Raw genomic sequence first — 72,089 nt, 5'->3', positions numbered from 1 at the left:
AAGGTGAAGGAAACCAGGGAAAGGTATTTTGGAGAGAAAAAAAAAACAACCCAGAAGTATTTGGAAGTGGATTTGCTCACAAAGCTCTTGGGGTGGGACTACTGGAACAGTCCCTGCCATCCACCCAGAAGTGGACAGTGTGCGAAGTTGCTGCAGACTGAGGTAGTTGTGGAGATGTGGAGAGGAGCTTATGTGGGTTCAGCTTGATACCACCATTGCCATCCAGGACCGCATTTCTCTCAGTGAGCCCCAGATGAACTGCAGTCTCTTTGTTCAGTTGTCTTTGGTTTCTTGACACATTGTTGCCAGACTTCTTATGCTAGGATCCGGTGGTTTGGAAACAATAAAAAACTATGAACCGGCCAGCAGTGGGGGAAAGCATGAGCCGTGGGGGCTCACACAACAGATTTGTTCGTTTATGAGATGCAAGCAAGTTCTGCCTCAGTTTTTCTCATCTGGTAAGTAGAAATGACAACAATACTGATCTCCTAAGGCTGCTCTGGGGAAGAAATGTGCTCAAGCATGCAAACTGCTCATCTGTCAGTGCCTGAATGTGAGATCAAGTTACAGGTGAATTTCCATCCATCCCTCTTGAAACCAAAGCATAGTGCCATGCTTTGCTCAGAGAAGGCACAGCAGGCATTGGTGGATGGGATGAGAGCCTTTGTGGATGGTGAATCCATGATTCTGGTGAGGAATGCTCTGACCAGGGCACAGCCCTCCCCGTAATCTGCCACCCAGGCTAGGGTGTTCTGTCCAAATGCAATAAAGCATTGATGCAGGCAGAACTCTATTGCTTTAGAAACTGAGTGGAGGTTGTTGAAGCAGCATTAGGGAACAAAGACCTGAGTGCAGAACCAGGCTACACAGGCAAATCTGGAGCAAGATGGTCTGTCTGTCTCCCCCTCCAGCAGTCTGTACAATCTACTCCCTGAAAGAAGCAGTATTTTATTTTGTGATCCTAATGTGAAATGCAAAGCGAAACAAAAAACAAGCACAGAAAAACTGAATGGCAGTAATAATGGTCCATTTCTAGAACCTTGTGAAACTAATTACCCTGACTCACCAGGGCAAATTAGAAGCAGGCTATACAAATAGTGCCGCTCTTCCTGCTGGGTGCTGGATGGGAAGGTCAGTGGGAGGGAATAAACTTCAGAGATTTACTCCTCAGAGGATGTTAATGGAAGGCGAAAGCTCAAGCTGGTGGCCAGCTGCCATTTTGCTGTTTATGTGGCCATGAAGCATCTCAAGCACTTCCAGTGTGACTAATCCATAGTCACATTTACCATCACTAAAAAGTCCAAAGAAACCTCTTTTCTAATGTCCATTTGTGAAGAAGAGCTTTAAATGAAAACTTGGTAAATTAGTTTGAAAATACATTCTATCCTCTTGAGCTATATTCATCTTAAAAGTAGTTCAAACTTTTCTTTGTCCAGAGAAATCCAAAAGCAGCAGCCATCATTTTTGGGGTGATATATTGTGTACCCTAGTAAAATTTGCCTGACAATCAGAGGACAGAACAAGTTACTACATTAAACATACATGCCAAGTAGTGGGGCACATGCCTTTAATACTAGCACTCGGGAGGCAGAGATCCATCTGGATCTCTGTGAGTTCAAAGCCACCCTGGACTACTTGAGATTGACTCAGTATAGGAGAGAAACAGAGCTAGGCAATGGTGGCACACACCGTTAATCCCAGTACTAGGAAGGAAGTACTATGACTGGGTGGAGAAAGGTATACAAGGCACGAGGAGACAGGAGCTAAGGCTTTTCAGCTGGGGAACCCCTTTCAGCTAGAAAGCCTTTTCAGGCTGAGAGTTGGTGAAGTAAGAGGTGGTGGCTGTGGCTTGTTCCTTAGTCTCTCTGATCTTCAAGAAAATTTTATTAGGGTATACAATATAGCATCACATTTTTTTTTTTTAAAATCAGTTTTATGCTTAGTGTGTAAGTGTGGGGCATACAGGAAAATGATCTGATGTGGGTTGTTGTGGGTGAGCAACTGACAAGAGAAAATGTAGAGGCGCAATAAGAGCTCAGAGGAATACACACACACACACACACACACACACACACACACACACACCATTCACACAGAAAACTCAATTTCTTTGGAGTGTGTGTGTGTGTATGTGTGTGTGTGTGTGTGTGTGTGTGTGTGTGTACATGTGTGTACATTTGGAGGTCAGAGGACAATCTGTGGGATTCGGGTTTTTCCTTCTACCATGTGGGTCCCAGTGATCAAATTCAGGTTCCCAGGCTTAGCAGCAACGGCCTTTATCAGTCCACAGGCCTTATACTTAAAATTTTCTGTTACTTTTTCATCTCTTATTTCATTGGTTTTTATTCTTCTTATTTTTCTTTCAAGTTCTGCACAATCTAGGCAAGTGCTCTACCATAGAGAGATGCCCTAGCTCCATTCCACTATTATTTTACATCATTTAACATCTGTTTATTTTCAATATGTGTGTGCGTGTGTGAAATGTGCATGTGTGGAGGCCAGAGGACAACTTGAGGTGCTGTCCTTCATTTCTTAGAGACTACCCCCTTGTTTTTTGATAGCCTGGTACTCACCAAGTAGGCTAGACTTGTTGGCTAGCAATTCCCAGAAATCAGCCTGTCTCCACATCTCTGGTGCTGTGATTACTCGTGTATATCACCGTACCTAACCTCTTTTTCAGGAGGGCCATCCATTCAGTTTACAGGCTCAAAAAGCCATTTTTCTGGCAGCCCTTGAGGAGTTCTGAACTCTGAGGAAGGAAGACAGCTGTGGAAAATCAGGATGTTGAAATAACATGAAGAGTCACGAGCAGGTAAGACTTTATTCACAGACACTCAGGACTCTAGACAGGTAGACACCGATAGGCACCTAAGCACACACTGGTACATACCTGTCACGCATAGGCAGGCAAGAGTGGACATGCAGATCAGCACACGGGTCACAGGCAGACATCTGAGGGCTTATGTGGGTCAACTGGCAAAAAGGAAAAGTCAGAGGCACTCATCTTGACCTCAAGTCTGTCTTTATGCAGAATCACACAAAAGTCACACTTTTGCCAGAAATTGCCATGGAACAGATGGCCTCACTGTTTTCTTTGGGGTTTCCCAAGATAGCTGATGTCAGATATCGTTTGCCACCTTGGCCATCTTGGCCAGTGCAGGACATCTGTATCAGCACTGTATGGTCTAAACATAAACTGGTCTATATGGTCTTTTGTTCTGTTCAATCTGCCTCTTCTACACACAGACACTTCAGGGTCCCACGGATGCTCCCTGGGACCACAGTTCCCAGCAACAGTCTACATGACAACACTGCTCTGTAGATTCTCAGACGCCTAAGTTTTCTAGATGCCCAGATCCTGTAGGTTCTCATGTCTACAAGTCGGCCTTTGAACTGTATAGGTGCTCAGACTGTAGATTTCCCAGGCTCTCAGGCTCTCGTTGTCTAAGCTCCTAGGCTCTGCTTCCTTAGGTGTTTGAAGCTCACAGGCTGCCTTAGGCATCAGGGGGTCTTGCCACATGCGATGGCCTCATAGGAGCTAGTGGTCTAACTCTCAATCCTGTGTACCTATGGAGTGGGAAGGGCTTCTTTACCACTGTTAGGCATGCAGATTGTAATCTAGCTCACCAGCTGCTTTGACCAATTTGTGTTTCATCAAAATACCATCAGTGGACAGTTATACTGTCATCACATTTTATGTGACTAGTGGACCCTCTCCTGGATCTATCAGTGTACAGGCAGCAGAAGGCAGAGCAGGCCCTTTTCTGTACGAGCTTGGTCTCATGGGTTACATCTTTTTTGGGGGTGTTGTATCTTGTTTTAACACATATATTTCACTGGTCCCAAGTAACTCTCTTGTCAGGGATTTATTAGTGTCTTTTCCCCTTTTGGTATAAGCAGACCAGACCCTCACATGTTGGAGCTGGTTCTCACCCACTCATGAACCTAGAGCAACTCTGACCCAAAGTTGTGGATTCCAAATCTGCGTGAGAATATGAAGTTAGTTAGCATAACATCACCGACATAAGGGTACAGTGGCTAGCTTGGCCCTCTTTCAGGACCCCAACTTATATGTTACCAAACCATGACAAATGGGACAACATAACACAGCCAGTGTCCACTGTTGACTGTCCTAGGTGTAAATAAATTCTTATGCCACCACATAGTGGCACCACCCGGAGTCAAAGCGGATTAGTAGTGTGTCAGAGCTGTGATGAATGGCACCAGTGCATCCAGAGGTGGAATTTCTCAGTCATCCACAGTTATTTTTTAAATTATTAAAATCATTTAAATGATAATAGCGTTACATCATTTCCCCTTCCCTTTCCTCCCTCTAAACCTTTCCATATACTCTTCCTTGCTCTCTTTCAAACTCAGGGCCTCTTGCTTTCATTGTTGCCATTTTTAAAGTGCAGTTCAGCTTGGGCACAGGCTACATGGGGATGTTGTAAGGATCTGTGTTGCTGTGTTGTATCTGAATGTCCCCCAAACTGATGCTGGTCCATGTGTACCCCCCCTTAAGACTGGTATCCTTGCCAGGTTTGGTGAAGGCAGCCTCCACCACTGGCTTTACAGTACTTATTCACAGTCTGAATGTACAGGACCTGCTTTGGAGGGCAAGCAGCCCTCACAAAATATTCACCTCTAGGATTTACTTAGCTACTGAGAGTCACCCACCAGCAGCAGCATCCAGGGAGCCCTGCACACTGAGGCCCAAAGTACATGCTTACATTGGCGAATTCTGCACGTCCAAGCTGCCTGCTGCACCCTAGCAGCTTTAGCTCTGAAAGGCTCCTCGCTGAAGGATGGAGGGAGTGCTCCACAGCTCTGCCTACTGACGTCCATTGTTTTCAACACAGAATGTGTACTGCTTCTCAAGCATGCTGCGGGAGGAATTGTTCACACTTGGGGAGCCTGGCACAGTTTTACTTTCAGAATATCTGTATTAGGTCTATGTAGGAGGTCCATTTACCCAGTTTCTGGTAACTCACCAGCACTGGCCCATAACAGACACACTCTACCCATCACCCATTTCATTATCTAGTGTTCTCCCTGTTTTTATGGCCTCAGCCCCCTCAGGCACTGCCTTAATGAGGGGTAGGTGGTAATGAAGGCTAATTTTCTTACCTCCTCCACATCAGTGAGAGCCTATCTGTCCCCTGGTACAGCTTTGTCAGCTCTGCAATTTTGGCATCGTATAAGGAGCATAGGTGCTGCAGCTGTCCTGTCTATAGACCCAATTTGGACTCAAGATCTCTTCTCTCTATTTTATTGGCCTGGCACATAGCACAGGCTGACGACTTCTGATAGCAGGTCTCATTTTTGATAAAAGGGTTAATAAACTCATTCTCTTAGTCACATTCCTGAGATTTTGATTGCTCTCTCCATTCTCACATACTGTCCCCACGTCAGCCTTTAGCAGAGTCAATGTCAGCCAGTTTCCTTTAGCTACTGCATTCCTCTCCTGGCAGGGTGGTCATTGGACCTTGGGAGTTTTCCCATCAATCCAGGAGTCCTGTCTACTTCTTCTAGGCTATCATCTTGTACTTGTATCCTGTTGACTATGCCAAATGTGGGGTCTGAGCTCACAGCTAGGAAACGGGGATGGGGCCTCATGGGAGGCCATGAGGCTCAAGTGAATGTGAGGAGTCACAGGCCGACAAGGCATGTTTTTATTTTTATGCACACAGGCTGCTAAGTAGGAAGACCTTGGTAGGTACCCAGGCACATGCTCGCACATGTGGGTCATCCACAGGCTGGCTTGAACACACATGCAGACTAGCACAGTGCTGCAGGAAGGTCACACAGGGCTGCACAAGCTGACTGGCAAAGTCAGAAGACAAAAGGTGTTCACCTCTAACCTCATGTCTGTATTTATACAGAATCACACAATAAATGGCATTTTGTCAGGAATAGTTATAGCAGAGAGTGCCTCACTGTTTGTTTTTGGATGACACAGATAACTGATTTTTTTTTTGCTAACTCATAACCCCTGTATGTCCTGCCTTAGTTGTCTTGGTCCATATGATATCAGTCTTGGCGCTGTGCTGTCTATTCGTAAATGGTCCTGTACGAATTTTTGTTCCCTTCAGTCTCGACCTGCAATCACTAAAAACAAATGTATGTGGATTTCTGTGTCACCTTCTCCATATACTTCCTTTGTTTCTACTTCTTTACAAGCTAAGCACACGATTGGCTACATGTTACATTTTCACGTGTTTTTAGTCCTCAGAGAGATGGCTGTGAGCTTTGTTTTAGTTATTATAACAAAATTATTGTATGGGCTTATAGACACCAGTCATTTTTCTTATAATTCTGAAAGTAGGGAAGTTCAAGGTCATTGTAACAGAAGATTCAGTGTCTAACTCTATTTTATGCTTACTTTTACATGATGAAGGAAGTCCATGACCTACTTTTGGATGCTTTGTTATGAGCTTTAGCTCCACTGGTGAAGGTTTTGCTCTTTTGATCTACCTACTTCCAAAAGCCTTCACCTGTTAGTACTTGTATATTGGTTTGGCGTCTGACTCCTAGAACAGCAAACACTTAGGAACACAGCAATTGACTATTTGGAATCTGGGCCGTGGCACAGCAGGCTGACTAATACAACCCCTAACCTCAGAAGTCAGTAATCCTTGGAATGGGTGAATATGTTCTTTGATGGGAATGGGGATTAAAGTTACAGATGGAATTAAGGCTAATAATTGGGTGGCTTTAAGGAGATTGCCCTGCACCATCCAAGTAGGATTGATGAAATAAAGGATCTTTTAAGTGTTCAGAAGCAGAATGTGATCTGTCAGGATAGTTGAAAAAAAAACACTGCCCTGTTAGATTTAAGGATGGAGTTGGGCCACATGCAAAGAAAGAGTATACAGAGAGGCCAAAAGACAGACAGTCTCTTAGAGCCTTTGGTTTGATTTTACTTTTTAACAAGTCCAGATATCTGACTTCTTCAGGAGGTAATGGCTGTAAGATGATAATATGATTCTGTTATTTCAGGCCACAGCACTGATCTTTTTACACCAGCAGTTGAGAACTAAGATCCACAGTTTGGAATGCACTCAAGCAGGGATGCTTGTGTGCTTTACTTCTCTGGAGAACGTTGGTCCTGTTCCATCTGCTTTTCAACACATAACAGCATTTGTTTCAAATGTTTGGTCCAGTTTACAGCAGTTTGCAGTGAGAATGTCAAGGAAAGGTTGGATCATACAATTAAACAGGCAAGGAAGAGTATACTCAAGAATATGTCAAGAGCAAAGACATGTAGAGCTCAGCTGCGCAAACCAAAGGCAAGAGGATGAAAAAGGAACACCATTCTTTCTGTTATTTATACACTTATTGTATTTTATTTTAAATGATACATAAAACATAAATGATTGCATATAATACCATGATAATACGTAATCTGTTTATATATATGTAAAATGTTCAAACCAAGACATAGTTATATATCTCCTCAATCATTTATCATGTCTTCATGGTAAAAAATATTCAATACTCAGTATTCTTCCTTCTAGCTTTTAGAGAGACATAGTACATTACTATAATCTCTAGTAATTCTAGAGAATAATACCACATCTAGATTACTTCTTATGTAATTGCAATTTAATACCCATTGGTTAATGTTTTCCCTACCCTTCATTTTTTCCCACTCTCCCTAACACCTGAGAATCACCACTCTTCCCTCAATTTTTATGAGATTATCCTTTAATATCCTACATATGAGTGAGCTCCTGTACCATTTGTTTTCATTTGTCCAGCTTATTTCACAAATATACTCTCTAGTTTTAACCCAGTTATCACAAAGAGTAGATTTCTGTAGTTGGTCTTTCTCATTAGACTTTCTTTTGGGACCACCAGCTCCCAAATAATGACATAGAGACTTTTTATTAAGTATGAAAGCTTGGCCTTTATCTTAGGCCTGTACCCAACTAGCTCTTATAACTTAAAATAACCAGTTTCTACTAATCTATGTTCTACTATGTGGCTTTTTACCTTTCTTCCATTCTGTATGTGATTTCCTCAGTGTCTCACTGGCATCTCTTGTGCACCTAGATTTTTCTCCCCAGCGTTCCTCTCTTTCCCTGGAAGTCCCACCTATTCTCTCCTGCCTAGCTATTGGTCATTCATCTCTTTATTAAATCAATCAGATGCCTTAGGCAGGCAAGGTAAAACAGTGATACATCTTTACACAGTTCACTCAAATATCCTGCAATGTTCCCCCCTTTTTTTTATATAAATAAGAAGGAAAGATTTTAATGCTAACAAGTAAAACTATAGAAAATAAGAACAATTGTCAGTCAAGAATTATATTCACAATATTTACTTGTATTTGGCAAATTCAGAGAAATTACTCTATTATTTATCCTATCTTGATGATTCCAAAGTTTTATACCTAAACCACTTTCTATCATAACTCATATTACCATCCTAAAAATATCTTTTTAAACCTTAAAACATTTTCTTAGATAAACAGCTTAAGCTTTTATGTCTCTCAACCTTATAAACTTTACATCTCTTTTGCAAGTTTCTTTTCTGAACTTGGTAACAAAGAAAATGGTATAACTATCTAGTCTTCAAACCCATCAGAGACCCAAGAAGAATAACATTTTACCTGAGTAAACAGGAAGTACAAAGCAAACAACTTTCAAATCTATAGAAATGACAGTGATAGCTGGCTGCCTGGACAGTCACCCAAAATTCTTCTGTAATGTTGGAGCATCCAACTTTGGCCTATAGTCATAGAATATCTGAAAGACTTTTCTGTGAAGCAGGAATTTTTGAAGGACTGTCCTACCTTGTCTTGGTAAAGTTCAACAGTCACCTTCTCTTGTGTCTTGTTTGCCCAGTTTGGACAACATACTGTCAGCAGTTGAGGCAAGGGAAGTTACTTGCCAAGTGGCTAACTTTTGCCACAATAAAAGCAAACTCCATATGGAGGTTCTTCAATGCTCATCATCCTTTTTTGAAGCAAATTGGTGCTAGCCAGGAGCAGACATATTTCACTGTCATGAAAAGCCTTATGTTACTAAAACATCATAAATGCCATATTCAGTAGATCTATGAAGTGATTGAAGACCACCTATCTATCTAATATATATCTCTGTTTAACCTTGAAAATATAAGTAAAATGACTACAAGTTTTATTATTATTGATGATTAACTACTAACATGCATTTCTTAATTATTCATCACATTTTTAAATGAGCTGCAAAGGTACAATGACTTAAACTAGAGTAAAAACACAACACACACACACACATATATATAGTATATTAAAATAAAATAACCTTAAATTTGTATCAATATACAAAAATCCATACCAATGTAAAGTATTTGAGATTCATAGTACCTTTTAGTTTAAAAGCAGATTCAATTATCTACTCTTTTATCCTACTATTCCTATAGACCCTCTTTTTCTTTTCAGAAAGAGATCCTTGAATCTAACCTCACTTGTTTAGTTTCCTCCCTTACCATGACCAGTAACAACTTGCAATCCATCTCCCTAAATGATGGTAAACACAAAAACCATCCATCCTACCTCTTGGGAATGTAGGTGTCATATTCTCTAGACTGTTTCCTATTGTCCTGGGGTGACAGCATCTTTAGGAACCCTGAGAAAATTGGGATAATGGTCAAGTCTTGGGAGAGCTAGCTGTATTATTTATTGTCCAGTCTCTGTGTGATGGGAAAGTGCAGGATTTATCTGAAGTCCTGGTTGGATAGTCTATGAGGCTGGACCATCTCAGCTAGCAACTTTGAAGTTGTTTTGGATGGAGAATTTTGAGGAAACTATAATAGAGGCATTCTGCTAGGCTGGATCACCTGGGCTACTTGTCTTTATTGATGTTGGTCTGGACCTGACTTTTTGTGTGACTGTATCCTTCTCTGACTGTGTGAGCCAAATCTTAAATGGCAGGGCTCTGCTTAGCACATGGTGCTGGTGGCTGGCTCTGCCCACTTCAGGCCTGCAGACAGCAGCAGGAGCCATGCCTAACTACCCCGGTTGCGCCTAACCATCTCAGCCTTGGGAAGTTGTGCCTGCTTTCCGGAGTGCCTGTGAGTGGTAGCCAACTGCTGTGAGTGCTCACAGAGAGGCCCAGGTGGCAACCTTCTGTGGGGCTGGTTGCCATGACTTCTCTGTGTGATTGTGCCACATGTTTGAGTGCCAAATATAGTGGACTTTCTTGGCCTACCCACTCCAAATAAGGACATGGGGACTTCTTATTAATTATGGAAGCTTGGTCTTGAGTTTAGGCTTGTTTCCAACCAGCCCTTATAACTTAAATTAACCAGTTTTTATTCATCTACATTCTACCACACGGCTTTTTACCTGTCTTCCATTCTGTATGTCTGACAGCCTCAGTGTCTTCCTGGCATCTCTTGTGCACCTAGATTCTTCTCCCTAGAGTTTCTCTCTCTTCCTGGAAGTCCTGCCTAGTCTTTCCTGCCTAGCTATTTAATGTTCTTCACTCCCCGCTCCCTTCTTCTGTGTCCTGTTATAAAGGCTGCCACCAGAAGGTACTGTCCACATTTAAGGTGAGTCTTCCTGTTTAAAATAATCTGACCAAGAACACCCCTCACAGAAGTGTTTCTTAGGCAGGGGGCGAAAAGCATAAAAGAAATGGGAAGAACTTTCCAGGCCCACTGTTTCTGTATGTTGCACAGATCACAGCAATTGGTCGTAGTAAATTTGTAGTGACACCTTATTATATGGTGAGCTGTTTGCTACTCACACCACTGCAGCCCATGAATGCTGGCCAAATAATAAAAATGACAAACTCTTGGATTCCAGGTCTGATCTTAAACCCTGAGTAGTTGTCCCTTTCCTAACCTATGGCCCAGCAGTCCTCAGGAAAACAAGTGCCAGACCACAAATAAGGTAAAGTGTCCCAAAGGCCAGCCTGGCCTTACTTCCACATGTTGATGAATGCATTTTCTCCATGTTTCTTGCGAAAGAGAGAGAGAGAGAGAGAGAGAGAGAGAGAGAGAGAGAGAGAGAGAAGAAGAAGGAGGAGGAGGAGGAGGAGGAGGAGGAGGAGGAGGAGGAGGAGGAATGTGAAATAAGCAAAGTAACGGACGCCCAAAGATTTCCAAATTATTTTCTCCAGAACTTGTGAACATAAAAGGGGCTTTGCAGAAAACATAATATCAATTAAATGACATCAGAGTGGCAGGATTATTTCCAAGTATCCAGGTAGACCTAGTGTTATCATATAGTTCTTAAAAATCAGAATAAGGAGGATATTATAGGAGGAATAGGAATGAGATCTCTGAAGCTATGCTGCTCAGGAAGGGGGAGAGGGAAAGAGGGAAGAGCTGGAGCTAAAGGATGAGTGTGTCCTCAAATCTGCCAGCCCTGCTCACATCGTGGTGTAGTCCATCAAGCTATATCTGACATGGCTGGCATCTGGAGCTCCTGTGTTGCTTTGAGCTCCCACATTTGTGCAATCTGTTACATAAGTCTTAGGAAAGAATATAGTATGGCATGCTAGTCTAAATAATATCGCAATTTCAAACAAAGTCATTTCTGAATAATGCAGTGAAAAGAACAGCCTATTGAGTTAATTTTCACTGTTTCCATAAGTGTGAAATTGTCCAGTCATATATCAAGTTTGAACTTTTTACCAACAAGAAGTGTGTGATGTGCACATTAAAAACCATGATGAGTTGATACAAGCCATCACCTCTACTCCCTGCTCTTTTCTTTCATTTGGGGAAGTGAGGCCTGGGAAGTGGGCAAAGGATGAAAGAGTGTGTGTGTGTGTTCTGCTGCTCAACTCTAGCTGAGCTGCCACTCCTGCTCTTGGGGATCACTTAGCCAGACCTTCTATCTTCATAGTACCCTCAGGATCATATGCCAGCTGGTAGAGAAGGGAAGTCTGTATGTCTACCCTGTGGGGATTATTCTCTGAGACATCAGCCAGGGTAGAGAGGGAAGAGAAAAGAGATGGCAGAGAAACAGAGAGGAGGGAAATTCCAGGGAAGAAGAGATGCTGGAAGAGGCAGCCAAAGGAACAGGACACCATTCTCTTTCCCACCACGCTCCCAAGAAGGCTGAGCAGAAGAGGAAGGAGGAGGGAGAGAGAAGTGGGATGATAAGGAGAGGTGAGATGTCTGACGACACAGAAGGTACAAAGGGACTTAGACCTATAGCAGTTCAGTCTGATGCTGTTGATGGACAGGCAAACCTCTACAGCTCAGGTCTGACCTTGTCCTTGCTTCATGAGATGCTATGGAGAGAGAACCTGAAAGAGTTGGTCTTGTAGCACCGAATTCCTCTACTTCAAGCGATGGTCTGTGTGGAGTCATGCTGGTGGGGGGATACCACAGGCCCTGGAAGCCCAGTGTTGATTAATCAATGTCTTTATTATTCCCCAACCTTAATGCACTACCAGCTTCTGAGCCTTCAGAGCCTGTCATGGCCTATGGCCTGTCTTCAGCATAGCCTGGCCAGGTGTTTGTGAATTCAGAGTCTGGCTTCACTTGAATTAATTCAGTACGTAAGCTAGGTTAAGTCGCTTCTACATGGTTTCCATACTACCTTTGCAGCCAACTGGAAAGAATCAAATAGCCAAAGGCCTTGCCAAAGGATGATCACATTGTGATTGCACAATCAAGTATTGGTCCTCTGGTCTTTGTCTCTGTGTTCCCGTGTGGTCCTAGCCTTGCAGCTCTGCCAGGAGAAGCCTTATCTGAAGAGTGACACAAGAGGAAAAGAATCCAAGCATGTGGGGCTATAATACAGCATATAATGTTTTTCTGGTTATTTAACCTAGAAATAATTTCTTGGTGAAAATCTACAGAACAAAAAAAATTCTTCACAGGTCCAATAGAAAAATACCAAGATTATAACTGCAAAAGTCTGGAGAGAAAGCTGCCTGGTGGAGCATTTGGCTTTCATAGGGTAGGTCAAGGCAGCCAGGGCTACCATGTGGTCACAGGGTCAGAGAAACCCTGGAGTAGGTCTCACAGAGCAGAGCCTCAATAGTCATGTGACCTTGCTGTGGAGAGGTTGAGTAGTGTGCTGAGTGATGGACCCTATGTGCAGAGCAGGCACTTTTGTATGAGAGAAACTCATTCATCCAGTAAAGTACCCCCAACAAATATTGCTTCGGTTGTGTGCCCTTGGACACTACAGTGGGGTGTGAACAGTATGCAACAGAGACTTCACACCAGTGTGAGTAACCTGTGAGATGATGATGTGCAGAGAGACTTGTTCAGAGAGGATACAAGAGTGGAACTGTCAGAAGATACGGAGCAGCTGCTATTGCTTCTGAGCTGAGCTGAGCAGAGAAGGCTCCTGCTTAAAGGCGAAATCTATGGTGGGAAACAGGGCTAGACATGGGTGGAATTAGGAAGATAGAAAGACATCTCCCATAAGCTATCCCTAGCTTAGGGAAGTATATCCTTAGGATGTATTGTGTGGATGCCTGGATTCAGGCACAAAATGCTGAGACTCAAGGACATCCACAAGCCCTGATGCAGCATCTCCCATGTGTCTCTCAAGAACTTCAGAGTCACAGGGCAGTGGTGGCATCTACTGCTCCCCAACCCTTTTCTCCATCACAGATCTATCTGAGGAGTCTTTCAGATTGCTATTCCTTTCACAGGCCCCTAAAAAGAAAGACAGATCCCTTCTACTGTCTTGTATGACCACAATAACAGAAATGAGTGGCACTTCAAAACCATGTTCCTTTATGTTCTGAATAATTCACTCAAACAGTGTTTATACACATTGCCTGTTTTATTTAAATATAAAGACAATCTCACAACAGGCAGATAACTTCCGATTTCTTCTTCCTCCTCCCCTTCTCCTCTCCTCTCCTCTCCTCTTCCTCCCTTCTTCTTCATCACACTCCCCTCTTCTTCCTCCTCCCCTCCTCTTCTTCCTTCCCTCCTTTTCCCTTTCTCTTTGTGTGTGTGTGTGTGTGTGTGGGGGTGATGGTGGGCACATGTATGGAGATCAGAGAACAACATTTGGGAATTAGTTTTCTCCTTCCACTATAGGAACTGGAGATTGAATTTAGGTTGTCAGGCCTGAATGGAAAGTGGTTTTGCTAAGCCATCTCACTGGCCTGGACTATTTATTTCTATATTGAAGATGATGAGATGAGACTCACAATAGGTCATGTGGCTAGTCTGAGTTAATAAACCCTGAGAAAGCTTCTCTTGTGTCTGTTTAGCTTAGTGTTTTCCTTTTGCTATCTTTTCATAGTTTTCCAAGGATCTGGATCCTCTAAAGAGGCTAGTGTTGGTCCACAGAGTGAGCCGCACTTTGCTCACATCTGGCCTTAGCTATTTTATATTGGGCATCCTTGAATCCAGAGTGCTGGGATGATGAGATCCCTATATCTGTGATGTCACTGGTTCTGACTTGCACTCAAAAATCCTGGGTTAAGTCTGAAGTCTCAGAGTAATTGTTAGAAGTCCAGCCTTTCACGTCTAAGTTCCTCAGATATGTGGTCACTTTTCGCAAGTGTAGTGAAATTCTTCCTGGCTTCTGTTTGTGAGATTTTGCAATCTTCTAATTTCTTTTGAAGCATTCCTTTGATATGAATATAATTATTGCATTTCCCTTTCTGTCTCAAACACATCCCAGAGGCTCAAATTCTATTCTCAATGTCCCCTGGGGCCCAGGCTTGCCTACATCCTACAGAGCAAAATTCCTCTGCTGGATAATAATACAGAAGCCATCAATGCTGACTCCCTACATTCCACCTCAATGAATTCATATTTCTTGAGAACTAAATTCCACTGGCAGCTACCAGAACCACTCAGCCTACCATGTTTCATACTTCATAGGTCCAGGTGTCAACATGCTGAGAGATCCTTTAATAGTTCATCTTTTCGAGCTCAATTTTCTGATCACAAAAATACAGGTAGCATTTACACTCCATGGAGCTTCTGTGAATGTAACCAGATACATAATATGACAAGATACCATAGAATGGTCGAAGTACTGATCTGTGTTGTCTCCTCATGAACCTAAGTCCTTCCTTTAACAGGTATCCTGTGGTCAACCCTCCAAAAAACTCTGTCATATTGTTGTGCCTGTTCCAGTCCAGCAGCAGTTTCTCACCTGAGGAGCTCTTGGTGTAAACTTTCCATCTGGTGATTGTTTCATGTGATTAATTTGGCAGTGTTCATTGAGCAGTTGAAATGAGCCAGCCTCTCACTATTCCAGCATTCTTTCATGTATTTAAGCTCTCTTGAGTCTGTAGTCACACGCCTTTGAAAGAACACTCAAGCATCAGACATTTGCTGGGAAATGACACTACACTCAGTATGTCCTGTGGACTGAACCCCACACACCTGACCTGAGAATGACATTCCAGCTTTCTAGGCTCAGCCCAGTCTCCAGTGTGTATATGCAGCCTCATCCTTATACAACTGTTTGAGTTTGATTTCCATTTACAAAATGGGTCGTCTTACTGAGAGATGTCCTCATAGGGTAACTTCAATTTCTAATGCCAAATAACCAGACTTGATATTAAGGATTCTTACCTTCGTGTATAGATCCAGAGCCTATATTCTGATTGGTCCCTAAAGTCCATCCCCCCTCTGGCTTCAACATGAATAAGGACTATATTTCTACACCAGACCTTGATTTACTGGATGTATAAATATCCCAAAGCTCTTGTGACTCCCGATCATCACCAGCCCTTTCTGAGGATCATCCCTCTATCTAGCTTGATGGTAGGGACCCTGTTCCATATGAAGGCATCACCATGGGCCCCACCTCTCTGTACTTCTGAATACCACTTACACTATGTGTGAGAGCACTGGAGTCTTCTCTGCTATCCATATCAATTTGACGAGTCACCTTGCAGGAAAGTAACAGATGGGTCTTCAAAGGAGAACTAAGAGGATGAAAGCAGACAGTGGAGCTAGTGATCTAGGTTTAAGTAACATTTGTTTTGCTTCTCACATTTACAGTCATGTTGGTAATCTTACTTAGTATGACCAGACTTATACTCCCATCTTTGCCCCAAAAGGCCAGGTTCAGCAACCCATCATTAATAAACCAATAAAAGAGCTAAGTTAATAGTGAAAGGTGAGAAAAGGAGATTTATCCAACATGGCCACATTAGGAAGAGGGAAAAAGATATCCAGTGATACCTCCCCAAGCCCATATCCTAGATCCCACCATTAAGATTTAGTTTAAATAGAGGGTCAGAGCTACATACATCTAAACAGTCCTGGTCAAGTTGTGGTCCAGACCATCATTGATCCACTGTTTGGTCCACGTCCCCTGCAAAGCAGTCTGACAATTTGAAATCTCTTCTGAGAGAAAAGGTCCCTTAAGCTGATCCAGGATTTAGGCCTTTTCCTCTCCAAGAATGAGATTCCTGGAATCCATTGTTTCCACAGTCTGATAGTCTAAGTGTGGGACACAAATGTCTCTCTCAGATGTCTTCATATATGCAGGCCAGTTCCATTGGAAACACAATTGGGATCACAGCTTGTCCTAATGGGAAAAAGCAGCTGATGAAAATGAATAAAAAGTAAGCTGGGTTGAGTGACAGAAGACACAGACGATACGATGTCTGAGAAACCTGCGATACCTTTGGCAACATGCCCACACGCAGGCAGCATCCTCCTTCCCCAAACAGCAAATTATCCAGCTATGAAAGGTAGTGTTGACAGGATTAATTAGTACCTGGAAAACAATTTCATGCTAGAATAAACGGGGTGCAACAAATACATTGTAAAGTTCAGATCTTAAGTGGGAGACTTGATTTTTTTTATTTAAAGGAGTCAAATGTTACCAAGAATGACCAGAAACAATATTGTTTAGCAAAATCAGGAAATGAGATTTGAGATGTGGCACTAGACACAGATGGGTCACAAGCTGAGGATAAAAACCTGTGGTCAGGACATGGCTGCTGACAGATATAGGCAGCTTATCTCTGTCTCAGTGAGCCAAGGAGGATGAATGCAACAAAGATTAGAAGTAGAAATGTATGGAGGCTGCTGGGGACTGCTTGTAAAAATGGCCCAGGTAAAGACCTTGAAGACACAGAATAAATAAATAAGAAAAACCAACTTCACTAAAGTATACACGGTGGTTAGTGCTGTCTTGTTTTATTGGTTTGATCACTGGAAATAATCTTAGCAGTCTGTGAGCTTTCATTGCTTAATTGTTGATCTCTTATCACGGCACTGCTATCTCATGGACTGGGGTCTCGGACTGAGTGAAATGCAGAAGTGATCCAAGCATACAAACTCACTGTCTCTCTGCTTCCTGACTGTGTGTAAGTGATCCAAGCATACAAACTCACTGTCTCTGCTTCCTGACTGTGGACACAATGTGACCATCTGCTCAGGCTTCTGCTACCATGACTTCTCACCATGATGGACTATACCCTGGAATGGAGAGCCAGAAAAATCCACCTCTCTAAGTTGCTTTGGTGAGGTGTTTTGTTCCAGCAATAAATACATAAAACTGACACCAGAGTGAAGTTATTACGGTGATGAACCTTATCATGTAGGTATTGAGCCTTTGGAACTGTTTTATAGAAAAATTTGGGACTTTCAGTTCAAAAAGCTCTTGAGAACTATAAGGAGAGCTTAATGGGCCAGTCTGAGGGGAACTAGGAAGACAAGGATACTGAGAGAAATGCGAACAGGAAGTAGCTCATGAGACTTCATAGAACAAGAACTCTATCAGAAACTGGGCTTGGAGTCATTCAGGTGATATTTTGGAAAGGATTCTAACTATGTTCTACCCATATTCTGAGGACTTGAGTGAGATTAAGTTTAAACAAAATGGACTAATTTGTTTGGTGCAGGAAATTTCAAGAGAGTGAGAGCGAGCAAGAGCGTGAGAGAGAGAGAGAGGCAGACAGAGGCGCACACACACAGACAGACACAGAGAGGGCAGAACTATAAGCAATGTGAAGTTCGGTTAGGTAGAATGTGACCTTGTGACAAGGAGAATGTAGAGACAACAAAGTGCCTGTAATTATTAGATATTATTTCTGAGGAGGCTGGCGTTTCCATGCTGATAAACCTGGCCTTCTAGTTAGGGAAAGACCTTACCCATGAGAGGCACCAACTTGAGAAAATACAAATTAATTTGAAAAGAGAGGAACTAAACAGGACACTTCTGGCTAGGTAAGTGTTTCCCCTCGTTTTGCTCACCAAGGTGGATGCAACAATGGCCCAAGTGTGTCAGGCTTCACCCCTAACATTCATCAGAAATTTGCAGCATCATCTGTGTGATACTAACTTCATGCAGACATGAAAGATACAAGATTGGAGGTGTTATGAAGTCTTGTGCTGAGGTTCCAATGTGTTGCTGAAACTAGAAAATACATGGCAGAATTAGAATTCTTCAAAGGAGGTTCTGAGAGGTCACAACATGAAGCTGTGAAGATAAAGCCCACTTTGCAATGGAAACTCTGGGAAGTTTGAGATGTCAGAACTTTGAGACATTTTCTGGGGAAAGATAGGCCCAGAGTGGAGCTGATCCAAGAGAAAGTCTGAGTTCACGCCAGGTCTACCAAAGCTTCTGGAGCACAGATGAACACTGTTGCTGTTTGGTTTTGCTCTTTTGAGGGGCCACCACCTGGCTCCCAAATAAATCACACATGGAAGCTTATTCTTAATTATAAATGTCCAGCCTTAGGTTGGATTATTTCTAGCCAGCTTTCCTTAACTTAAATTATCCCATCTACTTTTTGCCTCTGGGCTTTTTACTTTTCTTACTTTTGTATTTCACTTTCACTTTTACTCCATGGCTGGCTGTGTGGCTGGGTGGCTGGCCCTTGGAGTCCTCCTCTCCTTGTTCTCTTGCTCTTTCTTTCTTTTCCTTCCAGATTTCTCCTTCTATTTATTCTCTCTGCCAGTCTTACCTATCCTTTTCCTTCCTTGCTATTGGCTGTTCAGCTCTTTATTATACCATCAGGTGTTCTAGACAGGCAAAGTAACACAGCTTCACAGAGTTAAACAAATGCAAAATAAAATAACGCAACACATTGCACAGCATAAACAAATGTAATACATCTTCAATTAATATTCTATAATAGAGCACACCAAAATTAAAGTTTTTTCTAGTTTCACCATCAACTAGCTTTTCAAATTGTTCTTTTTGGGGATAAGCTACACCCAGAAAGCAGTAAAAGACTGACAGTTACTGGTATATTATAACATAAAAGTCTCAGCTTAGGCCAGGCAGTGGTGGCGCATGCCTTTAATCCCAGCACTTGGGAGGCAGAGGCAGGTGGATCTCTGTGAGTTCGAGGCCAGCCCTGTCTCCAAAGCAAGTTCCAGGAAAGGCGCAAAGCAACACAGAGAAACCCTGTCTCAAAAAACCAAAAAAAAAAAAAAAAAAGTCTCAGCTTAAGACATGTAGAGGCTCAGGCCTGAGTGAAAGTGGCTGTTATGAGCATGTTCTATCATAAATCAAGGATGGACATATCTGTGTCTTTCCAAAGTGTTAGAATTAATTGCATAGTAATGATTTCATAAGATATGTTGGCTTTCATTGGCTCATACTTACCCAGTAATTCTCATTTCTCTTGATCCTATGGCCATTAGTAATCAGGGATCTTTCATTTCAATCTCAACTAGTGATAATAACTGTTCAGCCGCACATTCTATTCCACATAGTAATTGTGTGCATGTGTGTGCATGTGTGTGCATGTGTGTGCATGTGTGTGCATGTATGTGTTATTCAATGACTACAACAGAGTTAAAGAGGCTGCAGAATACAAAGAGGTCTTGCTGATGGCAGAGGCAGAGAGGTCTGACACAATCAACAAGGTGTTAGGTAAGATATCAAAAAGGGAGGTTGAAAATCTTTTATAATTCCACAGAGCCATGTTAGTTAGTAGTAATTCAAGACAAGTCATAATGAGACCCATGATCTAGTCCAGACAGACAAGCAAGCAGACAAACAAATGGATGGAGAGATAAGAATATCAGTAGAAGTCTGATGATCTAAACCCCAGAGGACGGCTGGGAGTTTACAGGCACCACACATTTTGATGGCATGATGACAGGCAAGTGAGACCTTTTCCACCACAATTTTCCTTCCTTTTTAGGGTCCAGGTAAGGGTGTTTCCCCTGTTGTTGGTGTGGTGTTTTGGATACATTACGGGGTCTGGTATGGTTTTAATAGTCCTGTGTGCCCATGTGTTCCCAATATACTTTGATTAAATTTTCTGGTGATACTTTCCAAATTGTAGGAGTAGGTTGTTTATCATCAATACCTCATGGCTTATATTGCACAGGGGGACAAGTAGGATGCAGAGTCCTGCCCTACATTTTAACTCAGAATAGAACCAAACAAGGCTTTGTAAACAGTCACCCAGGATAAGACAGCCTGAAACCCACTGTTTCATACAATACAGAGCATGGCAGGAACTCAGAACACAGAACAACAATCTAGGCCAGGCAGTAACTTAGGGCAGTAACCTAGAGCAGGCCACAAACTGACCTTCACACTACAAAAAGCCTCTGTGCCGTCCACAGGTGCCATTCTCCAGGTATCACCCTCCAGAAACTTCCAACTCTTCCAAGTTTTCTTAATGATAGTCACTCTGAAAAAGGATAAGATGGAATCTTCTTTTTTTATTAAATGCCAGATTCATTATTCTTGTGAGTTAACTCACAGATTTGAAGATTTGGCTTGCAGCTATGGTGCTGTTTGGAGAAGTCATGGAATCCTCAGGAAGTATAACATTTCTAGAGTAAGTATATCACTGGGGATGGCTTTGAGATTTATAATCCCACCCACTTTCACCTCACTCTCTCTGCTTTGTGTTTGCTGTTGAAGATGTAATATCTCAGCTTCCTGTTCTAGCTCCCTGCTGCCGCACCATCCTTGCCATTATGGATTCTTCCTTGGCAACAATAAGCCAAAACAAACTCTTCCCTAAATCACTTTTAGTTATGGTGTTTTATAACAGCAACAATGTGGAGGGCTTTGGAACTGTGGAAGAGTTGTTGAAAGATGTAAGCAGAGCTTAAACAGGCAATTCTAGGAGGAATCTGGACCACAGTACTAGAGAGTAAGGCAGACTGTGGCTGCCAGGCTCCTAAGGTTTCCAAGGGGAACTGGTCTCTAGTAGCAATCAGGCTAGAAGCTACTCATGTGATATTTTGGCAATGAATCTGGCTGTTTTCTGACCATGTTCTGAGAATTTGCATGAGGCTAAATTAAAAAGTAATAGACTAATTTGTTTGGCAGAGGATATTTCATGATAGTATGATGTTGACTCCATTTAATGATTATTAATGGTAATACGTATGCCAGTCTACAGTGAAAAATATCAGGAAGAAATTAGGCAGAAAGGGGTACAAAATGTAGTTTCAAGAGGAAAAGAGCACCAACAAGCTTAATGATGCAGCTAGGGCATGGGACTGGAAGAGATTGTAATTGTAAAAATTAGTACTACTAAGGTGAACCCTTCTTCTCTGCACTGAAATACAGATTAAGGTGCCCTCAGGAAAAGACACCATCCAGCTGAGCTTCTAACGTATGAAAGGAAGAAGCCTAAGTGGTTTCTTGTTCCAAGAAAACAATTGCTTCAACATACAAAAGCTGCTGTAATTGTGGTAGAAATGGGCAATGGTCCATCTCAAGCTGTCAGCTGAACTTGTCAATATCATCCTCACAGAACTAGTTTTAGAGGCATGAAGGAAGGATACAAGAACGAGAGAATTGTATATTTTTCCTCCATAGTGTTACAGAGCTGCTGAGGCCAGACAATGTGTGGCGGGGGAATCCCTATGAGAAAATATGAGAGACTATGGTATGAAGCTGTAAAACTGAAGACTGAGTTGTAGTAGAGACTCAAAAGCCAGGAGACATATTCCAAGGAGAGTTGCAGATATGGAGTGAAACCATCCAAAAAAAGAGATGTATGTTGTAGGCAGCAAAGCTGGAGGGGTGGAGTCATCTAATCCCTATATAACTAAGGTCCTAGATACCAGACATGGAGCTACTGGATTTGATGTTTGACCTGCTGGTTTTTAGTCTTGTTTTGGTCCAATATTTCTTCACAATGCCTTCATTCTCCATTTTGGAATGGAAATGTATATTCTGTACCATTGTATGCTGGAAGTACATAATTTGATTTTTATTTGCAGGAGTCACAATTAAGATATTGCCTTTACCTATTGCTGAAGACAACACTTACATATGTCACTGAACACGAAGAAGTCGAGATGGTGCCTAACTAGAAGCTTCATCCCTACCTACTAGTAGCATTCATGGTATTGGAAGTTACTCTTCTCACTACTGAAGGAAAAAGGCTATCATCAAAATCTTCCAGCTACATACAACCCTACAACCTACAACAGTGACCCACCTGCAAGATCTATCAGTGCAATAGTGGCACAAACATTATGGAAGTAACCAACCACTTTCTGATTGGATTTAAAGCCCACCCCCTGAAATGAAACCCATATCTGACACTGCTGAAGAATTCAAGAGCCTGAGACTAGATAAGTTATGGGCCCTAGGGTAAAACATACTGTTATTATTCTGCCAAAGGAGCATAACAACAAAATGGCTCCTAATGACATACTGTTATACTCATAGATCAGTGCCGTACTCAACCCTCATCAGAGAAGCTTCTTGCAGCAGATGCAAATTAACAGAGACCTGCAAATGGACAATATGCAGAGTGAGGCACATTGTGGGTCACTCAATCCTAAATGGGTTGTCTTCATCAAAGTTTTCCTCTTAAGGTTCAGAGATCTATTGCAGGAGGTAGCAGGAAGATTTTAAAAGCCAGAGGTGGTGGTGGTTGATGTCAAAGAAACAGCATTTTCCACATACTATATGACTGAAGTGTATATGAACTCACTGAGACTGTCACAGCACACATAAAACCTGCACAGGCTTAAGCCAAATGGGGTCCCATCACTGAGGATGGGAGGTGGGCACAGACTCCCACCCCTAGCCAATAAGCCATCTACAATTGATAGCCACTGACAAAGGAAAACTCAGTTTTCTCTAATTGATTCTCACTGGGTATATTAACCATGTTTTAGTGCAGTCCCCATGCCCTAGAATAGCGGAACAATACAAAGCAAACTTGATGGTATTTTTATAGGCTTTTTGTCTAATTTTTCTTTGTTTGGGCATTTTTGTTTTATTGGTCTTTTACTTGTTTTTTGATTTCCTAATTTGTGAGTTTGTTTATTTTTGCATATTTTGATTTGTGTTGGTGTTTTGTTTTATTTTTGCATTTGTCTTTTTTTAAGAGAGAAAGAAAAAATATAAAGTTGGGTGTGTAGGAAGATGGGAGATGATCTGGGAGGAATTGGGAGAGGGAAGAATGACCAAAACATATTGTATGAAAAAAATTTCAATTAATAAAAATATCTCCTTGAATCTCAGAAGATAATTTGGGCTTTTTTTTTTTTGGTTTTTCGAGACAGGGTTTCTCTGCGTAGCTTTGCGCCTTTCCTGGAACTCACTTGGTAGCCCAGGCTGGCCTCGAACTCACAGAGATCCGCCTGCCTCTGCCTCCCGAGTGCTGGGATTAAAGGCGTGCGCCACCACCGCCCGGCTAATTTGGGCTTTTAAATAGTGTTGAATCTATGAAACATTCTAGAGACCTGAATTTGGACTAATTAAATTTTGTATTGCTATGTATTCATGAGTCTATGGGGTGGGTGCCAGTTAGTGGAATGGTTTGAGTGAAAAATGTCCCCTACAGTCTTAGGCATTAGAATACTTGGTCAGTAGCTGGTGGCATTGACTGGTAAAGACACAGAAGCATTAGCAAGTGTAGAGTTGCTAGAGTGAGTAGGTTACTCTTGGAGGCTTTGAGAGTTTAGAGCTTTGCCTCACTTCCAGTTTATTCTCTGCATTGTGGTTGTGGCTGACAATGTGACCTCTCAACTTTTATCTCTAACCATTTGCTGCCATGTCTCTCCTGTTAATGTGAACTCTTTCTGGAATCATAAGCCAAAATAAACTCTTTCTTCCATAAATTGATTTTTTTCATGTTTTTTTTTTTTTTTTGTATCATAGGAACAAATTCCAACTAATAATATTATACTGGCATGTTTGTTTAAATAACCAGGCATTGGTGATCAACTTAACCTTTAACCTCCATTCCCTGCTTAAAGTGGGACAAGGAAGTACTTAAAGTTCAATCAGGCAATCTTGAGTTGGTACTTGGAGAGAACAAACACTATCCTGAAGCAACTTCAAGGGTGCAAAAAATTAGTCAATTTTTAGCCTACAAAAATATACTTAATACTTTGGATGTTCCAAGGATGATTATAAGAATTACATAGAATTACGTGCCAGGAAATAGAGATGATTACCTAATAAATATTTCACAGCACCACTAGTCCTAAAAGGATTGATAAAGAGAAAGATAAAGAGAAAATATAAATTTTAAGCACAGGGAATAAGAGAATATCCTATTAAGTGTTGCTTTACTTTTATTTATTTGTTTGTTTGATTTCCATTGAAAATAGACTCTTCTCTCATACAAAACATCCCAACCAAAGTTTCTTCTCCCTTCACTTCTCCTAGTGCCTCCTGTGGTATTTTCTTTCTTAAAAATAGTTTAATTAGTTCTTAAGGACTTTGTACAGGTTTTTTGTTATATTCACCCCTTTTCTCCCAACTATACTGAAACCCACCACCTTTCCTACCCACTCAACTTTGTGTCTTTTTCCCCACTCCATGACAATCAATTGTACTGTCCAAATAGTCTTGAATGTGTGACCTTCCTCTAGAGTGTGACAAGAATATATTTTCTTTTAAGATTTAAGCTGTATTGTAGGGACAGTTGAGTCACGAGTTTCTTGGATCCTTCAAACTTGTTATACTTGCTTTGATGGTATATTCCCATTTCCCTTTTAGGACTCCAGAGAAAGGCCTTCTTATGGGGGTATATAAAATGAGGCCTTTTCAAATCTGATTATAGGGCTGAGGTACTAATGAGCTTCCTTAACTTCACCGGGCTGGAATTCCCTTTTGTAGACCTGGATAGGCCTCTTTTGTCTTCTTTCAGTTCTCAACCCACAGAGGTCCCTGTGCTTGAGTGTAGATTATGAGCCTAAGCATGTCAGCCTGCTTCAGGAGAGGGACCCTGCTGTAGAGTAATCCTTTTGTACACTATAAAGATTTGTTGCTCTGATTGGTTTAATAAAGAAGCTGACTGGACAGTAGTTGCATAAAATAAAGTTAGACAGGAAAGCCAAACTGAGAATGATGGGAAGAAGGATAGAGTTAGAGGAGTTACCAGCCAGATGCAGAGATAGCAAGATGAGAATACTGTACTGGGGAAAGCTATCAAGCCACGTGGCAAAGCATAGATAAGAAATATGGGTTAATTTAAATGTAAAGATTAGCTAGTAACAAGCCAGAGCTATTGACTGAGCATTTAAAATTAATATTGAGTCTCTGTGTCAGTTATTTGAGAGCTGCTGCAGGACGGGAAAACTTTCACCTACAGGACCTGATGCACATTCTGCTCACCACCCCTACAACAGAATTTGGTGGAGCTTCACCCCTTGGGACCAGTGAGATGGCCTCTCTGCTCTCTCAACATCATAAGATGGATAGCCTGGTGGCTATGAGGCTTGTTTTGTGTGTGTGTGTGTGTGTGTGTGTGTGTGTGTGTGTGTGTGTGTGTGTGAATATTCTATGCCAGAAATGCAGGTTGACATATTTGTGCTGTTCTGGAATGAATGTCAAAATTAATTGAATAACAGTAAATTCACAAGGTACATTTACTTTGCTGGCTGAAATTTTGACAGTTGTCTTAATTTCTCTCCATAGCTGGTTGTTGGCAAGCATAGTGTCTTTGTTTCCTTTCCTGTTGCTCTGAAAAAAAAATACCCCAACAAAGATACGTAATGAAGAAGGAAGAGAGGGTTTATTTGGCTCACAATCCAGGTTACAGTATATCATTCTGGGGACATCAAGAAGGCAGTAGTTTGAAGCAACTGATCAGGTCATGTCCATCAGTGAGGACAGAGGACAATGAATTAATATGTGGTATTGCTCAGCTCACTTTTTCACTCTTTAGCAATCCCAAATGCCTACCCAGGGAATAATGACACCTGTGGTTGGATGGGTCTTCTTATCTCGTAATAACAATAATTAAGACAACCCTATATAGACAGACCACAGGTACAAGTCCTCCTTGAGAGCGCCTCTCTGGGTGAGTCTAGATTCTGTCAAGTTGACAAGCATATCTAACCATCATACATTTTTTCTTTTATTTTGATCTTAGCTACAAAAATCAACTCACAGATTATCTATTACCCATTGAGCAGTATTTTTTGTACACACACACACACATACACACACACACACACACACAAACATGTGGGTTACAAAATGGCTACAAGAGGGCTAAAGGGGCATCAGCAGAATTCAAGGAGTCCAAAAGAGGTCTTACTGGAACAGACAAAAATTGAAATTGTGTCACTGATGTAGTTAGAAACGTTACTAAGGAACCCAGTTGGAGAGTTGCTGGAGGTACAGAGCCAAGATTCAGGGCTTGAGGGGCTTTGGGGGTCACAGAATTGAGTTGGGCTTTGGGTTGAGTCCAGCATAAGAGATAAGGTTAGAACCATCATGGCCCTGTGAGAAGTTATGAGACTAGGTATGGACATACCAGTGGATGGGTGGATGGGTGGATGGGTGGATGGGTGGATGGGTGGATGGGTGGATGGGTGGATGGGTGGATGGGTGGATGGGTGGATGGGTGGCAATTTGAGTGTGCTACAGCATCGGTGGGGGCCAAGATTATCTGACACCTCAGGCACAGTCAGGAGTTGTTTCTGGATGAGTCTCAGATGATTAGTTGGTAGGGGCCATCACCATGAGATGTGCTCCTCTTTGTGGAGGGGGCTCTAGATGGAGGTGTTGCATAAATTGACAACATTAGGAATAATGGAAGGTCTTTCTGGAATGATTCCTTTCAGGGGTGTTGTAGAAGCGGGTTAATGGCAGATTTGTTTGACATATCAGGCTTGGATTATTTCCTTTTATGGTGTATTTCTGGGCATTCTTCATAATTCCCTCCAGGGTGAAGCCTTCGTAAGGAACATACTAGTCTGGAAGGCACAACATCTCTGCATCTGGTTGAAAGGGATGAGCTGCTTCTGTAGTCTATCTGGTACATTCAATTAGTCTCTGGGCTATTTTTGATATGGTTTTAATGTGCCCATGTGTTCAAATGGCCTGAATTAACTGGTAAATAAATGGGGTGGTGTTTTTTGACTTCTAATAATATGATGTATCTGTGATTGGTTAGTCGTGGGTAGGTGGTAGTATTTATTTGCACAAGAAGGTGCAGTCATCAAGTCCTCTGATCTGTATTCAGCCTCTGTGCTGTATTTAAAAATGGAGCCAAAGCTGCTTTGTATAATGAAGACATCCAGGACAAGGTACAGTCCAAAAGCTGCTTTTTACACAAGATAGATTGACTTACAGCAGGATGTATCTGATTACAGCAGTGTGTCTCTTCCCTTTGACCACTGTTTTCTGCTCTCAGGTGATGAATTCCAGAAAACAACTAACTCATTATTTTTTATCTAGTTTTACCTATTTTTTAATGGTGGGAAGTTAAGTCTAATATTAGTGACTATGCCATGCTCAGAAGTGATGTGCTCCATGTGCACAGAAAGCATTGCAAAGGCTGGCAAACACTCTTTGTAGCTCCAAATGAGGGTGTGCACCTAGGGGAAAGGCAACTGCTTTCATAGAGGATGTGGCTGTCGACAGATGATCTCTGCTACTCACTGGCTACATTCTTCATGTGGTGAGTCAACACACAGGCATTCCTGGCCTGTGTTCTATATTCCTTGGTATCCATGTATACCTGAATCTCCAATAATCCTATTGTAAAATTACTTTCACTCAAAATCTTGTGGCTATCCCATCACAGACTTTGGAAAGATTGACTCACCTGTAGCTTTTCAGAGCATAGCATTTAATATCTTGCAGAACCTGAGGCTCACAGGAAGGGGGCGATGACTGCCCTAATGTCATAGATCACAGGTGGACAGAGCCAGGCAGGAGGCTCTAAGCAGCGATCCTTTGTGGCTGAAGGAGCTGCTGAGAAAGAGAGCTTTTGAAGCCGAGCTCCCATCCGTCTGCTGAACCCCTCAGCTCAGCCTAAGGCATTTGTCAGGTCCTTAGCATTCCCAGTCCTTGAAACCAGATTCATCCATCTCCAAATTCAGGTCTACTGGGCTACTCCTTTGCTGGGAGTTTTGTCCCTTGGGAACAGCCACATCTGTGTCTTCTCTCTGGGCTACAAACTAATGAGAATGGGAAAAGTCATTTATCATTTAAATAAGATCTTCACATTCAGATATTAGAGGCCTCTACTTTATTGTTACTTTGGGATAAAATACTAAGGGAATCATTTCCTCCTGTAGTTGATGGGTTCTGTGAAAGCTGTTCATGTAAGCCACTGAGAGCCTGAATCAGTCATCCCTGACACCCTGTGCCTCCTGGCAACTTCCCTTGCCAGTCGCCGATGTGGGATATACCTGTTTTCATATCCTCAGCACAGACCACCACAGCTGTGAATATTCTCTCTCTTTCTTTTACTCAGGAGGTCTCTTTATACATGTTCTCCAGTTCTGCAGACAACCTGAGATCTTCCTGTCCCATAATGTCACAGCTAAAGAAATCAGCCCACAGCACCAGGTGATGTTACCTCTACAAGTGTGGTTGTTGAGAGGATGCCTCTAACCAGACATTAAACAGTAGTTATGGACTTCTGAAGCTGCCAATATGGGTCCAGAGGATAAGATATTGTGAGGGTAGCCACTGCCTTCAGGGCCTTAACCAGGGCAGTGCCTCTGTGATGACCTCGATCTATTCCTTTCAGGAGCTCTGGCTGAGAGAGAATGAGCATGAGGTAACAATGGTGGGATGACGCCGAAAAGCTGTAGCCTAGTACCAGTTTTGCCACACATCAGGCATCCTCTCCTCCACTGCATTTCATGTCACTTTGTCCTTTGGGATTTGGATTCTGCATTAGGATTCCCGAGTCAGTATCACTTAACAAAAGGGTGCATGAATGTTACCCAAGTATCACTCAAGTCTTTGTAATTCAGGATCATCAAGGTTCTAAGAATGTTCTCTAAACTCCAATGTTTTCTCTCCATAACCTCTTCTCCTGGGATCACCTTGGCCTCTGAAGATTGGCCAATTCTGTCATGCTCTACTGGGATGCATCCTACACTCCTTCATAGCAATGCATACTTGATTCTCCAGCAAGCCAGCTGTAAACTTAATTAACACACACAATATGGTATCCAGTTCAGTTGACATGAGGACACAGCTGGGCATCACTGAAGGAGGACTTCTTGCAGCTTCAGTGGTGCATGATGGTAGTCTACTTACTACACAAAGGGATTTGTGTACAAGCCTTGCAGTGGTCCTGCCCTGTGGTAGAATATTGCTTTAAGATGTGTTACATTTGTTTATGCTGTGGAACATTTGTCTAATGATGCAAAGATGTGTTGCATTCTTTCACATTGCATTTGTTTAACTCTATAAAGCTGTGTTACTGTGCCTGTCTAAAATACCTGATGGCCTAATAAAGAGTTCAACAACCAATAGGGAGGCAGAAGAAAGGATGGGTGGGGCTGGAAGGCAGAGAGAATAAATCTAAGGAGAAATCTGGGAGGAAAAGAAAGAGCGAGGAAAAGAACAAGGGGAGGAGGATGCTAGGGGCCAGCCACCCAGCCAGCCACAGAGTAAGAGTGAAAGTAAGATATACAGAAGTAAGCAAAGGAAAAAGCCCAGAGGCAAAAGGTAGATGGGATAATTTAAAGTTAAGAAAAGCTAGCAAGAAATAAGCCAAGCTAAGGCCAGGCATTTATAATTAAAACTAAGCCTCCATGTGTGATTTATTTGGGAGCTGTGTGGCAGGTCCCCAAAAGACCAAGAGCAAAGAGCCAAAAGAGTTAAAAAAAAAAAAAAAACCAGCAACAGAATATTGCTCTAAGCACAGTTCTGCTGAGACTATTAACGTGTAAACCAAACACTATGGCTATCCAACAGCTAACAGCCCCCTGGAGCAAGCTTAACTTTCTTATTTCTTGGGCACATCAAAGGTACCTTCCAGTGTCGAAAGTCAGTTTTCTCCCCTACCTCAGAGCCCTACTGCTAATGGTTTCCTTACCCTACAGGTAAGTATTCTCTCCCTGAGCCCTTCAGCATGCCTCCTATCTAATTTCTGCACAATGGTAGCTTTGTAAATGAAAGCATTAATGGCTTTTGCAGTTTGGCAACTGGTTCTTAGCAAAAGTTAAATAGATATTGAGTACTTATTGACCAATATTTGCAGGCCTCTAAAAGAGTAAAGAGTTAAAACAGCTACAACAACAACCAACAGTACTGCCCTCAGTCAATACCCCAGTTTTCACAGAAAAGGAGCAGATAGTCTTTCTGAGGTAAAGTGACTCCCTAAGATCTCCAAGTTGGTGGATGATGTAAAGAGCTGCATCAGACAGTGTGACTCCAGGATTTGAGCTCCATAATGCTCTGCTGTATGGACTAATCCTTGAGACTGGATGCTTTCTGAATCTGTGGCACCTGATCTGGCTATTGCATTCTCATTGGCAGATAACCACTCTTACCCTTGCTTCTTGGGAAGAAGTTAGCTTTACTTTACACTTTAAAGGGTCTTGAGTATGCGTTGACTCTTCAGATCCACATTCCAAACTGTCAAGTCTCGCCTATAGATGCAGACTGATATACCATGCTTTATTTTTTTTTCTCCAAAGACGTATTTCATTCAGAGGTCTTTCCCAGGAAAAGCTCAATAGGGCAATAGAATCTACACTAGTAGCACCAACAATTGCCTTCTTGACCAAGTTCAAGTCAGACTTATTAAGTCTATTTTTAGGTAGGCCTGTATTTGGATTTTTGACAAGTCTACTTTTTTATTGTTGTTGTTTTTTTCTTTGTTTATTCATTTACTTTTGTTTTTGTAAACCAACCAAAGTTTCACCTCCCTCCTCTTTTCCCAGTCCTCCACTTTCTTTCACCCCTCTCATTCTCCTCTGTTTCTCTTCAGAAAAGGTCAAGCCTCTCATGGATATCAGCCAGTCATGGTACATCAAGTTGCAGTGTGACAAGGCACCTCATCTTCTATTAAGGCTGGATAAGGCAATCCAGTAGGAGGAATGAGTCCCCAAAGCAGGTAACAGAGTCAGAGACAGCCCCTGCTCCCACTGTTAGAAGTCCCACAAGAAGATCAGGTTATACAATTGTAAAATATATGCAGAGGCCCTATGTCAGTCTCATGCAGGCTCCTGGTTGTTGATTCAGTCTCTGTGAGTCCCTGAAGTTGGTTCTTTGGGTTTCCTTGTAGTGTCCTTGACCCCACTGGCTCCTACAATACTTCCTCCCCATCTTCCACAGGATTCTCCAAGCTCCATAATGTTTGGTTGTGGATTTCTGCATCTATTTCATCAGTTGCTGCATGAAGCTGCTCGGATGGCAATTGGGCTAGGCACCAATCTATGAGTATAGCAGAATATCATTAGGAATCATTTTATTGATTTTTTTTTCTTTTTCCTTTTTTTGCCAGTCATGTTTGGTTCTACCCTAGATCTCTGGACTATCCTACCTCTGGGTCATGGTCCTCAAGAGTGAGTTCCCTCTCACAGTATGGTCTCAAGCTGGGCCAGTCATTGGTTGGTCATGCCCAAAATTTCTGCACCATCTTTATCCCAGCATATCTTGTAGGACAAATTGTAGGTCAAAGGGTTTGTGGCTGGGCTTTTATCCCAATCCCTCCACTAGAAGTCTTTCCTGGTTACAGGAGATGGCAGTTCAGGCGCCATATCTCCCATGGCCAGGAGTCTTCGATAGGGTCACACTATTAGATTCCTGAGAGTTTGTATTGCACTAAGTTTCTAGCTCTTCCCAGAGATGCCCTCAGACTCTAGTTGTCTCTCTCAGTACTCTCTCCATCCATGTTCCCCCCAACCTGATTCCTCCTGTTCCCACTGTCCCTGATTCAGGACCTACCCCAACTCTGTCCACTAGTGATGTCTATTCTATTTCCCATTTGCAGTGAGATTCATGCATCCCCCCTTGAGCCATCCTTGCTACTTAGCTGCTCTGGGTCTGTGGATTGTACCATGATTATCCTTTACTTTACTGTTAATATTCACTTATAAGTAAGTATATACCTTGTTTGTCTTTCTGGGTGCGGGTTACCTCACTCAGGGTGATATATTCTAGTTCCATCCATTTGTCAGGAAATTTCATGATGTCATTGTTTTTAACAGTTTAATATTCCATTGTGTAAATGTACCACTATCTTTTTTTTTTTGTTTTGTTTTTTTTTTTTTTTTTTTTTTTGTTTTTCGAGACAGGGTTTCTCTGTGTAGCTTTGCACCTTTCCTTGAACTCGCTTTGGAGACTTTGGAGACCAGGCTAGCCTCGAACTCACAGAGATCACCTGCCTCTGCCTTCCGAGTGCTGGGATTAAAGACGTGCGCCACCACCGCCCGGCAATGTACCACTATCTTAAATCCATTCTTCACTTGAGGGACATACAAGTTCTTTCAAGTTTCTGGCTATTATGAATTAAGCTGCTATGAACATAGTTGAGCAAGTATCCTTGTGATATGGTGGAACATCCTTTGGGTATATGTCCAGGAGTGTTATATTTGGGTCTTGAGGTAGATCAATCTCCAATTTTCTGAGAAACTGCCATATTGATTTCCAATGAGGCTGTACAAGTTTTCATTCCCACTAGAAGTGAAGGAGTATTTACCTTGCTCCATATCCTCTTCAGCATGAGCTGATACTTGTCTTTTTGATCTTAACTATTTATTCTGGCAGGTGTAAGATAGAATTTCAGTGTTGTTTGATTTGCATTTCTCTGATAACTGATGATATTGAACATTTCTTTAAGTGTTTCTTAGTCTCTTGAGATTCCTCTGTTTAGAATTCTGTTTAGATCTGTACCCTATTTTTAAACTGGATTATTTGTTGTTGTTTTTTTGATGTCTAGTTTCTTGAGTTCTATTTTGGAGATCAGCTCTCTGTCAGACATGAGTTTGGTGAAGATCTTTTTCCCATTCTGTAGGCTGCCATTTTGCCCTTTTGATGGTGTCCTTTGCCTTACAGAGGCTGTTCAGTTTCATGAGGTTCCATTTATCAATTGTTGGTCTTAGTGTCTGCATGATTGGTGTTCTGTTCAGGAAGTTGTCTCCTGTGCCAGTTCGTTCAAGGCTATTCCCCACTTTGTCTTCTATCAGGTTCAGTGTATCTGGCTTTTTGTTGAGGTATTTGAATAGTCTTCCTTTGTATGTTACTTTACCAGCTTTAATCCATGGTAATCTGATAAGATACAGGTTATTTCAATTTTCTTATATCTGTTAAGATTTGCTTTGTGACTGAGTATATGATCAAATTTGGAGATGGTTCCATGAGGTGCCAAGAAGAAGGTACATTCTTTTGTACTTGGGTGAAATGTGCTATAGATATCTGGTACATTTGAGTTACAACTTCAGTTAGTTCCATTATTTTTCTGTTTAGTTTCTGTCTGGACAACCTGTCTACTGATGAGAGTGAGGTGGTGAATTTTCCCAATATTAATACTTGGGGTTCAATGTATTATTTAATTTTTAGTAATGCTTCTTTTACAAATGTAGGTGCCTGTACATTTGTGGCATAGATGTTCAGAATTGAGACATCCTCTTGGTGAATTTTTCCTTTGAAGAGCATGAAATGTCCTTCTCCAACTCTTTTGATTAACTTTGGTTTGAAGTCTATATTGTTAGATATTAGGATAGCTACACCAACTTGCTTTTAGGTCCATATGATTGGAAAATCTTTTTTCTAACCGTTTACTTTGAGGTAATATCTATCCTTGATGTTGAGGTGTGTTTCTTGTATGCAGCAGAAGGATGGATCCTGTTTTTGTATCCATTATGTTAGCCTTTGTCTTTTTATTAGTGAATTGAGTCCATTTAAATTGAGAGATATTAATGACTATGGATTATTAATTTCTGTCCTTTTGTTGTTTTTGGTGGTGGTGGTGGTAATGCATGCATGCATGCATGCGTGCGTGCATGTGTATGTGCGTGCGTGCGTGCGTGCGTGCGTGTGCGTGCGTGTGTGTGTGTGTGTGTGTGTGTGTGTGTGTGTGTGTGTGTGTGTGTGTGTGTTTCCTTTTTTTGGTTTTTGTTGGTGTGAGATTATTTGGGTGTAGTTAACTTTCTGGAGTTGGAGTTTCCTTTTTAGTACATTATGTAGGGCTGTATTTATGGATAGATATTGTTTAAATTTGACTTTGTCATGAAATATCTTGTTTTTTCCATCTATGTTGATTGAATGTTCTGCTGAATACATTAGTCTGGGCTGGCATCTATGGTCTCTTAGAGTCTGCAGCACATCTATCCAGGACCTTTTGTCTTTTAGAGTTTCCATTGAGAAGTCAGGGATAATTTGAATAGACTTCCTTTCTATGTTACTTTGCCTTTTCCCCTTGTAGTTTTTAATGTTCTTTCTTTCTTCTGTATGTTTAGTGTTTTGATTATTATGTGACTTGGGAACTTTATTTTCTGATCCAGTCTATTTGGTGTTCTGTAAGCTTCTTGTACCTTCATAGGCATGTCCTTCTTTATGTTAGGGAGTTTTTCTTTTATGATTTTGTTATATATATTTTCTGTGTTTTTGAGCTGGAATTCTTCTTCTATTCTTATTGTTCTTAGCTTTGGTATTTTCATGTTGTTTCATTTTCTGGATGTTTTGTGCTAGGAGATTTTTAGTTTTGACATTTTCTTTGAACAACCAATGTTCTTCTATCTGTTCTTCTTCTATTCTGTTAGTGATACTTGCATTTCTAGTTCCTGTTCACTTGCCCAGATTTTCATTCCCTAAATTCTCTCAGTTTGTGTTTTCTTTATTGCTTCTATTTGATTTTCATTTCTTGAATAGTTTCCTTGACCTGTTTTTGTTTGTTTGTCTGTTGGCATTTCTTGTCATTTTTTAAGGGATTTGTCAGTTTCCTCCAATTCCTTGGTTATCTTTTTCTCAATTTCTTTAAGGGAGTTTTTCATTTCCACTTTAAGAACTTTTATCATCTTGATAAAGTTGTCTTTAAGGTAATTTTTCTTGTGCTTTGGCTTTGTTGGAATATTCAGATCTTGCTCCATAAGATAGCTGGGCTCTGGTGGGTGGTGCTATATTACCCTGGCTGTTGTTAATTGTACTCTTATACTGGAGTTTAGGCATCTTGGTTTGGGATAATGAGGTGTAGGCCCTGTTTCCTGAGTTTGTGTTTGTTTGATGGCTGTTTTGTTCCTTGGTTTCTGTTTTTTTCTTTGGTATTCTAGTCTTTGTGGCCTGGACTTCTGGTGGCTGATGTGACCTCTGGTCTAGTTGGAAGTCTCTGCCTAAGTTGAGAGCTGGCCTTCTGGCAGGCAGCTTGGCCTTTGGTATAGCAGGCTGTCACTGTTCTTCTGACTGTAGGCTCAGGCCTGCACCTGAGCAGCAGAAGTCTGTTCTGATTGATGTGGCCTATGTCTGAGTAGTGGAAGACCGCTGGGGTTGGGTGCAGGGCACAGCAGTGGAGTGGGCAATGAGCTGTTCTTCTAACTATCATGGTCTGTGCCTGAGTGGCCTTAGGGCAGAGTCCAGCAGCAGGGCCTGTGATGTACTGGCAAGTCATGGGAGGCTGCAGTCCAACTAATCTAACAATGATTAGCTGTGAATGGGAAGTCCAAGAATCCATTAGTTGCTCAGTCCCCATGAGGCTGGGTGTCTCAGCTGGTCCTGTATACTCTGGAATCCTGAAGAAGTAGACTCCGATGCCAGTAAAGGAATGGATGTGCTGGCAAGGCAAGGTCAAGCAGCTGAAGAACTGCCAAGTCTACTTTTAAGAGTTAAGAATTCTGACTAGTAATAATCCCCTTCATCTTTTGCTTGCCTTTATTAAGTATCCTATATTAACTATATTAACTAAGTTTCTGTCTGTGATGTAGGTATTATAACAAATATCTGAGATAGATCAACACATAGAAAGAGAAGGATTACTTTGGTTCACAGTTTTGGAGGTCTTAGTCTTTGTTATGTTGGTCCAATTGCTTTCCTCAGTGGGAAGAAAGCCACTTGGAAGTAGAAGGTGGAGCTAAGCGACAGGAGAAGAAGGGATTGATGACACACAGTTCCTCAGAGAGCATTCAACCAATAATCTGATGACCTCACAAGGGTTTCCACTTCTTAACGTTTAAACCAGTTTCCAAAACTGCTGCTGCAGCGACAACGACTTTAGTACACAGACCCTTTGGAGACTGAGATTCAACTATAGCAGTTCTCATTAGATAATTTAAACCATAATTCCTCATCCCTTGATGTTTAATTGAATTTTCTTAGTCATTTTCATCCACTAGCCCCCAATGTTCATTGTCTGTAATTTCTGTACTGTCTTTGCTGTTTTCAGAGTTGAGCTGACTTTTTATCCTGAAGTTTCTCTTTCTTGTTGCAATTGATCTAATGAAATCTGTCTTGCTGTTTTATACTATCAACTTCATAATGAAGACACATAGAAACAGGGGGTCTGATTTCACTTCTTTTCATAGATTAAAACAACTTCCTTAAGCTACTTTTTAATGCATAATAGTATACAAATACCCACAGAACTTGGCATATTATCATGAGCTAGATATATATGCTTATCCAGAGGAAAAATCAGAATGAAACTAGCACACTTCTTCTTACTCTTGAATTGCTTCCAAGCCTAAGAAATTCAACCTCAAATAATAATTCAGATTGAAAGAAAAACTCCCACAGCCACTATACTAGTTCAACAAATACTAGCTGTATTCATGATACACTGCCTCTGACCTCATAGAATTGTTTGTCCTGCTGTATATGGTTAATTGTTATGTCAGTATCATGCACAAGTAATTAGAAATAGAGGTCAAATGTCTTCATAAATTAACTGAATGCTGCTTGTGATATTTATTTAAATTACAAATGCTTCTTAATTAACATGTTTGTCTTTACAAGTAGTCTATAATGACTGTGAAGAAAATGAGATCTGACAGTTATCATTACTATAGACAGACACCCATCCCACATCAGGCTCTGGCCTAGTGATGCCATGCACAGAGCAGTCAGTTCTTCCCACTATACCTCAAGTGTGAGCGTGCATCCCTGGAGTGTCTGAGTTAGAGGGACTGACTGTTGTCACACAGCTTAGAGGGTTTGGGTGATCTTCAGAGCAAGGTCTGACCATGAAGCCAGACAATTGAAATTGTCCCTCACAGGAACAGAATATTCTCCTAAAATGTTATTTCCTGAGGGAGACCAAACTAGGTCTTCCAAAGATGAGGTGTGAGCATCAGGGTTCTATAGAATGCCATGAATATTCTTTCTGGAAAGAGATGTAGGTAGAGGTTTGAGGGTTTGCTAGTGTCTGAAGGATTTGAGTTCTCTAAATGCATATAGTGAAATCTTTATCCCCAATATGACAGTATTAGGAGACAGGGCCTTTGGGAGGTGATGTGTTGATCAAGACAGGGCCAAATAATGATGAGTAATTCTCTCCTGTTAGGGCCTTGGACACCCAACCTTTCATCACAAACACAGCAGAAAGGTACTTTTTGTGTAACAGGCAAAATACTCACAAGAAATCAAATCATGGCGCTTTGGTCTTAGGTTTCTATCCTTCAGGACATGTCTGTTCTCACAGCTGTTCTATCTATGGTACTGCATTACATCATCTGGAACACACAGGTGCACAGGTGAATGTCTCAGTCCACTCTGTGATTATTCTTTTGCATAAAGATCTCTGAATCTTAAAAATTCCTTATACTTATTAATAATTTTCTCCTACAAGACCCCAAATACCACAGAAGCAGCAAAGAACTTTAATCTCCAGACATGAAGCATCTCTCACACCTTATGAGAACTTATGGAGCAGGCCAGGATTGAAAGTCACCTTATGCTTGGTGGCTGTCTTAGTAAACCTCTCCCAGCCTGGCCATTCCGAGACCCTACTCATAAGGACACTATTCCTAAAGATCACACCGGCTAGACTTCTCTGAGCACTTGGTTCCATGGCTTCCATCAACTCAATCTGAACTACACATTGCTATACTCACACATGTAACCTAGGGGTAGAGAAAACCAACTGGAAGTTGGCACAACTTCAGTAATGCAGGCTCCCTTAATGTAGAAGCTTAGTTTATTTAAATGCTATCTTTATCTTTCCATTATGTGTTTTAAAAAGATTTGCCAAACACATCTAAAGAACAAATGATATTCATAAGAACTTTTAAACAGCTTAAAACAATGACACCATTAAGCTCATTAGGCATATGATTTTGTATTGTTAAACTCTTCTGTCTTCATTAGACATTAGTAATCATTATTCAGAGTCCTTTACTGGACAATATTTTATTTGCATGCTTAAAATAAAATATATAGACACAGATTTTTAGAAGTTGAATAGAAAATTACATCATGAAAATTGAGATATGTGTAATGACCGGGAAAGCCAATACCAATACTTGAAGCAATAAATTTAGCATAGATTTCTGGATGTAACTGTCCTAGAAATAGTGAAGATATCCTGTGCTACCCCTTCTGTCTATCATACTATTTAAACAAATTAGAATTTCCCTAGGAATGTCATGTTGAGAGAAGAAAAATGCTGAGACTTTCATGCCAGCCAAGTTCAGAGGTTGTCTCCCAGAGAAAGACTCCATACATGCTGACAACCTGTTGGGTCATGTTGCAGGATAGAGCCAGAGTCAATAATGGTGAATGTGAGCACATCCTGATCAGGACTGCTCAGCTATGCACACTTGTAGCTCTTCATTCAAATCTGAACCTCAGGACCCAGAAAATGGAGTTGATAGGTTATTGGGGTCACTTTGTTCCTTTTCATTTTTGTTTAATTAAAAAATTGTTTGGGAGGCATCTAGGTAGTGGTACAGTCCTGGCTCACTGCATGAGATAGCTGTTTGAAACCTGGACTTATACAGGACGCTTGCTCAATCTGGGAGAGGGACTGGACCTGCTGACTGAGTCTATCAGGTCAATCTCAGTCCTCAGGGTGCCTTGATCTGGAGTGGTGAAAATGGGGGGTGGGCTGGGGGGAAGGGGAGCAGGAAGGGAGAGAACAAGGGAATCTGTGGCTGTTATGTAGAACTGAATAGTATTGTAAAATAAAATAAATAAATTAAAAAAAACAAAAAAACAACAAAATTCTTTTTGAAAATTTCATATATAAGTACTATTTACATCATTCCACCAATCTCCCTTCTCCAATTTCTCCCACATCTCCTCAAACTCCCTTTAAAATTCATTATTTCTTCAATACTTAATCTGTGGATGTAAGGATAAGTATTTATATGGAAGTTAGAAATTATACTGGTTTAAAAAATGGCAGTAGTATATGCTCCTCTAGGGCCCATGATTTCACTAGTCATATATAGCTGGCTATGTTTACAATACCAGGTATGGATTCCTTCCTATTGAGTGGCCTTAAGTCCAAGAGATATCTGTAGGTTACTGCAAAGATAAAGGTGCCACTGCATCATCTTATGCTGACCATTTGTTGTGGTTCTCAGGCTTTATATCTGGGAAGGACTGTAGATTATTGGAGCTAGTCCTTAGGGAAGGGAAGAGATTTCCAGTCAGTCTCAGCTCACTTTCTCCAAGTCCTATCTCAAAATTGTGTAGTGTCTTTATCAATAAGGTGGCAACCAAAAGCAATAATAATAGCTTATGTTGCTTTTAGGAGTAGCTTGAGAGGTTTTCCACACACATGATACTAGGGATTTTGTTAGCTAGTCTATGACTCCTGGCTCCTGGAGGGAACATTATTACCCCTAGTGGACTAATATCATTTAAATTGTATGTGTACACACACACACACACACACACACACACACACACACACACTCACAGACTCACGCACACACTCCTAAATACACAAGTACAACATGCTCAGCCTGTATGTTATTTGTACATCACAAAGTCTCATTATCATGATTGCCTAAACATGAGTTGAATAAGGACAATAATAGTCACATAAAAACCCTATACAAAGAACTATAGGCAACCAAGGAGTGCAGAGAGTGGGAGAAATAGTCTCTCTCAGGAAAAGCAAACCAGTCGGTATCCCATACCAAATGTCAGCCCTGTGCTTTTAAGTAAATATAAAAAAACCGACCCACTGCCCTATGGTTTTTCAGAAACTTTAGTGTTATTTATCTATCCCCTTTATTTTGCCCTCTCATCCCTCTTCCCAGGTAAAGCCTCCACCCTTTGTTTTCCATCCTCTTCAATAGCAACCGTGTCCTATTACCCACTTCACTGGAGCTCTTTCCACCCTCCTCCCCATGGTCCTTTCTTACTTTTCCAGTATGTGTAGTTACTCTAAGTGAAAATACTCAAATCTAAAGATTTGGAACTAGGGTCAACAAATAGGAGAGAGTGTGCACTATTTGTCTTTCTAGACCTGGGTGATCTTCCTCAAAATTATGCATTGTAGTTCCATCCATTTAACTGAAAATTTCATAATTACATTGTTCTTCACAGCTGAATAAAAATCCATTGTGTATATGTACCATATTTTCATCATCCATTCGTCTGTTGAAGGCTATTAAGGTTGTTTCCACTATTGTGAATAGAATAGCAGTGACTATGGCTGAGCAATTATCTATGAAGTAGGATGTCAAGTCCTTTGAGGCATATGCTCAGGAGTTGTACAGCTGGGTCATAAGATAAATCTAGTTCAGCTTTTTCAGAAGTCTCCATACCAACTTTCAGGTGGCTGCATTGATTTGCAATCCCATCAATAGTGAATGAGCATTCCTTTCCCTACATTCTATCCAACTTTGTTGTCACTTATTTGTTGAGCTTAGCCAATGTGACTGGGGGAAGATGAGATATCAAAAATAGCTTTAATTGCATGTCTGTAATTGCTAAGGCTGTTGAACACTGTTAAAAATACTTCTTAGAGATTTTTATTTCTTATTTTAAGAACTCTCTGTTCAGATCCATAGTCCACTTTAATTAATGGGATCATTTGTTTTCTGGACTCCTTGTTTTTTGGATTCTTGTATATTCTGGGTATTAATTCTCTATCAGATGTACAGCTGGCAAAGATTCTCTCCCACTCTGTGGGATTCCTCTTCACTGGACTGATTGCTTCCTTTGCTGTTACAGATGCTTTTTAGCTTTATGAGGTCCCATTTGTCAATTGTTGGCCTAATTCCTGAGCTAATGGAGTTCTATACAGAAAATTATTTGCTGGATCCATGTCTTGTAGTGTACTTCCTGTGTTTTCTTCTAGCAGTGTTTCTCTTCTTAATGTGGCTACACTGAATAAATACCCTTGCCACTCTTCTCACTTTTACTTGTGGCATAATTAGCTTGTTGAAGACGATGGCTGAGCTGCTAAGAACCAGGCTCTCATCTTTAAAGTCTGGTAACAAGAGTCTTACAGGGAGAAGATGAAACAGGAGCAGGTGGTCTGGTCATGGCATGAGTCCTCCCACCCTCACCCTCTAAACCTAAGATAAAAGAAAAAAAGGAATATGAAAATGGGTGATAGAAAAACAAAAAAGGGATTTATCTAGAGAGGTTCTCTCCACAGAGAGTTTCATGAACTCATGCCATACAATGAAAAGTCCACAAGACTTTGTCAGATAGAGGAAATAATAATGTCCAATGATCTGATTTGTCTGCCACTAAAACAATATCTGAGCCTGTGTTCACTGGTGTAGAGCAAACTCTAAGGTCTGGAGTTCATGTCTTTGGTGAATAAATAAGCACTCAAAGACCAGGGTAGTGAGGTTATCAGGGAAGAGAGCAGGGAGGAAAGGGGCAGGCTCTCTGCAGAGGGCTGACTAGTCTGAGCTAAGGGCACACCTGTGTGCTACATATCAAGATCTTATATCAGCAAAGACGACAAGGGGAGAATTAACCTACATGACCATCTCTGTAGGTCAGAGATTTTTCCCTTTGGCCCTTTTGTAGATGGACACATTACAGGCTTATGCCAGCTTGCTGGCTCCACTGGGCCATAAGCCCTCCTATAGGATGGATGTGAGTCTAGGTGTGATCAGGTGGAGTGCCCTTGAGAAGTTGATTGGTGCTTTGGTAGAGAGGCTGGGGCTACTCTTATCTGAGATATGTCCTGGAAGGAGATGGACCCAGAGTTTTGAATGGCTCCTAAAAGATATCTGAGTCTCCATTGAAGAAGACCATGCCCTAGGTCCAGCTCAGGACACAGAGGCTTTGACAATTTGCAGGAGTCTGTTCACTGCTGGGGTGATGTAGGCAGGCAGTTCTCTGTATGGATGTTCAGTGCATTGGTTGATACTCAGTGTTAGCATGACAGAGTCTAGAATTATTGAAGGAATGATATTTCTTTCATCATAAAACTATAGGAATGCATTTGAAGGGTTATTTGGATTAGGTTAACTGAGATGGGACAACCTACCAAAAAGGTGGGGAACATCATTCCCTGTGTTGCCCCTTATTGAATAAAAAGGAGAAAGCTATCTGAGTAGAAGCATTCAATACTCTCTGTTTCCTGACAACAGATGCACTGTGACTAGCTGCCTCAAGAGGTAGCTGCATTAATGGCCTAATGCCATGACTTCCCTGCTGTGATGAACTGCAAGTCTAAATAAACCTTTCTTCCTTAAGTAGCTCTTGTTAGGTGTTCTGTTGCGGCAATGAGAAAAGTAACTAACAGACTCAGTGGCCCAAGGAGGCCTTCATTCCCTTCCCACTCTGCACAGGGAAGTTGATCATAGCCTGGAAACTCCAAGACAGCAGTCCAATTGCCCAAACAAACCTTCAAGAAGACCAAGGGACTTCTCAGCATATGTACCTGCCTTCTGGTGTTTTCTCTGGTTGATTATTAAAATGAACATAATGCCCGTTGAAGGGTGAGGAGATGGCTCATGGTAGAGAATTAAGAATTTACACAATGATTCAAAGTTGACTGACTGTGAGCTAGGGATAGCCAAGGCTCTGGGAACAGCGTCCGTCAGGGCTGTTTTCCATCTGATCTAAAAAGCACAAGCAGTTTAGAGAGGCTTGTGTCTGCTCTGCTGCCATAGCTAGAATGGTGTAGACTTGCCAGGTTGGAAATATGTGCTAAAGCATGTACCGTCCCTGGAAGCTGGAGACCTGAAAGTCTGTAATATCCCCACATAACTGACTAGGCCAAGTTCTCATTTGCTTTATGTTTACTTTCTGCCAATCATAACCTGCTTTATTGTGAGGAGAATTACCAAAAGGTGCTTTTAGCACGAATTCCAATTGGTCTTAATAATAAAAACCCAAAGCCAGATATCAGGGTAAATGATGAAAGATCAGAGAAGTAAAGGAACTAGCCAAAGTCACCTCTTACATCTATGACTCCTCAGACTGAAAAGGGGAAATCCTGTCTCCACTCGCCTTATATTCTTGTCTCCACTTCCCTAGTGTTGGGATTAAAAGCATGTGCCTCCCAAGTACTGGAATCAAAGGCATGATATCCAAAGTGCTTTGATCAAAGGTATAAGATCCCAAGTGCTAAGATCAAAGGTGTGAACCACCACCACCTGGCTCTGTTTCTCTTTTAGACTGGCTCAATCTCCTGTAGCCCAAGGTGGCTTGAACTCCTGATCTTCCTTCTTCCTACTCCAATGTGCTGGGATTAAAGGTGTGTGCCACCACTGCCTGGCTTCTATGGTTAACTAGTGGCTAGCTACACTCTCTGATCTCCAGGCAAGCTTTATTTGTTAGAGCATAAACAAAATATCACATTTCCCCTTTTTTTGTCTAAAATAAAAAGGTTATCACTAATATAAGAAAAACTACATGCAACAAGTACAATAACTATATACAATATATGTAAGCACTAACACATCAACAATATCTAGTCCATTAGCAATTGACAAATTCAGAGAAAATAGTCCATTATCTATCCTATTTTGGTGAGTCCAAAAGGTTATACCTAATTTACTTTCTATTCTAACTTGTATTACCAAAACTATCTTTTGATGTCTCTCAACCCCGTACACTTCACATTTCTTATCAGGTACTTATCCTGAAAAGATGTTCTATACAACCATCTCTGTGTTGTGGAGTCACTCTGATGCCTGCTTAGTAGCAGTAGGGAGTTACTATCTTGCTTTATCATCATCTTAGAGGGAACTGGGTTGATGTTATTGATTTTCATGTCATTATTTGTTAACTTAGACCTTCTTGACCATACTATTGGAAAGGTATTATTGCCCCCACTTTTCCAACAAAGGAAATGATACAAACCTTGTCATTCATCCTGTTCAAGGTGAAGCAGCTGGGGTTCAGATACAGGGTACAGTAGAGTCTGACTCAGAGTCTGAGTGCAGGACTGCCCAAGGGTAAGATTCAACAGGATCTAGCTTGAGAAGTGAGAGCCGAGACCTTTCCCTCTTCATATGACTACCTAGCTTAGTTTGAGACTTCTGGGAATTTTCTGTTTTTCTTTAGTGTAAAGCATTTCTGAGGTTAATAACTCACTATGTGCCCTTACTGTGAGCTCTGTTGCTGGCTGTGCTTTTTCTCCATGTCTACTCCCTTCTAAGCAGGATGCCTCTAATTTTCCATCTAAGCACATCCAATATCACCTCTTCTGGTGCCCCTTCATGCTCAGCTCATGCTGCAGTAAGCAAGCCACTAGAGCCCTGATTAGCACAATCTATGGAAGGCAGACCTGACTAACTTGCTTTCTTCCCCCTCTCTCTAAGTTTTCTTCTTTTATCTTTTTTCTTTTTCTTTTTTTTTGGCACGGGTCTGGCGTACTGACTAGTATGGGGTTCTCTACAGGTCCAGAAATCAAACTTCCATTTCTTCCTCCCTCCCTTCTTTTCTCTCTTCCCCCTTTCTTCTTGCCTTCTTCTATCACTTTCCAGTATACATTGCCAGATCTTTATCTTTCAATTCTTTACTGTCTATATGCCTAGTTAAGTCCCTTACAAGTGGTAGGACTCAGCAGAAAATCAAAATAAGAATGGACGGTGGAGACATTCCTCCTAAACTTCACTTCTTTATGCAAAGGAGGGCATGGAGTTCAGGGAAGGTATGTGTTCTGCCTGATGCTTCACTTGTAAATGGCTGAGGATGACACAGGGTCTGGGTTGGTTGTCTCGTTTCTGCCTCCCCAGCTGCACTATAGAGCAACAAATTTCTCTGTGGAAAGCCATATGCCATGTGGTTTGTGAGTGTGATGGAGATAATCACATCAATCCCTTCTCTGTGCTTGGGCAGACAGAATGGTCAGTTGCAAAGAGAAGTCATCCCCTTGCATCATGACCAAAGGTTATAAGGAGAAAGAATCACGGGTATCAGAATATTATCATAGGGACACATGCCAAATGTCACAGAGCTAGATGGTAAAATGTACGGTTATCTGTGACCCTTCTATATAGGATGCACATAGGAACACTGGAATTCTTTTAGAAATATTATCTCAGGTAGGGCTGGTGGTTTGTAATTCCTGCCCTTCTATCTCATCCAGATGACTTCTGGGAGCCTTGCTCCTAATGGATCTGATGACCTGGGACAGATGTGTGAAGCTGATGAAACGAAGAAAACTCTGGCAACCTGTTTTAAACAAGTAGCCCTGGATAACCTGGGCCGTTTTTATTTTTAAAGTTTTAATAGTTTGCATGAGCAGTTTTATAATCATGTTTGTTTCCTTAAGTTTCTAATAATGGTTACAATAATTGGCAGTTTGTTCCCTTACCTCATTCCCCTTTTGTCCCCCAGCTTTCCCGCCGGTAATAATTACCTACTTGATACATAGCTTTCATATTAGAGGCATAAGCAGTGTAGCAAGCAACAACGGACGTTTCTAACTAGACACACCTACAGGTAGAACAGTGTGCCCAGTTGGCAGCATTTGTGGTTACAACATCCTGCAAAGTGGAGGAGAGTTTTGCCTCTAGTAGTTAATGTTTGCCTCTAGTCAAATCTAAGTTCTCACGATTAACTCATCAGCCAAGGCTGAATCAATTCATTCTTCATTCTGTCCTACTCTATCTGCTGTGGGAAATATACCAGGTTCTCTCCCATCAGCCTGTAAACTGCATGACTTAAAAGCTTACCTTCAATGGTTGGCACTGCTTCTCTCTTGTCTCATGTCTCCTTCCTCTCATCTTCCTACAGTGTTGGCACCGCTATTAGAAAAGAAGGCACTGTGGGTTTCTATGACTCTGTTTCATTCCCTGTTCCTAGACGGTTCCCATTAACTCTTGATATCATCTATTTGTTTGTGTTTCTCCTAGACTCTTGGGGTTAGAATCATTCACTCCAGAACAGTTGTGCAAATTTGTAATGTCATGAACTACACTGACTCTTTCAGACTAGTCACAAGGTGTGCTGGAAAGGCAGCATCCTGTTCCTGAAAATCCTGAATTCATGGTCACACTTGAAACATCAAAGGCTTTAGGAACTGAATTAGATCCACTGTATATTTTTAACAACATCCCCTCTGGCTCACCCAGAGGACAGTCATCAGGGTGAAGTTTTCCTAGTGCAATAGTCATTTCATCTGTGGCTCTAAGAAGGTGAAACTAGAGGCCAGCGATATAATTTATGGAAAGAAAGCAAGGACAGAAGGTAGCACATATGCTCCTGGGGTCATGCCCAGAATTATGAAGTGAACTATCCATCGGTCTTGCCAAAAGTGGGTTAAATTCTCTCAGGCCTTGACACAAGGAGAACTTGGCTCCCAGCAGATGATCCCTCAGCAAGTTCTCTCTGAACCCACTGGTTGGGGCAGGCTGTATGGTCAGGAGTCTCATTCCCCTGACCTCCCCAGGTCAATATGAATCACCTGTTGAATTCTGGGATGCCCTCACTCTCAAGTCTTCTTGCCAGGCTTATCTCATTCCTCACACAATTCTGATTCTCCTGGGGCAGAGGGAGACTTTCTCCCCTTTCTTTCTTTCAAAATAGTATTTTTATTTGGAAATTTCATAAATTTATACAATGTATTTAGGTTATATCTGTATACCACTACTTCCCTTCAATTCTTCTATTGTCCCCCCTCTCAACTTCATATACTCTTTTATTTATTTTTTTATTACACCTTGAATCTAATTATAAATGCTAATATGCACAAAGGTATGAGTCCATCCACTGGGGCATAGACAATGTCCCAAGGGCCATGTCACTAAAGAAGAGTGATCCATCTGCAGCCAATGGCCCCTTCCAATCCATAATAGAATTGGGACTAGTTTGATCTTATGCAAGTCTTGGGCAGACAATCATAGATGCTATGAGTTGATGCATTCAACAGCCATGTCATGTCATGAAATCAGTATTCCACAGCTCTTCTCCATATCTACCAGCTCTGACATTCTTTCTACACTATTTTCTGCAAAGTTCCCTGAGCAGTGGAAGTGGGGAGGTTGATATAGATGACCCAGTCACACAGTTACTTACATATAGTATGTTCACAAGTTACAAGACTGCATTCAAACCACTACTGACTGCTAAAAGAAGCTTCTCTGATCAGAGTTGCAAGAAACACAAATACATAGGTAAAAACACATGATTCAAAGGCAGTTTGACAGCACAAACACTTAGCAAGACAACATTAGTAGGCTCCTTCCTCAGGCGTATGATCTCCATGGTCATGGACTTTTGAGCAAGATTACAGTACCAGGCATGAAATCTCTCCTGTGCAGCAGGCCTCATATCCAATCAGAAAGCAGTTGGTAACCCCATAACTATCATGCCATTATTGTACAGAGGGCACATCTTGTCAGGCAGATTAGTATTATAGCATGCAGGGAACAATTATGAATATTATTGATATATTTTTTTTTCACCCAGCAGCCTATATAACACATTTGATCACTATGTAAGATAGCCAGGACACACACATACACACACACACACACACACACACACACACACACACACACACAGAGCGACAGAGACAGAGAGAGGCAGAGACAGAGAACAGAGAGACAGAAACAGAAAGACACAAGGATAGAGAGACAGATACAGGGAGACACAGATATAGAAAGAGATAGAGATATATAAAGAGATAGAGAGACAGAGAAAGAGATAGACAGAGACAGAGACAAGCACAGAAAGAGATAGAAAGAGGAAGAGAGATTCAGAGAGAGATAGGGAGAGGAAGAGAGGGGAAGAAAGATAGAGAGAGGAGGAGAGAGAGAGACGGAGACAGGGAAAGACACAGAGAAAAGGAGAGGGAGACAGAGACAGAGATATAGAGAGACAGAAAAGGAAACATTTTCTAGTCAGTTTAAAGTTGATTCTCTATGTCTAGCATCCACATTGACAGCAATAAGGTATTATCATGTTTTTTACTCTCATCCACATTCCAGGTACTACTCCACACAGTTAAGGCCTCAGTGGTATTCAGTTATTGCCCCTGCCCAGCTGGTTCATCATTCAGTCATGCCCTTCATCCCTTCATCATTGCCTCTGAACACTGTCTTCCACACTCAGCACAGCATATTTGTATTTCTTCTGTACAGTCAACACTTCAGGGTGATGGCATCCTTCTTCCCATGATGATCTCAAGGGCTGTGTCCTTCATCCACAACAGGGCCAACACTGCTTTTCAGAGGTTTTGCGATGCCCCTGATGGGATGGAACAATTACTGACTGGACATAAGAGATATTTCTCAATATGGGAAGCTAGTGGACTCAGAGTAACATGAAATGAGTAAGATAAAAGACAATAAACAGAAGATGGTTTAGAGGCCAGACACCATTCCAGCAGAATAGAGACATGAACCATAGTAGAAAAGTTGTACATGCTCTAGGGCAAGGGTTCTCAGCCTGTGGGTCATGACCCCTTTGGGGTTCAATGACCCTTTCACAGGAGTCACCTAAGACCATAAGAAAACACAGAGATTTACATTAAGATTCATAACAGCAGCAAAATTACAGTTATGAAGTAAAGTAATTTCATGGCTGGGGTCACCACAACATGAGGAACTGTATTAAAGGGTTCATAGCATTAGGAAGGTTGAGAACTACTGCTGTAGGGCATATATATGCCTAAATATTTGCTGTCCCTTGGGCCCTTTGTCAAACACATAATGTCAATAGATCTAGGTAGATTCAGGAAGGTAAGTATGGACACTCTGAAGAAGAATGTGTCCTAAAGCAAAAGACAAAGTAATCCCCACACAGCAGAGCTCTGCATTCTGGACTCTGGCCAGCATGGTCAGCTTTATTTTCTACTCCTGAGGACCAAGGAAATAGAAATGTGAATTGACAGATGGGTTTCATGCTACTCCCTCCACCCTCTACTACTAGGTAGCCTTTTAGTTCTCCACTCCCAATCACAACTGTTGCTGCATCTCCATACTCCTCAAAGTCAAGAGTACCCAATACATATAATACCTGATATGAACACAATTCTTCCTCTCAGAGACTCTGTGATGGCTGATCTTGGATGTCACTATGACCCACTTGCAATAAGAGAACTTCAACTGAAGAATAGTCTCCATAAGGTTGGCCTTTGGCCATGTCTGTGGAGATATTTTCATATTTGCTAATTGATGTAGGCTGGCTACTGTGAGCAATTTCATCTTTAGGTGGGTGGGCTTGGGCTATATCAGAAAGGTAACTGAACATGAGTCAGAGAAAACAAATAAGAAGGACCCATCTCAGTTTGACTCTAGGTTCCTGTCCTAAGATCATGTCCTGGCTTCCCTCAATGATGGGATGTTACTTGGAAGTATAAAATAAAATAAATCTGTTCCTCCCCAAATTTCTTTGAGTCATGGCATTTACTATAGTAACAGTAAGCAAATTATAACTGAATCATAATCTAAAAAGGAAGATATTTAAAAACAATCATCAGAAATGGAAAGTCTATAACCTGGAGGAACCAGATGTGTTCTATTCACGGTCGTCTGACCAAGTGGGATGCATTGTTCATGTTGTTGGGCCTTGGGGAGCTTATTTTACAATAAAATAAATAAAGCACCCCATTTGATAGTCAAGCTATGATTTAAAAATCAAGCAAGTTACTGACCTTTATTATCACGAGAATAGAGAATTCACAGTAAAGGAAATATTACCAAGTTGGAGGCATAAAAATTACATATTATGTTGTGAAAAATGGCTGGGTTTTAGAAATGCATGGTCAACTTAGCATCTGAAAAAAAATCAATAAGTACAATTCTCTTTATTAATTGAAAACTTAGGAGAGGTTTATAATATCAAAGATGGGAAAATCTGATAAAATTAAAAATCAACTAAGAATAAATACTGTGGAAATACAGAAAACAGAATAAGGTTTTAATAAATCACAATATCAACTCAGGACAAAAACTTAATATAAAAGTAAAAAAGGTTGACTTTTGGGCATAACTCCACCATATAAAAATCTAAATCCTCTGGTCTCTCAGGTAGTAAAAGTATATCCCTTGTTCCATTCCCTTTGGATCTAATGAGATGAACCCCTAGGCAGTCTCTGAGTTGGGATGGTCACCAGAGAGAACAAGAGGTTGGGCCTTCAGCTGGGCCTTAATAGAATGTATTGTCCAGTGACAAGAGCAATCCAAAGGCAGCATATCTTGTGATTTTAGCTCCATGGCTTTGTGGGAAAATATAGAGGCAATAAAAGAGACCATTGATTGCTACTGATTGTGTGTGTTTGTGTGTGTGTGTGTGTGTGTGTGTGTGTGTGCAGTGAACAAGTCGGGTAAAGGGTGTTTTAAGAGCCATATGGCTTAATCAAACCCATATTGTGAACTTTAATGTGTAATATGGACTTTTTAGTTAATAACAATATCTTGATATTGATTCAATTGTAAAATGCTACATACATTCTACATGTCAGTAATAAGAGAAGGCATTTTGTATGGAGTTGAAGGGACATAAGTGACTTCTAGCTTCAAACTGTTCTAATAAATGAAAGCTATAAAGTTTTAGGGAAATTAATAATAATAATTGTAGTAATAATGAAATTACTGTGTAGGATACCATATGGGTTGTCCTGTTAAATCTCTCAAGTTCAGTGCCACAATTTGGTAAATTGTTACCTTGATTTTTCTTAGAGGTAGTTGGTCTATAGTGTTGTAATTGTTTGTGTTTTTCTTTTAATTTAATTTAGTTGGTTTTAGCTAGCATACAAAATAATGGGTTTCATTATGACATTTTCATCTATGTCTGTAATATATTTTCATCATAGTCTGCATTACCCAACTTATGGTGGCACCAATGTCAACTAGTTGACCATGAGTTTATGGAATGCTTACTATAAAGGTTCCTGACAGCATCAGGGATTGAAGGAAGGCTGGGTCCTTTATGTTACTGGTCTTGGGTACATTGGAAAAGAGTGTCCTGGATTTTCCATTTTATTGTGGTGATAGGAGCATTGGCTTGATGAGTCACCTGTATTAAATTAAAGATGTGCTTTTCTCAAATCATGATTTTATTTTCCTGCTTAGGAAAAAATTATAGTGCAAAACATAATATAATTGAGAGGGTAAAACATTTAAACAATATCCCCTGAGTCAGTTTTGTAAAAAGAACAAAGACAACTAGAAGTTTTGCTAAGGTGTATGATCCATGTTTCTGCTTTGAATACTGTGATGTGCTCCATAGCAGCCTCAGGGACACAGAAGCACCGGTGCAGAGTATGGAAGCCGAACTCTGGGCCAGCGGAGCCCATCTGGTGTGTGGACACCTGATTGTTCTGCTTTCTTTAAGGAAGCTGGAGCAGACTGTGTCTCCATGCTTCACCCACAGGTCACATTGCACCTAGGAACAACTTTCTGAACTTAGTTGGTTTCTTCCTATTTCCCTGAAGAGATGGACAGCAATTTCTGCTTCTTAATGTGACTGTATATTAAGAAATTCCTTCACCAACTGATCAAAAACTGAAGACAAGGTGTGGTGGTATTGTGTTCCCCAAAATATTGTGCACTCTAATAAACTTATCTGGGGTCAGAGAACAGAACAGCCACAATAGTAAACATAGAGGATAGGCAGTGGTAGCACATGCCTTTAATCCTAGCATTCCAGAGGCAGAGATCTACCTGGATCGCTGTGTGTTCAAGGATACAGCCAAGCATGGTGACTCATGCCTTTAATCCCAGGGAGTGATGGCAGAAAGCAGAAAGATATATGAGGCGTGAAGACTAGAAACTAGAAGCATTTGGCTGGTTAAGCTTTTAGGCTTTCGAGCAGCAGTTCAGCTGAGATTCATTTGGATGAGGACTCAGAGGCTTCCAGTCTGAGGAAACAGGATCAGCTGAGGAATTGGCGAGGTGAGGAAGCTGTGGCTTGTTCTGCTTCTCTGATCTTCCAACATTCACCCCAATACTTGGCTCCAGGTTTGATTTTATTAATAAGACCTGTTAAGATTCCTGCTACAACAAAGAGAAGAGGAAGTTATGGGAGGGAATAAATAGGACAGAAAGAGCTTCATCTCTTCAGGAACATTTTAAAGCCTGAAGCACTGTCCTCTCCATGAACATATCCTCAACACTACTCTCAAGTGAGTGTTTTCTGTGACCAGATGAAGCAGAATTATTGGAAGGACTGAAAAATGTTTTAAAGCATTCTGCAGCTAGGGATTACCTTTTCCCCATCAAGCAAGCCAGTGCTGGCGGGCTAGGGCACTGGGATTAATAACTGCCTTCAAAGGAAGCTGCAGCAAAAGGCTCCCCAAGTCCCAGAAGCAGACGGACGATGTCTTCAGTGGGAATTGGCCCTAGAAAGAATAGGTGCAACAACCATCAAGGCCAGGGCTTTATGGGGAAGATTGTTAAGGGAAAATGAATTCAGAACTCTGTGTTTAAGATCAGCAAATGTGTTTTAGAAACCTATACATTAAAATATTTTATTTTTAATAACGTTTGTCTTTTTTGAAACTTTAATGCAGGTGTGCAATGCATCTTGATCATGTGTACCCCACTCTCCTCTTCCAATTCTTTCTAGCACCCCCAAAACATCTCCCTCCCAAGTTCATGTCCTTTCTTTTTTTTTTAGATTTACCTATTTTATTTTATGTGTATTAATGCTTTGCCTGTATGTATGGATGTGCATCACATAAGTGTCTAGTGCCTGTGAAAATCAGAAGAGTGCTCTGGATATCACTCTGTATAAATAAAACACTGATTGGCCAGTAGCCAGGCAGGAAGTATAGGTGGGACTAGCAGAGAGGAGAAAAAAAAGGAGAGGAAGGCAGAGGGAAGAGACACCTTCAGGGAACATCATGTAGAGGCAACAGGTAAAGCCACAGAACACGTGGCAACATATAGATTAACAGAAATGGACTTAGTATAAGAGTAAGAGCTAGACAATGGTAGGCCCGAGCAGTTTAAGTAATATAAGCGTCTGAGTGATTATTTTACACATGGGTTGTGGGACTGCAGGGGCTTGGTGGGACCTGGAGAGAAGCTCTCCAGCTACAGAAGAGGGCATTGGACACCATGGAACTGGAATTTCGATGGTTGTGAGCCACTGTGTGGGTGCTGAGTATCAAACTTCAGTCCTCTGCAAGAGCAATGAATACTCTTAAGAAGTAAATGGTGTCAGTGTCTCCAGATCCTTCTTTTTTTATTAAGAAAATTTTCTATTCATTTTACATACCAACCACAGATCCTTCTTGTCTCTTTCCCTTCCTCCTTCCTTCCCCTTCTCCCTCCTCCCCTTTCTCCCTTCCTTCTTTCTTTCCTTCCTTCCTTCCATTCTCTCTCTCTCTCTCTCTCTCTCTCTCTCTCTCTCTCTCTCTCTCTCTCTCTTTCTCTCTCTCAAGTACATAACCAATTGAGTCTAATTAGTGGTGCCCATGCATGGGTGTGGGTCCATGTGCAACCTACCAGTAAAAGTGACTCCCATTTCTTTAGCTGAAATCAAATAGCAAAAGCTCCTTGGCTAGAGTGAAGGGACCTAGGAAACGCATCTCATCCACTCTGGATTTTTAACCAGCTTGATCTTGTCCTGGTAATCACAGTTCCTAGAGTTGCTGTGTGAATAGCTGTGTTCTATGCAGAAGACGGCACTTCACTGCGCTCCTCTCATCCTCTGCTCTTACATTCTTTCTCCCGTACTTCCACGGCACTTGCTGAATCTTGGGTTTTTTTGAGAGAGGTTGAAACAGATGTACTCTTTATGTCTGAACACTCATGGTCAGCACCTTGACAAGTTATAAGTCTCTACATTAACCACTGCCCACTGCAAAAAGAGGCTTCTCTGACCAAGGCTGAGAGAGCCCCAAATCTATGTGCATCAACATACATATTTAGAAGGCAAGTTGATGATGTGACTTTTCCTAAACAGCAGTAGATTTTCCTCAATGCATTTAAAACATACATATACATTAAATTTTGTTTCTACAAAATTCATTCAAGTATACATTTGTCATATGGACACTTTTTAGAATATATTCCATATTTTATTTTATTTTTATTTTTATTTTGTCGAGACAGGGTTTCTCTGTGTAGCTTTGCGTCTTTCCTGAAACTCACTTGGTAGTCCAGGCTGGCCTCAAACTCACAGAGATCCACTTGGCTCTGCCTCCCGAGTGCTGGGATTAAAGACGTGTTCCACCACCGCCTGGCACATTCCATATTTTAAATAAGAAGTAAAATTTACAAAAATAGTCTCCCTTTGACTCTCCCTGTGCTTTGTAGGCACAATAAAGACACATGTGCACATCAATCTCTTTATTTGTAATTTGTGACTTACACACGGACACACAGTGCTGGAGTCAGCACAGTGGCAGGATACAAGATCAGCTCACCAAAATCAGTATACTTTCTCTGTGCCAACAATAACCATGCTGAGAAAGAACCCATTCACAACAGCCTCAAAAAGTCTAGGAATAAATCTAACCAAGGAGGTGAAAACTTCAACACAGGTTCAGATCTCTGAATGAAGAGATTAAAGAAATTAGAAAAAGAAAAAACCTACTACACGCTTGGGTTGGAAGAATAAATGTAGTGAAAATGACAATTCTACCAAAAGTAATGTACAGATTCAACGAAGTCCCAATCAAAATCCTCACATTATTCATTACACAAATAGAAAGTACTACTTGAAAATTCACATGGAACTACAAAAGGCCAAGGAACGTGAAAGAAAGTCAGAACAAAAAGACAAGGATGGACTGCTATTCCAGATCTCAAGATAAATTGCAGAGCTATAGTAAAACAAACAGCATTACATTGACATGAAGAAAGAAATGTAGGCCAATAGAACAAAATAGAAGGTCCAAACAGGAGGACATGTAACTATGGCCATCTGATATTTGGCCAAAATGCCAAAAGCATACACAAGGGAAAGGAAAGTGTCTTCAGAAAGTAGTGCTGGGAAAACTCAATGTCCACATGTAGAAGAACGCAATTAATCCCTATCTATCACTTTACACAAAAACTGCCTGCAGATGGATCAAAGACCTTAACGTGAAACCTGAAACACCAAGACTGTTAGAAGGAAACATAGTACCCTAATATTACAGGGTTAGCAAAGGACTTATGAACAGGACTCAGTTTGTTAGAGGAGTTAAGGCCAACAACTGACAAATAGGACTTCAAAAAACTAAACAAATTTTGCATAGCTCAGAAAACAACCAATTGTGTGAAAAGGAAGCTCAAAGCACCAAGAGAATCTTTGCCCAGACGTACATCTCCTGGGTTCATTTTAGATTCACTCAAAGTACAAACTTTTAGGTGGGTTCTCTCTGCTGAAGCTGTTAAAATGGAACTAAAATTACATTGTGTGTGTTTGGGGGGAAGGCACACATTAAACATTTAAGTTTAAATTGTGTGTAAAAATAAGCTGCAGACTTGTTTGGGGCAATAAAGTTTAGACTATTCTTCCAGAGACTCTGATTATATTTCCTTTGACGTGAAGCCCAGAGATCTTTGCACCACACACACCAGGATTTTCTCACCTGGCTTGTCTAATTAAGTTGTGAGGGAGCATGAATCTTGTGCCTCCAAATTGCTTCCACACCCAATTGTCACTTGAATCTCAAGACACTGTAAAGCAAGAGATCTTGGGCTCTTGTCTTCATCTACACTTCATCAGTGCTATCTGACAGAAGAGACAGCTCAGGCATGGATCCGCCTTCCGCATGTGGAGGCACACACGTTACTCCAGGAAGGGATTTCACGACTTACATCTGTGGCATCAACTGAGGGCCCTGGGTTCAAGAGAGAAGCCTGGCAAATGAACCCTTGCTGGAGGATAGCTTTTTTTTTAAAGAATCACATGATCCTAGACTGCAGTTGTGCTAACATATCACTTTTGGGTGACTTACTCAGGATGTTAGCTCAATTCGGGGCTACCAATGTTGCATCTCTCTTTTTTATTTTAAATGTGTGAGTTTGCTTTATTCTATGTTTCTCCTCTTATGTTTTAATTAGCACTATGTATTTTTAAAATAAAATATAACTATATCATTTCTACTCTCCTTTTCCTCCCTCCCCCTCCTATATACCCTCTGTTTCCTTTCAAATTCATGACATCTTATTCTTTAACCAGTTAAGATGTTCATCCCTGGGGAAGACTAATTCTTCCTCTCAGCACTTTTTGGTTACCTGTAGTCCCATGTGATGCCCCCAACCACATCGATGTTTTCATCGTTCACATTTTGTTTAAGTGGCTATACTGCTGGAATTTCATGGGTGCAGCCTACCCACTGTGTTCAGAAGACTCAATCTTGCATCAGACTTCCTGGTCCTCTGGCACTTTCAATCTTTCTGGCCCTTCTTCTGTAATGTTCCATTAGCCTTGGGTATAAGGGTTGTGTTATAGGTGTGTCAACTGGGGATGGGAGGCCACAGTCAGTTATTCTCTGCATTTGATTAGTTATCAATTTCAATAACTGTTTCTGTCTGTTTCAAAAAGAAGCTTCTTTGGCAAGAGCTGTGCCTGTCTGTGCACATGACGATGCATGTTTAGAAAACAGTTAGGAATTATACTGGTTTAAGAAATGGCAGCAGAAGGTTCTTCTTCAGAACTATGACCTCACTAGTGATGGGTTGGTGGCCAGTTTTATAATACCAGGTATGTTTTCCTTCTTGTTCAGTGGGCTTAAGTCCAATTAGACAGTGATGGTTACCGTTCAAGGCCTAAGTGCCACGATTACATTTAAGGAGATCTTGCTGTGATGATCATTGCTGTGGTTCATAGGCTTCACATGTAAGTAGGAATATTGAGTGATTTTCTCCCTAGGCAGCTTGCACCTCCTGGTATTATGAAAGCTTGTTCTCAGTGGGGAGGCTTTTAACTCATGCAGCTTGAGTCCTCTGAGATATTTGTTCAAAGTGTATGGTGCCTTTACCAACAGACATTTATCTTCAGCTTCTAGAAGTCAATTAAAGGAAAGATCAATAGACTATATTGTTTTGAAGAGTCTTTTGGACTCCCTTGATCAATGACTAACAAGGAAGTTTCTTGTGCCCAGTACTGGGTTGTTTTATTAGACAGTCTATGGATATTAGGGACATTATTATTGTTGTTGTTGTTATTATTATTATTATTTTAATTCTTTTTAAAAATCAATTAATTTTTTAGAGCCAGATCTCAGTTTCCCCTCCCTCCTCTTGTTCTTCTAGTCCTCAACCTCCTCTTTATCCACTCCTCCTCCTTTTCCTTCAGAAAAGGGCAAGCAGGGGGATCTGATACCCTTACACCAGTGCACATAAAATAAAGTTAAAATATTTATTGCGCTGGGCGGTGGTGGCACACGCCTTTAATCCCAGCACTCAGGAGGCAGAGCCAGGCGGATCTCTGTGAGTTCGAGGCCAGCCTGGGCTACCAAGTGAGCTCCAGGAAAGGCGCAAAGCTACACAGAGAAACCCTGTCTCTAAAAACAAAAAAAAAAAAAAAAAAAAAAAAAAAAAAAAAAAAAAAAAAAAAAAAAGAAAGAAAGAAAGAGAAAAGAAAAAGAAAAGGGCAAGCCTCCCATGGATATTAGCCTCCCATGGATATCAGGTTGCAGTGAGACTAGGCACCTCAAAGGATGGAGGAGGCAACCCCAGTAGGAGGAAAGGGTCCCAAAAGCAGGTATCAGAGTCAGAGACAGCCCCTGCTCCCACTGTTAAGAGTCCCACAAGAAGACCAAGCTACACATCTGTATCCTATGTAGAGAGGTCAGTCCCATGAAGCTTTCTGGTTGTCAGTTCAGTCTCTGTGAGCCCCTATGAGCCCAGGTTAGTTGATTCTGTGGGTTTTCTTGTGGTGTCCTTGGCCTGTCTGGCTCCCACAATCCTTTCTCCCCCTCCTCAACAGGATTCCCCGAGTTCTCCCTAATGTTTTTCTATGGGTCTTTGCTGTGGGATGTCTTTCTGTACACTGTGAATTTGTATTGCTCTGATTGGTTGATAAATAAAATGCTGACTGACCAGTAGCCAGGCAGGAAGTATAGGTGGGGCAAGCAGATGAGGAGAATTCTGGGAAGAGGAGGCTGAGCCAGGAGACACCAGCTAGACACAGAGTAAGCAAAATGTCAAGATAGAACTGAGAAAAGTTACCAAGCCATGTGGCTAAACATAGATAAGAACTGTGGGTTAATTTAAATGTAAGAGCTAGTCAATATTAAGCCAGAGCTAATAGCCAAGCAGTTGTAATTAATATAAGCTTCTGAGTGATTATTTTATAAGTGAGTCACAGGACTCTGGGGGCCTGGTGGGATCAGAGAAACTTTCCCACTACAGGTTTCTGTTTACATCTGTATCTGTTTACATCAGTTGCTGGATGGAATCTCACTGATGACAGTTCTAAGTGTAGCAGAATATCATCAGGAATCATTTCATTGGCTATTTTTTTTATTTTGCCATTCATGTATTGGTCTATCCAAAGTCTCTGGGCTATCTAGCCTCTTAGGCCTGGCCCTCCAGGTTATGTCAGGGATGGGCTCCCTCTCATGGTGTGGGTCTCAAGCTGGACCAGTCATTGGTTGGCCATTCCCATAATTTCTGTGCAACCTTTACCCCAGCTTATTTTATAGGCTGGCAAATTGTAGGTCAAAGGTTATGTGGCTGGGTTGGGGTTCCAACCCCTCCTCTAGAAGTTTTGCCTGGTTATAGGAAATGTCTTGTTACTGCTCTGTATCCCCCATTGCTAGGAGTCTTAGCTAGGGTCACCCACATAAATTTGTGGGACTCTCCATTGCACTAGGTTTCTAGTTCATCCCAGAGATGCCCCTGATTCCAGTTGTCTTTCTCAGTATTCTCTCCCTCCTCCTCTCACCTGATCTGATCCTGATCCCACATCCATCCCCCACCCAGAACCCTCCCCCCCACCAGCAATGTCTATTCTAGTTCTCTTTCACAGTGAGATTCATGTGTCCCCTTGAGGCCTCTTGTTACTTAGCTTATCATTTACTTTACTGCTAATATCCACTTACAAGTGAGTACACACCATGTTTGTCTTTCTGGGTCTGGGTTACCTCAGTCAGAGTGATCTTTTTTTAGACACACACATTTGCTGGCAAATTTCATGATGTTGTTATTTTTAACAGTTGAGGAATACTCCATTGTGTAAATGTACCACATTTTCTTTATACATTCTTTCATGGAGCAACATCAAGGTTTTTTTCCAGTTTCTGGGTATTGTGAATAAAGTTGCTATGAACATAATTGAGCAAGTGTCCTTGTGGTATTGTAGAGTGTCCTTTGTGTATATGTCTAAGATTGGTATAGCTGGGTCTTGAGGTATATCATTCCCAATTTTCTGAAAAACTGCTATGTTGATTTCTAAAGTGGCTGTACAAGTTTGTGCTCTAACCAACAATGAAGGAATATTCCCCTTGGTCCAAATCCTTGCCAGAATGAGCTGTCACTTGTGTTTTTGATCTTAGCCATTCTGACAGGTGTAAGTCATTTTGGTTTGCATTTCCCTGATGACTATGGATGTTGAACAATTCTTTAAATGTACTTTTGCCATTTGAGATTCCTCTGTTGAGAATTCTCTATTTAGACCTGTACCCCATTTTAAAATTGGATTATTTAGTATTTTGATGTCTAGTTTCTTGAGTTCTTTACACAGTTTTTGAAATCAGCCTTCTGTCAGATGTCAGGCTGGTGAAGATAGTTTCCCATTTTGTAGGCTACTGTTTTGTCCTTTTGACAGTGTTCTTTGCCTTATGGAAGCTTTTCAGTTTCACTAGGTTCCATTTATTAATTTTTGATCTTAGTGCCTATGGGATTGGTATTCTGTTCAGGAAGTTGTCTCTTACGCCAATGCATTCAAGGCTATTCCTCACTTTCTCTTCCACATGGTCAGTGTAACTGGATTTATGCTGAGGTCTTTGATCCATCTGGACTTGAGTTTTGTGCAGTGTGATAGATATAGACATATTTGCATTCTTTGACATGTTGACATGCACTTATGCCAGCACCATTTGTTGAAGATGCTTTCTTTTTCCATTATTTATTTCTGGCTTCTTTGTAACAATCCAGTTGTTCATAGGTATGTGGATTAATGTCTGGGTCTTTGATTCCATTCCATTGTTCAACCTATCTGTTTTTATGCCAATACCATGTGGTCTTTATTGCTATTGTTCTATGGTACAGCTTGAAACCAGAGATGCTGATACCTCCAGAAGTTCATTTTTGAACTTTTTTGTACAGGATTATTTAGCTATCCTGGGGGTTTTGTTTTTCCATATGAATTTGAGTATTGTTTTTTCAAGTTCAGTCCTCAGTTTGGTTTTTTTCTGCCATCTATTCCTGTTGGGTATGTTTACTTCTTTTTGTATCTAGAGCTTTCAAGTATGCTCTTAGGTTGCTAGTGTGAGATCTCTCCACATTCTTTATGAAAACACTTAGTGCTATAAACTTTCCTCTTTAACATCACCTTTATTGTATCCTATGATTTTGTGTATATTGTGCATTCATTTTCACTGAATTCTAGAAATTCTTTTTTGCTTTATTTCTTCCTTGACCCAGTGGTGATTTAGTAGAGAATTGCTCAGTTTTCATGAGTTTGTAGGCTTTCTGTTGTTTCTGTTGTTGGAATCCAGATTTAATCTGTGATGGTCTGATAAGATACACAGGGTTAATTTTCTTGAATTTGTTGAGACTTGCTTTGTGGTTGAGTATATGCTTAATTTTGGAGAAGATTCATGAGGTGTTGAGAAGAAGGTATATTCCTTTGTGTTTCAGAGAAATGTTCTGCAGATACCTGTTAGGTCCATTTGGTTCTTAACATCTATTAGCTCCACTATTTATGTGTTTAGTTTTGTTCTGAATGACCTGTTCATTGGTGAGTGTGGGGGTATCAAAGCCTCCCATAATTAATGTGTGAGGCTTGATGTGTAATTTAAGCTTTAATAATGTTTCCTTTATGAATTTGGGTGCCCTTGCATTTGGGGAATACATTAAGAATTAAGATCTTCTCTTGGTGGCTTTTTTTTCTTTGATGAGCATGAAATGTCCTTTCCATCTCTTTTGATTAATTTTGGTTGGAAGTCTATTTTGTTAGATATTAGAATAGCTATACCAACTTGCTTCTTAGGTCGATTTGATTGGAAATTTTTTTCTAACCCTATACTCTGAGGTAATGTCTATCTTTGATGTTGAGATGTGTTTCTTGTTTGCAGCAGTAGGGTGGATCCTGTTTTTGTATCCATTCTGTTAGCCTGTGTCTTTTTATTTGGAAATTGAGTCCATTGATGTTGAAGGAAATTAATAACCACTGATTATTAATTCCTGTTATTTTGTTTCAATTGTTATTGTTCGTGTGTGTATATATTTTGTGTTTCTTTGTGTTTTGGTGCTGTAAGATTATTATTTGTTTTCATGTTGTCACCTCCTTAAGTTGGAATTTTCCTTTTAGTACCTTCTATAGGGCTGGACTTGTGGATAGGTATTGTTTAAGTTTAACTTTATCATGAAATGTCTTATTTTTCCATCTATGGTAATCGAGAGTTTTGGTGGGTATAGTAGTATGGGCTGGCATCCATGGTCTCTTTGAGTCCAGACCCTTTGGCTTTTAGAGACTCCATTGGGAAGTCTGGTATAATTCTAACATGTTTACCTTTATATGTTATTTGGCCTTTTTCTCTTGCAGCTTTTAATATTATTTCTTTGTTCTGTATGTTTAGTGTTTGATTATTATGTGATGAGGGAACTTTCTTTTCAAATCCAATTTATTTGGTGTTCTGTAAGCTTCTTATACCTTCAGTTGGAAAATTTTTCTTCTGTGAATTTGTTGAATATAATTTCTGGGTTTCTGAGCTGAGATTTTTTTTGTCCTTCTTCTATTCCTATTATTCTTAGGTTTGGCCTTTTCATAGTGTCTCAGATTTCCTGGACGTTTTGTGTTAGGAATTTTTTAGATTTAATTTTTTCTTTGACAAATTAACCTATTTCCTCTATTGTATCTTCAATACATGAGATTCTCTCTTCCATCTATTGTATGTGGTTGGTGATGCTTGTGTCTGTAGTTCCTGTTTGCTTACTTAGATTTTCCATTCCCCAAATTCCCTCAGTTTGTGTTTTCTATATTGCTTCTATTTTGATTTTCAGGTCTTGAATTGTTTGCTTCACCTGTTTATTTGTTTTATTCTTGACTTTCTTAGAATTCATTAATGGATTTATTAATTTTTTCTAATTTTTTGGTTGTCCTTTCCTCAATTTCTTTAAGGCCCTTTTTTCATTTCTCTTTTAAGGACCTCTATCCTCTATATAAAGTTGTTTTTAAGATTGTTTTCCTATGCTTCAGTTGCTTTGGAATGTCCAGGTCTTGCTAGCATAGTATAGCTGGTCTGTGGTCATTCCACATTGCCTTTTCTGTTGTTCACTGTTCTTACACTGGCATGTAGGCATCTGGGTTTGGGATGATTATAGGTCTATGTGTTGATTCTTGAATTTGTCTTTGATGGATGGGTGTCTCCTCTCTGGTCTTCTGGCCTAAGTGGTCAAGGATTCTGGTGACTCAAATTGCTTCAGATCTAGTAGGGTGTCTCACTAGGATTTTGGGGGCTTGTAAGACCTCTGGGATTTTAGGTGTCAAAGTTGCCTCTGTGGTTCCAAGTACCCCTTGGCTTCTGGGGTTCCAGGTACCTGCTTGGCCTCTGGGAATCCTAGTATGGCATGGTCTCCAGTACAGCAGAAGATTTCTGCTGAGATTGTGGGCAGGGATATGGAGCTCAGGGAAGGGGTGCAGTTGGTGCTGTTGGGTTGAGGGAGTATTAGCTGGCTGTGGTTAGTGTCTTACCTTGGGTTTGTAGATCCAGGCTGGCTAACTCTGGTAAAGCAGAAGACTTCTGCTGAAGTTGAAAGTCAGAATATGGAATCCAGGGAGAGGAGGTACAGTCTGCAGTTGTTGGGTGGGCTTTAAGGAGTGTTAGCAGGTAGTGGGTGGTGTATTACCTGGGGTCCCTAGGACTAGCCTGGCCTCTGATGAAGCTATGAGAGTTGTGGGCCAGAATATGGAATGAAGTGAAGAGAGTGGTTGGGTTCCTAAATTCAGCCAGGCCTCTCATAAAGCTGCCAGAATTGTGAGCAGGAGTGTGGAGCCCAGGGGAGGGGTGCTCTTGGGACAGTATTATTACCCCTTACCCCAGGGATCATAACTTCATTTAAACTATATATATATACACACACACAAACATATATGTATATATATACATATATATATGTTTGTGTGTGTTATATTTTATTTTAAGCAAATATCACATGATCCCTTATGTCCTTTTCAAGCATATGCCATTTATTCCTTTCCCCTCCTGCATCTGCTATTTGGATACAAGTCATGTGGGATACAACTAACACCTGAGTGTGTGGCTCCTTGTTTGTGGTATTGCAGTAATATTCTTTACTCTGTGACTCCTTTGCCCTTGTCTTCAGTATTCAGGAAATCATTTCTGTATGTAGTGGTATTGCCTCATAATTCAGGAAGTCTGCTGAGGTGGTATTTCTCATCAGCTTGGAAGAGTTTGGAGGTTGTGGTTCTCTGACACATGCAAGTCCTTTGCACCATTGTATCATTGCATCAGCTTGGGCGAGTTTGGAGGTTGTGGTTCTCTGACACATGCAAGTCCTTTGCATCATTGCCGTTTCTTTCATCCAGCTGACATGGAAGTCAGTGTTTGTAAGAGCACTGTGTGAGATGCAACATCTTGAATAATGACAAAGCTGACCCAAGTTCAGTGGTGCTAAGGAACTGCACAGGCAAGGTGTGCTCCTCTCATACCCATGAGTTCTGAAGAGCCATGGCAAGGGTCACAGCTTCCTTCTCCCTCCAGAAGGTATGAAGTTATCTGGAAATGAAACACCTGACAGGAAAGAAATTAGAGGCTTGAAAAGGAAAAGAACATGTAATACTCTTTAGAATCGTTATGTGCACCTATTAGACAGGAGGCATACAGTAATGTGTCTCATCTACATCATTCCCCCCACCGTGTGTGTGTGTGTGTGTGTGTGTGTGTGTGTGTGTGTGTGTATGCAACAAATCCCTTCAATTCACTTGTACCCATAAATCATGTAATATATTCTTTCATGAAACAAGCAGTGGGCCTCCACTCTAGGTGGCTATCATTCTTAGAGATGATGAAGATTTAATATGAGGAATCTGACTGTAGTCATTAAATGGTTTCAGCATTGACATTTGAATTTTCAAGGTCATACAACATGATCTGATGACCACAGGCCACGGAAGTCTGAATTCCTCTTGGCCATTCCCTATAAGGTGTCTGGCTTAATGATGTATCATGCAGAGAGACAAGAGCCATGGCAGGTTCCCTGTCGGGTTTGTTTGCCTGCTGAAAGCCTTCTGTTACCATCTCCATTGCTGATTGTCAGAAAGGGCAACTTTGCATAATAAATTACACTGCAATAGTCAAGTATTTCCTAAGAAATCCATGTTTCATTTTTACCTTAAAGACACTGTTCTTCTTTCATTTCATCCCCTTATCAGTAATCTGGGGTAGTAATGTCTGCACTGCTTTTCAGCTCAGATTCAAGACTTAACAATAGTGACAAGAGTAACCCTGGTGAGGACATTGTGTAAGTGGTGATGATGGTGATAACCCTGGTGAGGATGCTGTGTCAGTGGTAATGATGGTGATAACCCTGGTGAAGATGCTGTGTCAGTGATGATGATTGTGATAACCCTGGTGAGGACGTTGTGTAAGTGGTGATGATGGTGATAACCCTGGAAAGAATGCTGTGTCAGTGGTGATGATGGAATGATCAAATGAAGTGAGCACATGAGCACTCCCAGTTCTGGTTGTGTAAGACCCAAAGTTAACGTGTAAGCCCCACCTGACTGAGAACCAGGTAACTTCCTGGAACTCTGGGAGTTGTAGTTTTTGGAAATAAGAGACAAGCCACACAGGAAAATATGGTGGTCATATGGGTTTGTCCTTAAATAACCCCTACAACATGTGTCTTATGGACACTCAGCTGTGATTCTAGGGGATGGTCCTGACCAAAGTCCATTCTGGTCATTATATAATTAAAGCTTGCTTCAAATTTGGCTCAAAATTGTGGTACTGGTTTTTTTCTTGTGAATCTCAGGATTAGCAGTTGAGGAGAAGGTTTTTATTGTAGATTTGAGGGACAGTACCACTAGAGAGACATCTAGAGGAGTCTAGAACAGGAAGAAAAAGTAATAACCTGACCAAAATAGCAGACCAAACTGGGCCATGAAAGGAGAGAGAGAAGGGAGAGCAAGAGAGAGGGACCAAGAGAGAGGGGCAAGAGAGAGGGGAAGGAAGAAAATAACCAAGAGTGCCGGGCGGTGGTGGCGCACGCCTTTAATCCCAGCACTCGGGAGGCAGAGCCAGGCGGATCTCTGCGAGTTCAAGGCCAGTCTGGACTACCAAGTGAGTTCCAGGAGAGGCGCAAAGCTATACAGAGAAACCCTGTCTAAAAAAAAAAAAAAAAAAAAAAAAAAAAAAAAATAACCAAGAGAGCAAAGAGAGTGCATGACCCAAATGGCAGGAGTATGTGGAAATGAGAAGCTAGGAGAAGGAGAAGGGAAGCCCATGTAGTTTAGGGCAGAGGTGGAGTGAGAAGAGCTGACAGAAGCCATAGGCACTGACTGAGCCTGGAGGCCAGCAGGCACTTTGGTATGCTAATAGGCAACTTGCAGTCTTTACCATGGGCTTCTTTCTCTGTCTGCAGAGTGTTAGCTCCTGTGCCATAATCACCAGACATGGGCAGAGGGGAGTGACTTGGAAGGGATGTCTCTTCAGTGATCTGGCCAGTAAAAGATGTTGATTGTTCTTATTTCCAAAGTTTTCTCTTCTTGTTTTTAGTATGTACATGTAACCTCCCACTATCTGCAGTAATGTAGTGCAAACTGTTTTAAATGTGTAAAAAAAAAATGAATAGATGTGAATTCTATTATTATTGGATAAAGCATCTTTCTTTCAACTTTGGATAAATCCTTTATTACACAGAGTAGTTCAGAGATAGCCAGGAAGTTATAGAAGAGAAAAAGGAAAGGGGGCTGCTGGCAATGATAGAAAGAACTAGAAAAAAAGATGTAGAAGAAAAGAAGCAAGAAGAAGGTAAGTAGAGAACAAAGGGTAGAACAAAGTAGACCAGGCTAGAGTTGGGGCTGCTGTATCAAATTACTGTATTGACTAATAAGAAAGTATTATTGCTACAGACTGGATTTCTAACGACAGCACCTTGATCTCTCAGTTCTGGATTATGGTACATCTAAACTCAAGGTTCTAATATGGCTTGATTCTGGGCAGGACAGCTTTCTGGTTTCGAGCAACTGATTTTTAATGTGTACCCTCATACAGCAAGAGTGAGATAAGACAGTGTAATTGTTGATTTCCTATTTGCTGCGACCAAATGCCTGACTAGAAGCAACTTAAAGAAGAAAATGTGTAGCATGCTTTCTTGGACTACCAGCCCCCAAATCATGACATGGAGCCTTATTAATTATGAATGCCTGGCCTTAACTTAGGCTTGTTTCTAGCTAGCTTTTAAAAAAGTTAAATATACCCATTTCTATTAATCTATGTGCTTTCCTGAGGCTTGTTTACCTCACTTATGTACTGTCCATCTTGCTTTCTTGCTTCCTCCACGTCTGTCTGTCTGGCTCCCTTTTTTCTCTGCCCACCAACCCCACCTATGCCTCCTCTGCCTAGCTATTGGACATTCAGCTTTTTATTAGACCAATCAAGTGCCTTAGGCAGGCAAGGTGAAACAGCAACACATCTTTACATAATTAAACAAATGCAGCATAAACAAATCAAGACATTTTTACATAGTTAATCAATTATTCTGCAACACGACAAAAAACTTTATTTCAGCTTAAAGGAAGTAACAGAGCCCACCATGGTGATGAAGTTCTGGTGGCAGAGAGTAAGGCAGCTGGCCACATCGCATTTGCAGTCAGAAAGTAGAGAGAAATAAATTTGGGAGCTTAGTTCACTTTCTTGGTTTTATTCAGTCTATGACCTTAGTCCATGGAATGCTTCTGCCCATATTCAGCATGGGTCATCCCTTCTCAGTTAAACCTTCCTGGAAATGTACTCACAAACACACCCAGAGGTGTGTTTCCACCATGATCCTGAATCTCATTAACTCAATAACTGAGATCCACCAGTTCTGAGAGGATTTCAACACAGGATTGAACATTCAGTCAATTTATGATGTTCTTTTCTAGTTTTTCAAAATCACATTCCATTGCCAGCAAAATTCATTCATTCTGTTCTTGCAATTTTGAAAGTCTTAACTGTTTCCAAGATCAACTGAAACATTTGAAATGCTGTTGTGTTTGCTTGCTTTCTGTCAGTTTGACACAAACCAGGGTCATCTGGAAAGAGGGAGCTTCAGTTGAGAAAACACCTTTGTTAGACTGGCCTGGGAGCATGTCCCTGGTTCATCTTGTTGGTTGATGATTGGTGTGGGAGAGCATAGTCCACTAAGGGCAGTGCCCTGTGGAGGTAGGCCTGAGTTCTATACCGAAGCAGGCTGAGAAAACCTTGGGGAGCAAGCCAGAGAGCAATAGTCCTGGTATGGCCTCAGCTTCAGTTCCTGCCTTGGATTCCTCAATGACATACTGACTACAACTTATAAGATAAATAAACTGCTTCCTCCCCAGGTGGAGTTTGGTTAGTGTTTTAGCCCAGCAGTAGAAAAGTTAACTGGCTGGTTAGCCTTCTTTTATTTTTCCTGCTATGACAAATCCCCTGTATAAATACCTTAGTGGGGGAAAAGTTTATTTTGAGTCATGGCTTCAGGAGTTAAAGTCCATGGGTGGCTTTCTGGCCTATGACAAGGCAAGGAAGGCATCATGGAGAAAGGGCATGGTGGAGGGAAGCTGTTCACGTCATGGCAGCCAGGAAGCCAAAAGGAAACAGAAGAGACTGGGAAGAAGTCATCTCTGTTTCAGGGCATGCCTCCAGGGACCCATTTCCTCCAGTTAAGTCTTTATGCTTTCTAGTGTCTTCTAACAACACTCTCCTATTGTGAGGATATCAAGAGATTAACCAACGAATCCCAATCACTTTCCCAAAACACGCAAGCTCTTAAAAAATTCATTTGTTCTTTGTAAATTCCTTACATGTATATAGTACATTGTTTACTCTCACCCCACACTTTCTCATCTTGCTCCAGCCCATCAGATGCCCACTCCACTGTACATGCCCCTTCCCCACAGGTATGTGTTTGATTTCATTTTCTGATTTGCCAATTTTAACCAGGACTGTCTGTGTGGCCACAGGTTTGGAATTATCCATGGGAGCTTGCTGGTGTCACTGTCTGGCAGCGTGTTGACTGTACAGCACTGTTCTGGTCCAGGCCACCTTTAGGCCAGCTACCCCACCCAGTGTTTGCTCCCAGCATTGTATATTCAGACAGAGCTTAGAGGAACCTCAGCCAAGGACTATGTCCCACAGGGTGTTCAGGGACAACCCTGGCAGGCAGTGGAAAGGCAGGGCAAGCAACTGCAGCACCACCACGTGAGGTTCCTGTTGCGTCAGGCCAACCAGTGCAGCATTATCTGTTGCATCCTATAGAGTCTTCAATTAACTCCTTCAGAAAAGCCTGCATGTATCCATTTCTTTCTACTCAGAAAACAATTCCTGAGAATCTGCAATTGTCTTCCGTTACAGACAAGAATTGCAAAAGTTCAAAAGCAGTACAAAGGTAGGCAGTGAGCCAACCCTGTCAGCCTCAAATGGCTAAAAGCTGCCAAGACATGAGCACCTGGTGGGCAGCTGGGAGGACAGCTGTGCTGGTGAGCAGAAGGATTCGGCTGGGGTGTAGTATGGAAGCTAGGTTTCTGAGGGAACTTGGGGACCCAGTGTGTTTTCCCCATTAGGATCTCAGGGCAGGGGAGCTGTTCGAGGATTCTGGTTTCAGTTCCCAAAGTGCTCCAGAATTCTGGAGGCCCAGGGAAGAGAAACAAGTGCTGGGACCCGTGTGCTGTTAGCTAACAGCGATTTCAGGTTTCTTGTCATTGGTGCCTCCAACTCCAGCAGTGATGAAATCTGTGCTTCTCTCTGTGCACAAGGGAAAAACCTAGAAAAGAATCTTGGAGGAATTAATGACTTCCCTTTACTGTTCTATGTCCTTGTGTCTGAGTCCTCACACCCTGGGCGACTGGGAAATAGCCGTATGGCTTCTCACACTCTCTGATAAGAGAGCAAACACAGGCTCTGAGAAAGTCCTTGATTAGTTCATAGCACATATTACATAAACAAAATTATTACTTGTGATGTTTATGAGAGCTTACCTTCTCCCTAGAATCTAGACACAGTGTTTTCTGGCACATATGCATATGGTAGTCTGCTTGATCAGTGACTGAAAGCTAAGAGGTTGCCAAGGTTCACTCATCTAGCACGAGGCAGTTGTGGGCATGGTGTGTATGCTTTTAATCCTGGCAATTGAGAGATAGTGGCAGGGGAATCTCTCCAGTTCAAGGCTAGCCTGGAACCTTTTCTACACAGAAAAAAAGAAAGAGAGGGAGAAACTAAGGAGGAAGGAAGGGAGGAAGAGAGGGAGAAAGGAAGGGAGGAAAAGGAGCCAGTGCTGTGGCTGATGTCCAGCTGCTTTCCTAGGACCTCGTCCTCTGGTATGATTATGGCTGGGAAAAGATTAAACATGGTTAAAATTGGAGTTTGCTCCACCCTTGCAGAGCATCGTCAGGGAGCACCATCATGTTTGGTCTACATCCTTGAACTTGAGCCTGGGACTGGGATTCTCAACCCCTTGTTTCCAATGAGTTAGTTACCTACAGCACATGTAAAAGATCAAATCCCACCAGGAAGTTTACAAGACAAACAAAAGAAATTGTTATGGTCATTTTTATCTTCTGGGCAAACCTGTGAGGACATTTCCAGAAAATATTCACTGCATGTAACACACCCTCCCTAACAGTAGGTGACCTCTTCTGCTGGTGCAGATACAAAGATGTCCCAGGAAAAAGGAGCATGGCCTGTTGGCATGCCCTCTCTTCTCGCTGACAAATGTATCTACACTTCTGTAGTTGCTACTGCTAACACTGCCCTTCTATGCTGATAAACAAATCCAAGTTTCCTCAACATTTCTAGGGGTGGAAAACAAACAGATTCTGAGACTGGCATTGGGAAGCCTTAGGTTTTATGCGATTTTAGTATTGTCTTCTCTAATTTGAGGAATCAGGGCTGAGTTAGCAGCTCACACACAATGTTTCGTAGACAGATGGTGAGGTCAGGCACTAGGATCAGCTGAGAAGCTGTTGGGAGAAGAATGTTACTCTTTACCCTCCTCTGTAGAATATAACCTGGTAGTTCTACGTACAATCCAGAGTTCTGCATTTTCAGACCTGATCTGAACTCGGGTTTTGCTGCACAGCTGTTTTGGCTTATTTGCCATTTCCTGCACCAGGACTTTCCAAGGTATATGCCTCCTGTGACAGGCATTGTCTGCAGTGAGGTGCAGGGAAGGTCCATCGAATATGTGATTCATCACCCGCAACAGCTAACCTGAGGCTGTTAAGGTTGGAAGGAATACTAAGACATCCATTTCACATACAAGTACTTAAGGCTCCAAACACAGCTAGGGTTTGTGTGCCGCATATTTGTTCAGGCTTGTTATTGTTGCTGTTTGGAGCTATTTTTCTGGCTGATGCATGTTTGTCTGCAAGGTTAGGACTTTCAAAGATCACCTCCAAAAGCGCATATCTTTATCTTATGGCTACAGCAGTCTCAGTGGTGAGCTTGGTTGAAGCTAATGACGCTGGAGATGGAATTTTGCCATTTGGGGTTTTGAACTTTGTAGCTAGAGTTTTCCTGCCTTGCCCACAGTCAGGACAAATCTTTGTCACCCGCCAGTCCCACAGCCGCTCAGACCCAACCAAGTAAACACAGAGACTTATATTGCATACAAACTGTATGGCCGTGGCAGGCTTGTTGCTAACTGTTCTTATAGCTTAAATTAATCCATTTCCATAAATCTATACCTTGCCACGGCCATACAGTTTGTATGCAATATAAGTCTCTGTGTTTACTTGGTTGGGTCTGAGCGGCTGTGGGACTGGCGGGTGACAAAGATTTGTCCTGACTGTGGGCAAGGCAGGAAAACTCTAGCTACAAATGGCGCCCAACGTGGGGCGCCAGATATTGATGTAACTAACCGTCTTATTAAATAAGAAACACAGAAACAATGTAAAAGAGAAAGCCAAGAGGTCAGAGCTCAGAGCTAAAATCTCACCCTTCTGCCTGCGGTGTCCCAGCTTCCCGAAAGAGACCTATTTCCTGTCTGTTCGTCTATTTATAGTATTTTGTTCTGCTTCTCATTGTTGTAACCAAACACTTGACTGCCTCATCACTGTCTGAATGTACACCCCTAGTCTTAAAGCATATGTCTCCAATGCTGGCTGTATCCTGAACACACAGAGATCTATGGATTAAAGCATGTGCCACCACCGCCACACTCTGCTATGGCGCTAATAGCTCTGACCCCCGGACAACTTTATTTATTAACATACAATCAAAATCACATTTCAGTACAATTAGATTACCACCACAGAACTTAATGTGACATAAAAAAAATCTCTATTCCATTGTACACTGTGGTCATTATAACATATATATATTTTTTAATGATAGTGAAGAGTGTGGACAGGTATGGGAAGAGTCCATGGAGAAAGCCAGATGTTAGGAGAAACCTGCAGGCCCTGATAGGTATAG

This window comes from Peromyscus leucopus, chromosome 7 (genome assembly GCF_004664715.2).
Source record: "Peromyscus leucopus breed LL Stock chromosome 7, UCI_PerLeu_2.1, whole genome shotgun sequence".
NCBI classification, from domain to species: Eukaryota; Metazoa; Chordata; class Mammalia; order Rodentia; family Cricetidae; genus Peromyscus; species Peromyscus leucopus.
The sequence above is the reverse complement of the archived record's forward strand: the minus strand, read 5'-3'. Positions refer to the sequence as shown.